The 69,425-nt window shown below is 48.4% G+C and overlaps 3 protein-coding genes across 3 annotated transcripts; 1 reads left to right on the forward strand and 2 right to left on the reverse strand.

Annotated features, from left to right (window-relative positions):
• Positions 1-9,202: 9,202 nt before the first annotated feature.
• Positions 9,203-48,825, reverse strand: LOC119850788 (zinc finger protein 420-like). The gene is made up of 5 exons (XM_038389359.2): positions 48,358-48,825; positions 45,535-45,661; positions 38,580-40,007; positions 35,130-35,132; positions 9,203-10,305 (listed from the first exon to the last, which is right to left on the reverse strand). Exons 1-5 carry the CDS (start codon positions 48,379-48,381, stop codon positions 9,203-9,205), a joined length of 2,685 nt encoding a protein of 894 aa, XP_038245287.1. The 5' UTR covers positions 48,382-48,825.
• On the reverse strand, positions 10,513-18,037 carry LOC122458451 (protein ZNF783-like). Its single transcript, XM_043507072.1, has 4 exons — positions 17,749-18,037; positions 12,067-12,193; positions 11,367-11,480; positions 10,513-10,733 (listed from the first exon to the last, which is right to left on the reverse strand). The coding sequence occupies exons 1-4, from the start codon at positions 17,878-17,880 to the stop codon at positions 10,675-10,677; spliced, it is 432 nt and encodes a 143-aa protein (XP_043363007.1). The 5' UTR covers positions 17,881-18,037; the 3' UTR covers positions 10,513-10,674.
• On the forward strand, positions 23,176-23,749 carry LOC119850787 (histone H2A-like). Its single transcript, XM_038389358.2, has one exon. It carries the CDS (start codon positions 23,205-23,207, stop codon positions 23,631-23,633), a length of 429 nt encoding a protein of 142 aa, XP_038245286.1. The 5' UTR covers positions 23,176-23,204; the 3' UTR covers positions 23,634-23,749.
• Positions 48,826-69,425: the final 20,600 nt, after the last annotated feature.

Below are 69,425 nucleotides of genomic sequence, written 5' to 3' on the forward strand. Positions count from 1 at the left end.
GAAATCCTAGCGGATCTTAAACATAAAAAAGAAGCTTACAAGAAGTGGAAGGTTGGACATATGACCAGGGAAGAGTATAAAAATATTGCTCGGGCATGTAGGAAAGATATCAGGAGGGCCAAATCGCACCTGGAGCTGCAGCTAGCAAGAGATGTCAAGAGTAACAAGAAGGGTTTCTTCAGGTATGTTGGCAACAAGAAGAAAGCCAAGGAAAGTGTGGGCCCCTTACTGAATGAGGGAGGCAAGCTAGTGACAGAGGATGTGGAAAAAGCTAATGTACTCAATGCTTTTTTTGCCTCTGTTTTCACTAACAAGGTCAGCTCCCAGACTGCTGTGCTGGGCATCACAAAATGGGGAAGAGATGGCCAGCCCTCTGTAGAGATAGAGGTGGTTAGGGACTATTTAGAAAAGCTGGACGTGCACAAGTCCATGGGGCCGGACGAATTGCATCCGAGAGTGCTGAAGGAATTGGCGGCTGTGATTGCAGAGCCCTTGGCCATTATCTTTGAAAACTCGTGGCGAATGGGGGAAGTCCCGGATGACTGGAAAAAGGCTAATGTAGTGCCCATCTTTAAAAAAGGGAAGAAGGAGGATCCTGGGAACTACAGGCCGGTCAGCCTCACCTCAGTCCCTGGAAAAATCATGGAGCAGGTCCTCAAAGAATCAATCCTGAAGCACTTAGAGGAGAGGAAAGTGATCAGGAACAGTCAGCATGGATTCACCAAGGGAAGGTCATGCCTGACTAATCTAATCGCCTTTTATGATGAGATTACTGGTTCTGTGGATGAAGGGAAAGCAGTGGATGTATTGTTTCTTGACTTTAGCAAAGCTTTTGACACGGTCTCCCACAGCATTCTTGTCAGCAAGTTAAGGAAGTATGGGCTGGATGAATGCACTATAAGGTGGGTAGAAAGCTGGCTAGATTGTCGGGCTCAACGGGTAGTGATCAATGGCTCCATGTCTAGTTGGCAGCCGGTGTCAAGTGGAGTGCCCCAGGGGTCGGTCCTGGGGCCCGTTTTGTTCAATATCTTCATAAATGATCTGGAGGATGGTGTGGATTGCACTCTCAGCAAATTTGCGGATGATACTAAACTGGGAGGAGTGGTAGATACGCTGGAGGGGAGGGATAGGATACAGAAGGACCTAGACAAATTGGAAGATTGGGCCAAAAGAAATCTAATGAGGTTCAATAAGGATAAGTGCAGGGTCCTGCACTTAGGATGGAAGAATCCAATGCACCGCTACAGACTAGGGACCGAATGGCTCGGCAGCAGTTCTGCGGAAAAGGACCTAGGGGTGACAGTGGACGAGAAGCTGGATATGAGTCAGCAGTGTGCCCTTGTTGCCAAGAAGGCCAATGGCATTTTGGGATGTATAAGTAGGGGCATAGCGAGCAGATCGAGGGACGTGATCGTTCCCCTCTATTCGACACTGGTGAGGCCTCATCTGGAGTACTGTGTCCAGTTTTGGGCCCCACACTACAAGAAGGATGTGGATAAATTGGAAAGAGTACAGCGAAGGGCAACAAAAATGATTAGGGGTCTAGAGCACATGACTTATGAGGAGAGGCTGAGGGAGCTGGGATTGTTTAGTCTGCAGAAGAGAAGAATGAGGGGGGATTTGATAGCTGCTTTCAACTACCTGAAAGGGGGTTTCAAAGAGGATGGCTCTAGACTGTTCTCAATGGTAGCAGATGACAGAACGAGGAGTAATGGTCTCAAGTTGCAATGGGGGAGGTTTAGATTGGATATTAGGAAAAACTTTTTCACTAAGAGGGTGGTGAAACACTGGAATGCGTTACCTAGGGAGGTGGTAGAATCTCCTTCCTTAGAGGTTTTTAAGGTCAGGCTTGACAAAGCCCTGGCTAGGATGATTTAACTGGGACTTGGTCCTGCTTTGAGCAGGGGGTTGGACTAGATGACCTTCTGCGGTCCCTTCCAACCCTGATATTCTATGATTCTATGATTCTATGATTCTACTTTTGCTGTTACCTCTCCCGAACAATTCATATATCTAAGGCCATATCTACACTACAGACTTATGTTAACTCAAGTTATGTCAGCATACAGTTGCCAGTTAGTATTCAGAGTGGTAGCCATGTGAGTCTGTATCAGCAAAAACGAGGAGTCCTTGTGGCGCCTTAGAAACTAACAAATTTATTTGGGCATAAGCTTTTGTGGGCTAGAACCCACTTCATCAGATGCATGGAATGGAAAATACAGTAGGCAGGTATAAATATATAGCACATGAAAAGATGGGAGTTGCCTTACCAAGTGGGAGGTCAGTGCTAACGACGCCAATTCAGTTAGGGTGGATGTGACCCATTCTCAATAGTTGACAAGAAGGTGTGAGTATCAACAAAGGGAAAATTATTTTTTGTAGTGACCCAGCGACTCCCAGTCTTTATTTAGGCCTAATTTGATGGTGTCCAGTTTGCAATTTAATTCCAGTTCAGCCGTTTCTCGTTGAAGACTGGTCACATTTAAGTCTGTTATTGAGTGTCCAGGGAGACTGAAGTGCTCTCCTACTTGACTCCATGTGTCAAGCAGTAAGCGTACGCACCAGGAGTGCTTGTTTTGATTCAGAGTGCAGTGCATCGTGGGTATGTATCTCACTGTGCAACTCGCCACCGTCCACTGCACTGTATTTTGGGAACACATGCTGGGGCCCAAACGGGTCACACAGGGGTGACTGGGAGCATGGGATCAACTTCCCATAACCCAGTGTTCACCATCCCATTACTTTATATGTATCTCAAAAATTTTGTACCTTTTTCCCTAAATTCCACAAACCTGCATGGCCCTCCTCACAGGGGCACCACTTCAGATTTTGCGGGGGGGTCTCACAACTTTAACCATGATTCAAAGGACTACTTAGGCACCTGAAAACTGTAGGTTTTTTTGAAGATCATAATTAGAAATTAGCTGACAGGAGCCCTATCTAATTCCTATATAAAGAAAGAAAATGTATATACAAACACCAATTAAAGCCACATTTTAAGTTTATATGTAAATTTAAAATAATCAGGAGATAATACAGCAAGATAGTCCCAATCGCAAATCTTGAGGTGTCAATTCTGGAGCCTTAACACAGATCTCAGAAACACACGTTTGATACTTTGTACACTATTGATAGTAGAGATAAATAAAAATAAATACAATTTGCTTAAAATCTGCTTACTTTCTCTAACAGATTCACTCCGTGTTACTGTCATTATCTCCTCTATATTAGTCAATTGTTTCTCACTCCACTATAAACATATTTACATAATTTTAACATGTGGTTAAGTTTCTCTTTTATTAACAGGAATTTATTTTTCTGATAAATTCAGCATTTACGTTTACTGAGCACAATCATGTACGTGACTCATTAACATTTGACTCCATCCTTACTATTAGTAGCAGACTTGGTACCGCATTTATTTTCATATGTATTAAATTATTTTACAGATATAATTAAAAATACAATTTGAAAATAAGCGATCTTCATCTGCCTAGTGTCTGAAATTCTGTGTTCAGCTTTTTTTTTTTTAAACTGGCATTGCTAAGGTGAGAACAAGCTAAATTTACATTCTAGACAGATACTGTTATTTGACTGTACCACTTCAAATAATAAATGACAAAGCACAATATGTAACCAGGATAATTACTCCAGCCAGGACAAGTTAGGCATTTTAGCACTCACTACTCAAAGAATTAAAGGTTTCAGAGTAACAGCCGTGTTAGTCTGTATTCGCAAAAAGAAAAGGAGTACCGGTGGCACCTTAGAGACTAACAAATTTATTAGAGCATAAGCTTTCGTGAGCTACAGCTCACTTCATGCATCCGATGAAGTGAGCTGTAGCTCACGAAAGCTTATGCTCTAATAAATTTGTTAGTCTCTAAGGTGCCACCGGTATTCCTTTTCTTTTTTCAAAGAATTAAACTTAAGCATAAGAGAGAAATAAAATTAGGAAATGCACAGACCAGTCCAAAAACTAAAATAACAGCACTGTGATCCTTAACGAACTCTGAAAGATAAAAGGACAGAGAATATATGTGCCTTGCGCATTTCAACAGGAAGTACCAAGAAGTAACAACAATACAAGGGTGTGAGGGTGAGAGAAACTGTGTGTGTTGCAGGGAGAGAGAGAGAGAGAGTGTGTGTGTGTGTGTGTGTGAGAGAGAGAGAAAAAGTGTATGTGTTGGGGAAGTGCTTGAGGGAGACTGTGGGGGGGGGGGTTTGTGTGCGGGGGGGGGGGGGGATTGTGTGCCTGAGTGTGTCAGTGCACTGTCTCTTTAAATCAAGCCCTCAGGAGCCTGAAAGCTTCTTCAGTACAGAAGCAGCTGCAGCTCCCACTCCTGAGCCAGAGGCCCCCCTCAGCAGAGACCCACCCGGGCACGCCCACTTCTAGCATTGGGCAAGCTCCCCCAGTGCCACGCTAGCCATGGATCAGCTTCTCACAGAAGGGGAAACTGCCCTGGCGGCGGGAGCTGGATGGCCAGAGATGGTGGCAGCTGCTGGCTGGGCGCCCAGCTCTGGGAGGGGTGGCTCTGGGAGGGCTAAGGCAAATTTTGGGTTGGCAATAGCCCCCCAGGCCCCCCCCCAGCGCTGCCACTGTATATAGAACAGAACTGCTTTGATGGCAGTGTTGTTGTAGCCGTGTTGGTCTCAGGAGATTAGAGAGTCAAGGTGAGGGAGGTAATATCTTTTATTGGACCAGCTGCTATTGGGGAGACAAGCTTTCCAGCCACACACAGCTTTTCAATTCTTAGCTGTCTGGCAGGTGCTTTTGGAGGGCGGCGGGAGCTGATTTTTACCTACCAACTGCAGGCACATTTTGATCCTCAAAGGGAAACGCATTTTGAGACTTTCCACTCAGCAACGTCAGGTTACAGCCTCGTGGTGGAACAAAACCAAACGCTCAGCAAAGAAAGCAAGAGAAGATTAATAGTAGTAAATATTTAGCTCATCTACAGCTGCCTGGTCCAAGTTCACGTTCATCCTCTTGCCTCCAGTTAGAACAGCTGCACTTGTTTCATTGTCAGAGCTCTTTAACGCTTGACCTCTTCTCAGGCATTGGACAAACTTCATCCCCCACAGAAGCCTCTGCGGTAAGTCAGAGCGAGAGTCCCTATTTCAGAGGTGAAACGGAGCAAGAAGGGAAGTGACTTGCCCAGTCACAGAGGGACACAGCAGCAGAGCTGTAGAAACAGCCTTTTCCAGGCGAGCTTTATACCCGGACCTGGCTCCCCTTCATTGTGAGATACCCGGATATCAGTCATAGCATTGCTGTATCTAATAAGCAGCCACTGAGCAGATCAGTAGAACACACTGTAACCCTTGGAAATGAGGCTGGCACCAGGGAAATGATTAATATTGGTGGATGAGTTGACAAAGTTGACCAAATGAAATTAATAGGCAGCAGGTTTAAAACAAATAAAAGGAAGTATTTCTTTACACAACCTGTGGAACTCCTTTGCAGAGGATGTTGTGATGTCTGAGACCATAACAGGGTTCAAAAAAGAACTAGATAAATTCATGGAGGATAGGTCCATCAATGGCTAGGATGGGCAGGATGGTGTCCCTAGCTTCTGTTTCCCAGAAGCTGGAAATGGGCAATGGGATAGATCACTTGATGATTACCTGTTCTGTTCATTCCCTCTGGGGCACCTGGCACGGGCCGCCGTCAGAGACAGGATACTGGGCTAGATGGACCTTTGGTCTGACCCAGTATGGCCATTCTTATATTAAAGGCTGGGACTGCCGTGCTGGAGCAGGGAGTGGGAGGATTTCTGGCTGCTGGGAAATGCAAGTGGGAGTCTCAGCAAAACCTCCCTTCCTAGTAGGATTCCACCCTCCTGCCTTGCTCTGTACCACCACCCTGCTGCCCGATCCTGAGCGTGCCTTCAGGCTGGGAACCAGCAGGAGATGCCTCCCTTGGGCCAGCCAGGAAGCAATTGGCTTTGCATGGAGAGACTCCGTGTTGGGAGATGGGGTCAGCAAGGTGTTTGGGTGCTAGGGAGAGTCGGGGGTTTTTTTCTCAGCTGGGGAAGAGAGGCACCAAGTGTACTCATCTCCAGTGCCTCCCTGCAGAACACAGAGGAGCGGTCCCCACAGCCATAAGTAAGCTACACTGCTCAATACGGGAAGGGCCAAGTGTCTGCATCTTCAGGGGCTTGTAGGCATGGATGCCCCGAGCATCTCTGCGATCTTTACCAGTCAACATGGTACCCTACAAAATAACAACACAATCCGGAAGTGAGCTGTAGCTCACGAAAACTTATGCTCAAATAAATTTGTTAGTCTCTAAGGTGCCACAAGTACTCCTTTCTTTTTGCAAATACAGACTAACACGGCTGCTACTCTGAAACACAGTCCCTCTCACACTGCAGGGTTCAAAAAAGAACTAGATAAGTTCATGGAGGATATGTCCATCAATGGCTATTAGCCAGGCTGGGCAGGGCAGATGTCCCTAGTCTCTGTGTGCCAGAAGCTGGGAATGGGCGACAGGGGATGGATCACTTATCATAGAATCATAGAATATCAGGGTTGGAAGGGACCCCAGAAGGTCATCTAGTCCAACCCCCTGCTCAAAGCAGGACCAAGTCCCAGTTAAATCATCCCAGCCAGGGCTTTGTCGAGCCTGACCTTAAAAACCTCTAAGGAAGGAGATTCTACCACCTCCCTAGGTAACGCATTCCAGTGTTTCACCACCCTCTTAGTGAAAAAGTTTTTCCTAATATCCAATCTAAACCTCCCCCATTGCAACTTGAGACCATTACTCCTCGTTCTGTCATCTGCTACCATTGAGAACAGTCTAGAGCCATCCTCTTTGAAACCCCCTTTCAGGTAATTGAAAGCAGCTATCAAATCCCCCCTCATTCTTCTCTTCTGCAGACTAAACAATCCCAGCTCCCTCAGCCTCTCCTCATAAGTCATGTGCTCTAGACCCCTAATCATTTTTGTTGCCCTTCGTTGTACTCTTTCCAATTTATCCACATCCTTCCTGTAGTGTGGGGCCCAAAACTGGACACAGTACTCCAGATGAGGCCTCACCAGTGTCGAATAGAGGGGAATGATCACGTCCCTCGATCTGCTCGCTATGCCCCTACTTATACATCCCAAAATGCCATTGGCCTTCTTGGCAACAAGGGCACACTGCTGACTCATATCCAGCTTCTCGTCCACTGTCACCCCTAGGTCCTTTTCCGCAGAACTGCTGCCGAGCCATTCGGTCCCTAGTCTGTAGCGGTGCATTGGATTCTTCCATCCTAAGTGCAGGACCCTGCACTTATCCTTATTGAACCTCATTAGATTTCTTTTGGCCCAATCCTCCAATTTGATGATTTCCAACTTGATGATTTCCTGTTCTGTTCATTCCCCCTGGGGCACCTGGCATTGGCCACTGTCGGAAGAGAGGATACTGGGCTAGATGGACCTTTGGTCTGACCCAGTGTGGCTGTTCTTATGCACATCAATGGTCTGATCTCACTTCACCTGAGCTGTTGCTGGAAGCAACTCTTTGTCTCTGTAGCTCTCCCATTTCGCTCTGGTTTTACAGCCAGAGACCAGAGCATCCCTAGGACCCCAGCCAGCTGAATATTACAGACCTAGCTGTTTTCCATGCAACTGCTTAGCACACAGCTTATTCCAAGAGCAGGTTCTCAACAGCTGCAATTGCCAACCCCATTGTGCTCTGCGGTTTGACTTTTCCTCCCAACTCTCCGTTCCAGCTGCTGACACACTCGGTTACTGATATTCAGCATCCCCCGCTTCTACCTGCAATCTGGGGAGCTCCCTGGCCCGACACTGTGACTTTGCAATCAGTGCAGTTAGGCCTTGATTCGGTAGCTCTGCTATATGAGGTTTGGCAGGTGGAGGCCGCCTGTCCCACCCACTGCAAAGACTGGCACTGTGGCTATTGCAGGGGTCTGTGTGCTACAGACAGTTACTCAGGGTTCTCCCCCTTCTGCACAAACCACACAGCTAAAAGTATATTCGTGGATTTTAAGGCCACAAGGGACCCTTGTGATCATCTAGTCTGGCCTCCTGCACAGCCAGGCCACAGAACCCCACACCGTAATTCCCACACCTAGCCTGTATTTTGTGGTTGAACCAGAGCATGTTTATTACAAAGCAGCCATTTCTTGTGGGAATTTTCAGGGGCTGTGCAAGATTTGACTTCGGAGGGAAACTTTCCCCACCTGGTTCCATATGTATCTTTCCAAGCAATCCAAGTTACATCACTCAGAAGAGCCAACATTTAAAGAAAAAGGAGTTCTCCACCTTAACTTTAGCAGAGCTACAGGAGGCCAGCGCTGGGGCACTGCGATCATACAGTTACCCCGCTAAACTAAACAAGGAGCCATGACCATGGCCCCCCTTTAAAACAAAACACCTTTCCCTTACCCCAATCTGCGGTTCAGGGCTTTTCATTCCCCGATCTTCTTGGAATTAGGACAGTCCCCCTTGAGGTAGGGGATGTCCCACAGTCATTTCAAATCCCAAACATTTACATGCTCAGTTGCACCAGTTTAACAGAAGGTCTGATATTGATCCTCTTTAATTAAAAGGTCTAAAAAACCATGTGAACAATTTTCTCTCCCTTTAAACCAGGTTTACTTCATTTATGTTAAATTGGCCAGGCACAGATTTAATCTATGCCCAAATAAACCGAAGTAAGAGTGTCCACACAGGGGTTTGTACTGACTTACCTAAATTGGTGTAAACTTGTGTGTAGACAACCCCTAAATCAAAAGTTCTGTCTCTGTAAAATGAGCAAACCAAACTAAATGATAGATAAGCTGCCCCTTCTTCTCAGAGACCCCTCCTAGCTCCCTCTGAGTCTCTCCTGCATTTGAGGGAAGGTAGATTCTTATATACCCCAACTCAGCCCTTTCTCAACAGGCCTATTACAGTCCTGGCCTCTCTGGAGCCTACAATTCCCAGACTGCCTTGCTCCGTGGGTCTGGTGAAAGACAGTTTTCCAGCCCCGCCTGCACCTTGGAATCCCGGCTCAGGCCCTGAACAGGGACAGCAGTCGGGAGATACTTCCCTGACCACACCATGCCCTCACAAGACCACTCCCTTTCCCTCCCCACATTCCTAACTCACAGATACGTCTCCTCGAGACACTCCTGGAACGGGGCAGTGCTGGGCCTGGAGGGCTGGTACGTGTCTGGTGTGGTGCTGTCCATGCCCAGCTTCCATAAACCCGAGGTTATGGCTTTGTCCCCGCATGGCTTTTCAGGTGCTTGGCCAGTTCATTCTTCCGATGGTAGCTCCTTTGGCACTGGGGACACTGGTATGGCTTCTCTCCAGTGTGGACCCTCTGGTGCGTGGCGAGCTCCTTCTCACTCCGGAACCTTTTCCCACACTCAGCACATTCTGGTCGCTTTTTCGTGTGGATTCTCTGGTGTTTCCGGCGCTGCGAGACTCGGTTGAAGCTTTTCCCACAGTGGCTGCAGTTGTAGGGTCTCTCCCCGGTGTGGGTCCTCTGATGATCGGTGAGTGTGCTCCTCGTGCTGAAGCTCTTCCCGCACTCCACGCATGGGTAGGGTCGCTCCCCCGTGTGGATTCTCTGGTGCTTGACAAGCCCATTCCGGCGGCGGAAGCTGCTCCCGCACTCAGTGCATTTGTAAGGCCTCTCACCAGTGTGGATGCCCTGGTGGGAGGCCAGAGCCGACTTGTGCCGGAAGCGTTTGTCACAGTCACTGCACTGATAAGGCCTCTCTCCCGAATGGATCCGCTGATGATATTTCAGGCGGGAATTGGTGGCGAAACCTTTCCCGCACAGGGCGCAGGGGTACGGCCGCTCCCCGGTGTGGATTCTCTGGTGATACCTCAGTCCTGGCCGTGTGGTAAAGCATTTCCCACAGTCAGCACATAGGTATGACCCTCCCTCCCCGGCATGACTTTTCTGGTGCGTCAGGAGCACCTTCCTCTGGATGAAACTCTTCCCGCATTCCATGCATTTATGCGGCTTCTCTCCCGTGTGGGTTTTCTGGTGCTGGGTCAGGTAGACTCTCTGGCTGAACCTTTTCCCACACTCCGTACATTTAAAGGGCCTCTCCCCTGTGTGGATTGTCTGGTGCGTGAGAAGGTTGGACTTCTGGCTGAAGCTCTTCCCGCACTCGGTGCACTGGTACGGTCGCTCTCCTGTGTGGATTCGCTGGTGCGACACGAGGTGCTGCATGCGGCTAAACCTTTTCCCACATTCGCTGCACTCGTAAGGTCTCTCTCCAGTGTGGATTCTCTTGTGCGTGCTCAGATTCTGCCTCCTGGTGAAGCTTTTCCCACACTCCGTACATTTCAGCAGCTTCTCTTTTGTGCCGCAGCTCTGGAGATCAGGGTCACTGGTGAGTTTGCTGGATCTTCTGGTTTGTTTGCACAACACTTTCTTTTTGAACTTTTTTGATGAGGTCCCTTGAGCATCTGGGTTTCCATGACATTCTTCCAGGTCCAACTCCCTTTTAGTTTTCTTCCTGGACCAATTCCCTGATGGAAAATTACAGAGAAGTTCTGCACAGATGATAGGCTTCATATTAGAAATCTGTATCATGATGAGGTGGCAATTAACTCTCTAACCACTGTGAAAGGTCAAGTTACAGACACTCTCAAGGTAAAATTCATACATATTCCATGCAGAACAACTGCATTAAAGGAATGTTATTAAGGTGGCAAAACCAAGCATCAGAATGTTGGAAAATTCAGATTGACAGATGTCCTGTGCACTGAATGAGGCCAGGGTCCTGTGCAAAACCAGTATGTGATCATGTAATTAAAGATCTTAATGATACAAAAGGGGCTGAATTTAAGTTGCATGGGTAAACATAAATTTGGCATTTCCTAGCTTTGGAGCGTCTGACTCTGTAACCCAAATAACATTATTTTAACATGGAATTTGTAATTAAATTTCCTAGTTATTTTTTAAATGGCAACAGGGGAAAAAAACAATGATATTCTGTTCAACTGCAGCAACCCCACCCACTCTATTATGCATCTTCAGTCAGGTTTGAACCCCGAGCTGTTAGCACTGTTACCTAACTTCTCCCACCTGAGCTACTAGATGAACCACATTAGTTGGCAGTAGGAAAAGACTGTTATCCCAGCCAATCTCCGTGGTGTTTAGATACCAAGGTCCTACAAGGGGCAGAGGTTCATTTATAAAATGCTGCTTTTACTTCACTAATCTTGATGAAAACTCCCAGTTTATAATGGGCTGCACTCTGAATTCACTTCTCAGGTTCTGATCTGTCTCAACTCAAGCAAAACTTGCATTAACTTCAACAGCCCAAATCCTGATATTGTAGCTCAGGGAAAGTCCCAGGCTGAGCTGGCAGGGCTGACAGAGCTGGGTTTAAGCAGTCATTGGGAATATTCACCCCTGGAAGCACTTAGAAGAATTTCTCTCCCCTCCGGGGCCTGCTGGTCCCCGACACACAGCTCTTCCCCTCGTTCAAGCTTGGTTATCATCTCAGGTTTGGCATCTGCATGGCCTGTTTATTTAGAGAGAAAATTGCATTAGGTTTGGACAGAGCCAGTCCCTGGCACTGCAGAGCTCACTTGTCTGCCTGATTTTAGGGATCTAAATGTCAAGATGGTTTTAACTTTCACTGAAGGGAAACATCAGTTTCTACTCTTGTACTGCAGCGATGGCTTCAAAAATCTAACTGATCATCAGGGTTGGAAGTGCATCGCTGATTACTGATGGTGCCCCCTACAAAGGGTTAACATATAGGGAGGGGAAAACCAGTCTTGGGAATCTGTGAAATTCACATCTGTGGATCCCTGCATATTTGGAGGACACCAAACCAATCGGCAGCAAAGTTAGTGCTAGCCAGGGTAGCTTGGTTGGGGCTAGGGCTCTCTCCTGGCTACTGGCCAGCTCCCTGCAGCACTGATTCCTGCATTGGCAAGCAGGGCGGCTACTTGGCTAATACCTGAGTGAGTGTTACAAAGGGCATAGGTTATTTCAGGCCATCCCAGGATATTTCAAATGCTTATCGAAGGGATTCTGAACGGGTCTGAAGCAGTGACCATGCCTCCAAAATCCCGTGTCCTCCAGCCCAAGTCACTTGTTACCTAGAAGAAACAGATTCTCATAGTTCTCCAGCATCACGGCCCGGTACAGCTCCTTCTGCCAGTCTGCCAGCATCTCCCACTCCTCCCGGGAAAACCAGATGGCCACCTCCTCAAACATCACCCAGCCCTGCAATCACAAGCATTCCATGCTCAGCCCCTGCTGCTTCCACCTCCTGCCGCCCCAGACTCAGCCTGGCAGGAGGGTCACACCTGTGGGCAGCCGCCTGACAGCAGACACGTGTTCTGAGAGCAGCCAAGCTGTCTTCTGAGCACAGCACCTCACATGGGTGTAACATCAAGGTCCTGGAAGGGAACAGGAGGCACCCTTTGCTTTCTCAGGGCTCACTGGGCTGACGGACACTATCCGAGGCCTTATCAGAGCTCTCTCATGTCTCATTCAGATGTGCATATGATATCCTGGGCTATTAACAGGGAAGCCAGGCCTGATCCAGCCTCCACTCAGACATGCTGCTCAGGCCCTGCACCCGGGGCTTTTATTATCTAATTCATGCATTTCAGTAGTGCCCAGAGGCCCCAGTCAAGCTCAGAGCCCCACTGCACTGGGTGCTTCACACACACAGACTAAGGAACAGTCCCGGCCCCAAAGAGCTGACAATGTAAGTGGGCAAGACAAACATGAACAGGGAAAGGAGCGCACAATAATAGAATCATAGCAATGCAGGGCTGGACGCAACCTCGAGAAGTCATCAAGTCCAGCCCCCTGTACTGAGGCAGGACCAAATAAAGCTAGACCATCCCTGACAGGTGTTTGTAGCCACATCTCTCCTGAAGAGTGGTGCCCAGAACTGGACACAGTACTTCAGCTGAGGCCTCACCAGTGCGGAGTGCAGCAGGACAATGATCTCCTGCATCTTACGTACGACACTCCTGTTAATACACCCCAGAATGTTCTTAGCCTTTTTCACAGCTCCATCACATTGCTGACCCATATTCAATGTGTGCCCCACTCTAACCCCCGGCTCCTTTTCAGCTGCCACCAAGCCAGTTACTTCCACATACAAGCAGAGCAAACCATGAAAGTGTCAGGTACCTTCCACAATATTTTTTGTTTAGATCTGTAATTTGGGGGTAGAGTTTTCTTACATTATTATTAGGACCCTACCAAATTCATGGTCCATTTTGGTCAATTTCACGGTCATAGGATTTTAAAAATCGTAAATTTCATGATTTCAGCTATTTAAATGTGACATTTCACGGTGTTGTTATTGTAGAGGTCCTGACCCAAAAAGGAGTGTTGGGGGGGGAGTGTTTCAGTATTGCCACCCTTACTTCTGCACTGCTGCTGGCGGCGGCTCTACCTTCAGAGCTGGGCAGCTGGAGAGCGGCGGCTGCTGGCCGGAAGCCAAGCTCTGAAGGCAGAGCTGCTGTCAGCAGCAGTGCAGAAGTAAGGGTGGCAATCCCGCAATACCTCTAAAATAACCTTGTGACCCCCCTGCAACTCCCTTTTGGGTCAGGACCCCCAATTTGAGAAGTGCTGGTCTCCCCCATGAAATCTCTATAGCATAGGGTAAAAGCACACAAAAGACCAGATTTCACAGGGGGAGACCAGATTTCATGGTCCGTGATGCATTTTTCATGGCTGTGAATTTGGTAGAGCCCTAATTATTATACATAGTCAGCATACGACGGGGCAGGAGTGGGAGGGAAGGGAACACAGGAACTGATTAGCTCAAAGGAAGATGCAGGAGAGGAGGTCGGGGACTGGGAGAGGCAAGGGCAGGGCGAGGATAAAGGTGGGGACAGCTGAAGTGAACAAATTGGAGGGGGGGCGCAGGAGGTCTGAAACAAGCAGCCAATCAGCTGAAAAGAAAGAACATTCTGAGTTTATAAGGGCTGGTTGGCCGCTGACCCTCACGTTCCAGTGTGCGGGACAGCCTGCATATCACAGGTGGTGGGGGGCTAATCGTGGTTGGAGACTAGCTGGAGCAGCCAGGAAGGCATTAAACTAACAATAAAGGGGGAGGGTGCTAAGGAGGCAAAGGTGATAGAAACTCAGACTCTGTGTTTCACAAACAGTCTGAATGAATGCGACAGAGAGGAAGGGAAGAAATGTTTCTATTGCTTCTATACCAATGTAGGAGTCTGGATAACAAGCAGACGAAATTGGAAGTTCTCACTGATGAGAAGGGATTTGATATAACTGGCATCACAGTTTTCAAGTACATAAAAGGTTGTTACAAGGAGGAGGGAGAAAAATTGTTCTTCTTAACCTCTGAGGATAGGACAAGAAGCAATGGGCTTAAATTGCAGCAAGGGAGGTTTAGGTTGGACATTAGGAAAAACTTCCTAACTGTCAGGATGGTTAGGCACTGGAATAAATTGCCTAGGGAGGTTGTGGAATCTCCATCATTGGGGATTTTTAAGAGCAGGTTGGACGAACACCTGTCAGGGATGGTCTAGATAATACTTAGTCCTGCCTTGAGTGCAGGGGACTGGACTAGATGACTTCTCAAGATCCCTTGCAATCCTACGATTCTATAATTACTAAAGCCTGGTGGGACAATTTGCAAGACTGGCATATTAAAATGAATGGTTATAACCTGTTTAGGACAAACATAGGGGCTAAAAGAACTGGTGGGGGGAGGACAGATTTCTACACCTGTTTTAGAGTTTTTGATAACTCAGAACCTCAGGATCTTGAACATATATGGATCAATGTGCTAATTACAAAGCACAGGAAGGAGTACTGGGAGGAGTCTGGTACACACCACCTTATCAAGTCAAGGAACAGAGGGAGTTACTCTGTAGGCACCTGTCTGTAATGTGGGGAAAGAAAACTTGGGCAGCTCTGGGGGACTTCCACTTGGAATGATGTGTTGGGGGCCTCGTGCAGCCAATAATAAAACATCACTAGGAGTTTCTAAAGATGAGGAACCATTTTTTTGTTCTGTGTTTGTACAGTACAATGAGTGGCATCTGGTCTGACAAGTGCTTCTAGACACTACAGAAATGCTATTGTTACTTTTCTAACCCAAAAGGTATTGCCCCAACACAAGGTAACTATTTTGGACCTCATTCTGGCTGGCAAAGATAAATTAACCGCTAGCCTGAAAGCTGTGGTTGTCTCAGGACCAGTGATCATGACCTGATTACATTTAATATAGGCAAACGGAGGACAGTCCCAACCAGTAATACATATACATGGTGCTTCAAAAGGGCTAATTTCCCAAAGCTGAGGAAAATTTTCAGTGAATTTGACTGGGAGGAAAAACACAGACAGAAAAATGTGACTGAAAATTGGGAGTTCTTTAACAAGAGTTGATTAGAGGGCCAAAAAGCTGCAATACCACAATGAAGAAAGAGAAATTCTACAAATGGATCCCCCACGACCCACCCCAGGGACCTTCTACATGCTTCCAAAGCCACACAAACAGGGGACCCCAAGCAGACCTATCATATCTGGTCACAGCACTCCTACTGAAGGAATATCAGGACTCACAGAAACCATCCTCAAACCACACACCACACAAAGGACCAGCTTCTTCCAGGATGCAACGAGCTTCCTCCACAAACGCTGCAACATTAACAACCTCCTTAACACCAACATCCCTCACAATGACAGTATCGCTGCCTGCCTCAAATATCTGCAAGACAATGGACAACCCTCAGAGATCCACCCCAAACACATCGCCAAACTCATCCAATTCATCCTCACCCCTAACAATTTTACATTCAACAAACACTTAGTCCAAAGTATGGGAACAGCCCTGGGTGCTAGGATGGCTCCCCAATGTGCCACCCTATTTATACATAAAAGAATTTCTGGACAAGTGCACCACCAAACCAATGATATATTTGAGAGACGCCAATGATATTTTCATCCTCTGGGCAGACGACTTTAACTCCCTCGTAGATTTCCACCACAACTTCTACAACCACCACCCATCCACTAAACTCTCTCTGGAACACTCCCACACCAGCATCAACTTCCTGGTCACCTAGATCACTTTCAGCAATGGAACCCTACAGATAATTACATACAAGAAACCCACGGATCACCACACCTATCCTGACAGATCCAGTCACCACCCAAAACACACCAAGAAATCTGTAATCTATAGCTCGGCACTCAGATACCACAGACTATGCTCGGAGATGAAAATCCAGAACTCACATCTTAACACACTCAAAACCGCCTTTACCAAACAGGTTTCAGAGTAGCAGCCGTGTTAGTCTGTATTCGCAAAAACAGGGACGCTCCACCAGAGAAGTAGATTGTATCCTGGAATGGGCCACACACATACCCCAAGAGAGCCTGCTTCCATACAGAAATAAAGCCCCCTGACTATACACCCCTAGTTGTCACCTAGCACCCCACACTGGAACCCATATGGGGTATCATCAAACAACCCATCCTCAATGGAAACCCCATCCTGAAAGAAATCCATCCTGAACCCCCATTTCTGGCAACCAAACAACCCCCCACAACTCCAGGCTCATCATCAGAAGCAAGCTCCCCACAGACCTCACACCAACTCAAAGCAGCACCAGACCCTGCCAAAACAGATGCAAAACCTGCAGACATATCTCCACTGCTACAATGATCAATACCCCCTACAACGCACCTTTCAAGATCCATGGATCCTACACATGCCCATCACAATATGTGGTGTACCTCATCCAGTGTGCTAAATGCCCCGATAGCAACCATGTGGGTCACACCAGACCATCATGACGCTCTTGAATGAGCAAATGATAAAAGACAAAAAAACCCTGTCAGCTGTGGGTGGGTGAACACGTCTCACGAAGCAATCACTCTACATCAGACCTCTCAGTCCTCGACCTCAAAGGCAACCTGCACGACACTTTCAAAAGAGGAGCCTGGGAGATTAAATTCATAACCCTGCTAGGTACTAAAAATCATGGACTGAATAGAGACCCAACAATCTGTAAAGCTTTTTGTCCTCTGACTGCAGAGGTGTTACGAGCCACTCCACCTTGAATGGTCCTAACTACTTACGCTAAACAATCTCTTCCACCTTGTATTTAGCTGCGAGGCTCCAGTACCTTTCCCAGACTTGAAGAAGAGCTCTGTACAGCTCCTCTCTCTCCCGACAGAAGCTGGTCCCAGTCAAAGATAGGACCTCACCCACCTTGTATCTCTAATCAAGAGGACAGCTTTGGCTAACAGCCCATCCCGGTTCAAAGGTGAAGGCAGCAATTAGATATAAAAATCAAAAGAAAAGTGAAAAGAAGGGAAACTAGACAGCAATCAACAGACATTAGCAGATAAGAAATGCAGGAAAAGGACAGGTTTCAGAGTAGCAGCCGTGTTAGTCTGTATTCGCAAAAAGAAAAGGAGGACTTGTGGCTCCGTAGAGACTAACAAATTTATTAGAGCATAAGCTTTCGTGAGCTACAGCTCACTTCATCGGATGTCCTCTGTTTTTTCCACCAAATGCATCCGATGCAGTGAGCTGTAGCTCACGAAAGCTTATGCTCTAATAAATTTGTTAGTCTCTAAGGTGCCACAAGTACTCCTTTTCTTTTTGAGAAAAAAGACAGGAGCCAACCTCCCGTCCCACCCTGGGGGGCAGGACCCCACACACCCCCACCCTAGGGCCTCCCACCAACCCACATAGACTGGGGGGAGGCGGGACTCGCCCTGCCCCCCCTAAAATGGATAAAACGACACCAGAAATTCCACCAAATAAAACGAACCATGATTAGAAAATACTGGGAAATGCGGGGGGCTGGATCGGTCCCTGCTGGCCCAAGGCTCTGGGACTTTAATGGGGAGGGGTAATTAACCCCCGGGACAACGCTGCACCGCGGGGCGGGCGGATTCTCCATCCCCGGCCAGGGTTCGGTCCAGCCGGGCTGGATTCCGAAGAGCTCTGCGCCGGGGTCGCCTGCAGCCGGGTCTCTGGCCGGGGTGACGCAGGGGCCAGCCCCGCCCAGCCCATCACTGGGACTCCACGGACGAGCCCGCAGCTCGCGCGGCCCTGGACCGGGCGGTGCGGTGCGGTGCGGTGCGGTGCGTCCCGTCCCGTCCCGTCCCGCCAGCTGCCGGGCGGCGCGGCTCGGCTCGGCTCGGCTCGGCTCTTCCCAGCCCAGCGGGCTGGCGCTGCCGGCTGCCCCTTCCCCCGGCCGCGGGCTCCCCCCACGCCGCCCCCCGGAGCCAGGGGCTGGAGCAGCCAGGGGGAGGCGGCAGCCCCCGGCGGGCCGCCCGAGGCAGGAGCTCCAGGCCCCGCTGTGATCGCTGCGGGGCCAGCGGCCGCGCCCCACTCGCACGCCCCGCAGCCGAGCCCCGGCCTACCTGAGCAGGGGGCGCCCCGGCCCCCGGCCTCCTCCTCCCCATGGCGCCGCGCTCTGGGCTCCCGGCCGCGCCCCGGGGGGACGGGAAGCGAGCTCCGGAGCAGGGAGCGATGGGGCGGGCGAGAAGGGCCGGGAGTCCTGCCACAGGGACGCCTGGCGGCCCCGCTCGGCATAGCCCCGACCTGCCGGGAGCGGGTCCCTTCGCCCGCTCGCCGGTCTCCTCCCCTGCCCGGCGCCCCCGGGGCCGCGCCGCCCGCAGCGGGGCTTTGGGGTGTCCGGCAGCTCTGCGCCGCCAGCCCCTTTCCCGGCTGGGGGGAGGCCTTCGGGTCGCGAGGTGCTAACAGTGCCCAGCCTGGGCAGGGGAAGCCTTAAAAACAGGGAGCCGGGGGGCACTGATACGGCAACCCCCAACCCGGGCTCTGGTTAACGGCATGACAAGCTGTGATGGTCTGTTTCAAGTTTCAGAGTAGCAGCCGTGTTAGTCTGTATTCGCAAAAAGAACAGGAGGACTTGTGGCACCTTAGAGACTAACACATTTATTTGAGCATAAGCTTTCCTGACCTACAGCTCACTTCACCGGATGCATCCGATGAAGTGAGCTGTAACTCATGAAAGCTTATGCTCAAATAAATGTGTTAGTCTCTAAGGTGCCACAAGTCCTCCTTTTCTTTTTAATCCAGTGGCTCTCAACTACCAGACCCATTTCAGGAGTCGGATTTGTCTTGTGTATCCCAAGTTTCACCTCACTTAAAAACTACCTGCTTAAAAAAATCAGACATAAAAATACAAAAGTGTCACAGTGCATTATTACTGAAACAGTGCTGTCTCATTTTGTCTGTATGAAATTTGCACTGACTTTGCTGGTGCTTTTTATGTAGCCAGTTGCAAAACTAGGCAAATCTCTAGATGAGTTGATGAACCCCAGGAAGACCTCTCCATACCCCTGGTTGAGAACCACTGCTTTAAACTATGAAGTACAAGGTTTAGCTCCCTTCCCTTTATGTTAGCTTTAACTCTCAAAACTCTGATTGTCCTTGTTAGCCATATAAACATCAAATCCCTCTTTGAATTTTACTGAATTCTTGGACTTCATGTGTCAGTTTCACAGTCTAAGTGTGCATTGTGTGAAAAATATTTCCTGGTATCAATTTTAAATCTCACCTCCCTTTCAGTTTCATTGATATAATGTACCTGCCCTGGGGCTGGGGCTTTGCAATGGGTATGTGTCTCCTTCCCCTTCTCCCATTCAAGCTTCTGTATGGTGTTTGATCCCAAATACAGTCAGGTTTATTTTTAAGCTTTCCTGGGGTGCTCAGCATAGAGAGAGCAGAGCAGTTCACAAACAGGAGTGATTTTATCCTTATAACAGCCCCCCATGGGGAATGTTGGTGCTAGTATCTCCATTCAAAAAAGAACTAGCTAAGTTCATGGAGGATAGGACCATCAGTGGCTATTAGCCAGGATGGGCAGTCATGGTGTCCCTAGCCTCTGATGGCCAGAAGCTGGGAATGAGCGAGAGGCAGCAGGAGGCGCTGATCTGTGGGGCTCGCCAGCTGGCGGGAGGTGCTGGGGGGTGGAAGGGAGCTGATGGGGGGTTGCTGGTGCAGCCCCGGAGCACCCACAGAGTTGGTGCCTATGCCTCTGGGGCACCTGGCACTGGCCACTGTCGGATACTGGGCTGGAGATTAAACAATGATTAAGCAATGGACGCAAGGCCCCAGAGGAAATGTATGTGATAGTCTGTAACTGAAACCAGGTCTCCTGAATGCTGGCCCTGTGCCCTAATGACCAAAGCATGCTTCCTCCCACGTGTCTTTTCATCTTGGGCTTTGTGACAGAATCACAGGCCCAGTGCTCTGGAACTGCTCTGTATGAAGCCAGCCAGGTCTCTGGGTAACGTGACTCCCCTCAGGGCACGCTATTCAGGGCAAAAAGCCTTCTCAGCTATGGCCTTCCCAGTCTGACCTCAGAGCATTCAGCCCCGCTGTTCACACTGCCCCTTGGCAGGTCCACATGGACGGGGAATCCAGAGGGCCCTGCACCCCAACTCTGCAGCCAGCCGTGACTCTCAGCCAGTGTATAACACAGAAGGTTTATTAGTCAACAGGAACACCACGTGGAACAGAGCTTGTTAGCACAGAAATCAGTGAGTTTCAGCAAAGTCCATCTTGGAGAATCCTGGGCCAGACTCCAAGTCCCAAACAGGAGACTGCCCAGCTTCCAGTAACCCAACCTCCGATATGCCCGTTGCCCCTTCTCTTGGTCTTCCAGGGCAAAGTGTCACCTAGTCACATCCCCCTCCTGCTTACAAAGGGCATTGGCCATCACCTATGTGCAGGCAGCTGGAGCTGCCTCACCTGCCCCCGAGGGTCTCGGCAAAAGTCACACACCCTTATCCCCACCAACCAGGCATTGGTGCAATACACAGGGAAACTGAGGCACACACAGTATTCGTGTAAAAGGGTAAGATTCACATAGGCTTGCATACAACATAATAAGGAGGAAAAATCCACTTTGTCACAGGCTTCATAGTGGGTTTAATGCCCTGTGCTTGCTTGAATTTTGATTCTTCTTGAACTTCATTGTGGCGGGAACTCTAAAGTGGCACCGTCTTGCTCCTTACTCCCTGTGCACAGGCAGCGTCTGAACGGCTACATTTTAACGACACAAAGTTTTTACTGGTTTTTACTCCTGTCAGCCCTGCAGTGGCAGAGAGAGAGTGGGTGAGTGAGCTGGATTTTAGTCCACCTCAGGCATTATCAGCAGAATGTTAACCGTGTTCTAATTGCGCAGTCTTCATGAGTGGTGGGTGACCCACCAGCTTGCGGAGACTAGCCCCTGCCCGGCCCCGCCCCTCCCACCCCCCTTCCCCCACTAGAGCCCCCACCCCCACAGTCGCCAGCCCCCGCCTGGAGCGCCTGACAGGCAGCACACGGCCCCCCCAGCCCTCAAGCAGGTGGGTGTCCCCTCAGTGCCAGGCAGGGTGGGCGGCATGCAGCCCCCCAGGTGGGCAGCACGCAATCCCCCCTGAGTGCCAGGCAGCGTGCCCCCAGCACCCAGGGACTCCCCAGGGCTGGCCGGCCCCAGCCACCCCAAGTCCTCTAACCCCAGCCCTAGCTTCAGCACACTTCCCTGAGAAGGAGCAGCCAGCCTGCCTGGGCTGGGGGGCTGAGGGGGAAGGGCAAGTAGCAGGGGGCCTTCCTGGCAGAGCATGGGCGGGGCCACGCTGGGCTATTTGGAGTGGCATAGCCTCCCCCAGGCTACAATATGTGCCACCCAGGGCAGTCTTTATTGCTGGTGATATATGAGCACAGGCACTGACTTGTACTTTTCCCGGTGGGTGCTCCGTGCCCGCTGTCCCCAGGCCCCGCCCACGCTCCGCCTCTTGCTGCTCTCACTCCACTTCTTCCTGCCCCTGCTCAGCCTCTCCCCTGAGGCCCCGCCCTTGCTCCGCCTCGTCCCACTCACGGTATGCCCCTCCCCCGAGCGCCTCCTGCCAGCCGCCAAATATCAGCCTCGCTGAACAGCTGTGGCTTGTGGGTGCTGAACATCCCCTATTTTTTCCCCATGGGTGCTTGAGCCCTGGTGCACCCACGGAGTCGGCACCTATGGTTCATGGGCCAGCGTTGAGGCATCTTGGTATGGGGAAATATAGGCTGTTGTGCCCCTCAAGCTTTGTACCTTTTTGCTCAGGATCCAGAGCTGTCGATCTGGCACGTTGCATCTGGTACAAAGGTGTTTCTGGGGCATGTTTCTGAAGGCTGGGAGGAGGGCATCTTCTATCCACACGGGGAGGATGGGCAAGGTTGTGTGTGGTGATCGGAGTGACTCTGTAGATGGTGAATGAAGCAGATGGGATTTCTTAGCTTGAGGGGAATGTCAGGTATGGAGCACGTCAGTTCCATGCTTCAAAGGTCTGTGAGGTGGGTGAATTTCAGTAGGATCTCATAAACACCGAGGGGGAAGAGGAATTGTTTAGGGTGTTATAAAGAGATAACTAGCAGTAATGGGACGGATTAAGAAAGGGCAGATATATGATGAATATCTGGAAATCTTACTGACAGCAAGTAATCTCCATCTGTCTATTTAGGTTCTTATCTTGGTGCCAATCACCGCAGTACCTCAGTGCCTGCATTATACTGAAGTATGAGGGTGCGGAAGAGTTTCCAAAGGGAAGTAGTGGGAAAAGACTGGGGAAGGGCTAAATATGACCTGACTAGATGTGAAACAGTGTGATCTAGGGATTAGAATACAGGACTGGATTCTGCCACACTGTGAGTGTAGTCACTTATCCTGCGTAATACTTACCCACCTTTGTAAAGTGCTGTGGATGGCAGGGCTCCATCCTTTGCGAGTGTTTACTACTCAGTCTTGTCCATCTCCAACGTGTATAGCTCAGCGACGAGGAGACCATCAGCTAGGAGTGCGCAGAGAAGAACCTGTGCTGGTTCATGTTCGAGAAGGAAGTATTTGCTAGGGGAAGACAACATCTTCCCACCCCTCTGCACATGATGTGTGTAAACGTGATGAGTTAAAGGAATAATCCTATAAATTAAGATCATATTACACCAGAGCTTGTCTAAAAAGACCTATGTTCGTCTTCACCTCTCCCTTGAAACTGCAAAGGTCAACAGGCTGTTAATGAAAATGACATCATAAAGAGAGGAAATATCCCCATTGGCTAATAAAGGATCCTGCTTCCCATTGGTTCATACCCAACGAATCAAAATGTAAGGTTGCCATCCTTCCCCCCCTTCTTTCCCCCCCCCACCACAGTGTTGAATCCTCAATCCAAGCCTCTTTCACTCCTCTTGCTGTTTACTGCAGGGAGAGCCACTGAGCCGCAGGAATTTGCAATCATGTCTGGGCTGGGGAAGACCAGGGAGGCACCTCAGGCAAACTCCAAGTCCCAGTCTTCTTGGGAGAAGTTTCAATTCCCTGTGGACCATATAGAGAAGATGCTGCGTCAGGGACACTGCATCAAGCGGATCAAAGGAGGAGCACTGGTTTACCTGGCTGCCGTGATTGAGTACCTGACCACGGAGCTCTTGGCACTGGCTGGGAATGCCACCCGGGACGACCCGAGGAGATGTATCACGCCGCAGCACCTGCGGCTTGCCATCGGCCGTAACAAGGACCTCCACAAACTGCTGCTGGGCAGCGATGCTGTCTTCCAGGGGGGGATCCTACCCAACAGCCAGGCCATGCTGCTGAAGGCCAAGAGCAGCAAATCCTCCAGGAGCAAGAGTCTTCGTCTGCTGGGGGAGAACACCCTCCAGGAGAAATAGGAGTGACTTTGACCTTCCCTTTCACAGCCACCCACGTGCTCTATTAAAAGATACAAACCCAGCATTGCTTTTCATTGCCAGGGATGGATTCATAAAAGAGTATATGGAGAAGAGAAAGGGGGTGCCACGTGGGATGTTTCTGAGCCCGGGAGGCGTGATGTCCTGTGTTCTCATCCCAGCTTTGCAGCTGGGCCTTGGGCAAGTCCCCTAATCTCTGTGTCTCTCAGCTTCCCTATCTGTACAAGGAGGAAATCAATTTTTACCTACTGTGGACTAGTCAATATCTCCACAGCACTTTGCACAGGAAGGGCCAGACCCCTGTCTCGTTGAAGCCAATGGGAATTTTGCCATTGGCTTCAACAGACCAGAATTTGGACCGTAAAGCCTTAGGTGCTGTATGGATAAGTGGCTTAAAGAACCCTGGCTGTCGGCAGCGTATTTTGCTCTCTGTCTTTTGTGATAGGCTGGAAGCCTGATCTTTCCTCCCGTGAGAGCAGCTGAATTTGCACTAAGTTGCTGGAAGGTAAAAGGCAAGAAAACAAACTTATCCTGGGACATGAAAGGCCTGGCAGGGGAGGAGAGATGTAACAATATTAGATTTGTTGGTTTGAAACCCATATTAAAATGTCGAATTAATCATGTAGGGCCAGTTCCTCGGCTGCTGTTGATCAGCATAGCTCCAAGTCTTCAATGGCTGAACTCTGCTGATTGACACCAGCTGAGATTCTGGCCCTTAGTACTTTTCATGCTGCTGTGTTATTCGGTTGGTCTGCCAGGCCTCCACTTTCTATCTAACAGGCCTCTGCTGCTTTCAAAACTTCCCTCAGAGCTTCACTTCTCCACGCTGGCTGTCTGTCCCAAATCTTCCCTGGTGGAGCCAACGGCATCAGCCCAGGGATGTTCTTTGGACCCCTAACCCTAGTCTTCGTGCAGGGGCACCATTTTGAGGGGGCTCCTTCCTCCCCCCAGTTTTGAACCAGAGGTCTGCTCACAGCACATGCCCTAGCCCCAGACAGAGCTTGAGTGTGGAATGTGATGAGTTCTGTGCTGCTCTCAGCTTCCCCCTTGGGGCAGGGAGTTTGTTATAAACAGAGGCAGGGTGATTAAGATAACAAAAGCCTTGTCATTAAATTAAATTAAGGATTGTTAAATGATCCTGAAAGCACTGCCAGACATTCCAGTTAAAAGATAGGAAACAAAGGGTAGGAATAAATGGTCAGTATTTTGTAGGGGATTGAGGTAAATAGTGGTGTCCCCCGGGGTCTGTACTAGGACCAGGGCTGTTCAACATATTCATAAATGATCTGGAAAAAGGGGATAACAGTGAGTTGGCAAAATTTGCAGATGATACAAAATTATTCAAGATAGTTAAATCCAAAGCTGTCTGTGAAGAGTTACAAGGGATCTCACAAAACTGGGTGACTGGGCAACAAAATGGCAGATGAAATTTAGTGTTGATAAATACAAAGTAATACAAATGGCAAAATATAATCCCAATTTTACATACAAAATGCTAGGGTCTAAATTAGCTGTTACTTGTCAAGAAAGAGATCTTGGACTCATTGTGGATAGTTCTCTGCAAACATCCACTCAATGTGCAGCAACAGTCAAAAAAGCAAACAGAATATTGGGAATCATTAGGAAAGGGATAATAAGGGAGAGATAATAAGACAGAAAATATCATGTTGCCTCTATATAAATCCATGGTATGCTCACATCTGGAATACTGCGTGCAGATGTGGTCACCCCCTCTCAAAAAAGATATATTGGACTTGGAAAAGGTTCAGAAAAGGGCAACAAAAATAATTAGGGGTCTGGAACAGCTTCCATATGAGGAGAAATAAATAAGACTGGGACTTTTCAGAGATGAGTAAGAGAGGATATGACAGAGTCTATAAAATCCTGACAGGTGTGGAGAAAGTAGATAAGGAAGCGTTGTTTATATCTTCACATAACATAAGAACTGGGGGTCACCAAATGACATTAATAGGCAGCAGGTTTAAAACAAACAAAAGGAAGTATTTCTTCACAATCCATCCCATAGAACTCTTTGCCAGAGGATGTTGTGAAGGCCAAAACTAGAACAGGATTCAAAAAAGAACTAGATAAGTTCATGGAGGATGGGTCCATCACTGGCTATTAGCCAGGCTGGGCAGGGATGGTGTCCTTTGCCTCTGTTTGCCAGAACCTGGGAATGAGCGACAAGGGATGGATCACTTGATGATTCCCTGTTCTGTTCATTCCCTCTGGGGCACTGGCATTGGCCACTGTCAGAAGACAGGATACTGGGCTAGACAGACCAATGGTCTTATCCAGTATGACCGTTCTGATGTTCTTATAGAGAACCCAGATGTATCTGCCCCGTGCTGTAACCCACTAGACCCCACTCCCCTCCAGAGCTGGGCTAGGGCATGCACTGTGAGCAGACCTCTGGTTCGAAACTTGATGGGGGACAGGAACCCTCCCACCGCCTCCTAAATGGCGCTCCTGCACTAGACCCCACTCCCGTCCCAGGGCTGAGATAGAACCCAGGAGTCCTGATGGGGTCTCTCTCTCTCTGCAGAGTTAGTAACAAACTAAGAATATACATTAACATTTTAAACCTAATTGCAAAAAAGAAAAGGAGGACTTGTGGCACCTTAGAGACTAACAAATTTATTTGAGCATAAGCTTTCGTGAGCTACAGCTCACTTCATTGGATACCTGTAGCTCACGAAAGCTTATGCTCAAATAAATTTGTTAGTCTCTAAGCTGCCACAAGTCCTCCTGTTCTTTTTTGTGAATACAGACTAACATGGCTGCTACTCTTAAACCTCATTGGTGTCCCTTAAGTGACTTGCCACAACAAGAACCTGTTATATTTGAGCTGAGTGGGTCTAATATTTATTTAAATGTTCTTTCTTTTATATAGGAATTAGATACAGGGCTCCTGTCAGCTAATTGTTATCTCCCAGAAAACTAGAGTTTTCAGGTGCCTGCGTAGCCCCTGGAATCACAGTTAAAGTTGCCTCCCTCCGTCACCAAAATCTGAAATGGTGCCCCTGATTTTCCTCCTCCTCTCCCCTGAATTCACCAGAGGAAGCTTGGAGTTCCCAGCTGGGAGGTGGCAAAGCAGCCAGCGTAATGGACACGCTGGGCTGAGCCAGGTCCTTCTCTCTCCTGGCCTAAGGGCTGTTGCAGAGACGATGCCAGGAACTCAGGCATGAGTGGAAAAGAGGAGCAGCAGGGCAGGTGGGATCTGGGGCTGGATGGTAGTGGGTAGGTCTGGACGCAGAGATGGGATGTCGGGTTGTCTCTATGGGGGAGCGACGGGCAGAGGAGACCCTGCAGCTCTGCCTTGGATGCACAGAGCCCTGTCCCTGCAGGGCCCACCCAGCACCCCTGGCTGGGCACCTTGGGCGATAACAATAAGAGGACACTAGCCTCCTTCAGCAGCCCCAGCTCGGTTAACTGGCATCTACTGGACGTGAACCTGCCCGCTTGGTGCTTGCTGGCCAGGCTGCTATTTCTACCTCTCCTCCGTTGGCTTGGGAGCGCTGCTCCCATAGGCACCCGGGCCAGGGAGGGGGTGAAAAGAAGAGGCAGAAATAAAAGGCACCCACAGCACTTTGGCCTGAGAAGGGCCTTAGTTGCCAGCAGCACCTCCAGCTTCTGGGAGCGTGGACCGAGCTGGCCCTGCTGGGGACAGGCCTCCGAGCGCTCGACTGTGTGCATCAAAGGAGACGGAGGGATGGAACAACCTGCGCCAGGCACGGGACCGGGGACCAAGGGGAGCTCCCTTCCCCCATCCCTCGCTGCATTGCCAGCGCAGCCAAGCACCACTGCTGTCCGTGTTCCCCGCTCCTCGACCCGCGGGACCGCACTTTTAGGGGCACAGTGCAGGGGTCTTGCTCCGGAAAGGGGCTGTGGTGGTGATAGTGCCCAGCTCTGCAGGACCAGGAGTGGGATAGGCTGGCAGAGGGGCTCTCCCGGACTCACCAGCCCTTGAGGAAGCTGCTGGCACGCAGGCCTTTCTGGGAGGTGAGATTCCTCCGCCAGCTGCCCCACTGGACTGTATGCGAAGGGAGAGGCCTGGTGTCACAGGCTGGCTGGCCCGTTAGGGAGAATCGGGTCCAGTCTGTGACAGATCACCTCCCCCAGCTGATCCTGATTAGCTAGGGAGCAGGCGGCCCTGGTCAGTTACTAAACCCGGCTGGGAAGGGGTCTTGCAACGCCAACAAAGGGCGAGAGAGCTGTTAGGGCAAGGTGCTGCGGAAGGGTGGAAGGCTCTGGAGACCAGCTCCAGAAGAGGGGAAGCTCCTGAAGGAAGCCCTGAGAGAGAAGCAGAAAGAACAGGGTGCTGAGCCCACGAGGGGCCAAGGCCCTTCTGTTCATGCTGCCCCTGGGACTGTTGTCTAAGGTTGTGTCCGGCACAGATAGAGATCAGTGCCTGGGAGAGTCTCCCCGGAGGAAAGGCAGGCCTGAGGCAGGGAGCACTGGTGAGGGGTAACTAGCTAAACCCGAGTAGAAGGATGGGGTCCCACCCAAGACTGGAACGGAGCATCTTCTGTTGATTTTGTTATATTTGTTTGGGAACATTGGTTTCCTGGGAGGGGAACTTTGGGTGAAGGGTAAGTTGCCCCAGCATCAGACCACGTGGGAGGCAGCGGTCAACCACGGACTGAGGGAAACTGAGGCAGGATGAGTAATGTCCCAGTGGGCAACAAGAGGGTGCTGCAGAGGCTGACTCTGCCACATCTGGCCTGTGAATGTGTCTGGTTCCGGGAGGAGGAGAAGAGATGTAAGAGGCAGCGCTTCCCTGTGAGCAGAGCCTTCCCCACAAGTGGCGCTAGCTGCTCCCTCTAGCTTTCGCTGTATAATTCATGGCTCTGCTGCAGCACTTTGTGTGAGAGAGAGAGAGTGGGCACGGGATGGTGGGAGGCCCGGGGCTGGAAAAACAATCATTATCATGAGGCTCTTGGCAAAATCATGAGAGTCGGCAACTCTGTGTGCATCTGGGACAGCACTGGGCAGGGAACCCAGCACGGAGTGCCAGTTAACAGTCCATGGATAGGATCAAGAGCAGCTCACACCTTTCAGAGCTAATATTTCAGGCTCTTTGTCTGCAGCTAGCAATGAATTGTGTCGCATTAGGAAGGTTTTCTTCAAAAGCAGAGGGTCAGAAGCTATTTTGTTTTAATGCTGCAGAACAGGACACCAAGAAAGATGTAATCATAGAAATGTCGGGCTGGGAGGGGCCTCGAGAGGTGAACTAGTGCAGCTCCCTGTGCTGAGGCAGGACCAAGTAAACCCAGACCATCCATGACAGGTGTTTCTCTAACCCAGGGATTGGCAAACTTTGGCACGCAGCCCCCGGCGGTCCGGGACGGTTTGTTTACCTGCTGCGTCTGCAGGTTCGGCCGATCGTGGCTCCCACCAGCCGCGGTTTGCCATTTCAGCCCAATGGGGGCTGTGGGAAGTGGCGCGGGCCTAGGGATGTGCTGGCCGCTGCTTCCCGTAGCCCCCATCGGCCTGGAGCGGCGAATCACGGCTAATGGGAGCTGCGATCGGCCGAACCTGTGGACATGGCAGCTAAACAAACTGGCCCGGCCCGCCAGGGTCTTACTCTGGCGGGCTGGGGGCCAAAGGTTGCCAATCCCTGCTCTAACCTGTTCTTAAAAACCTCCAGTGATGGGGTTCCACAGCCTCCCTTGGAGCCTGTTCTAACTGATCACTGTCCTCTCTGAAGACTGTTACCCAGTCCCCCCTCAGTCTTCTTGTCTCAAGACTAAATTTGTCCAGTTTTTAAAAACTTCCCTTATAGGTCAGGTTTTCTAAACCTTTTATCACTTCTGCTGCTCTCCTCTGGACTCTCTCTCTGTCCACATCTTTCCTAAAGTGTGGTGCCCGGAATTGCACACAGAACTCCAGCTGGGGCCTCACCAGTGCTGAGTAGAGTGGGACAATGACCTCCCATGTTTTACAAAAACAGGAGGTGGGTCCCAGGAAGAAATAAACATCTTGATCGTCTGTTTAGAGTGGAGACTGCAGCTTAATGCCGTCTTGTGGACACTGCCTGTATCCAGCAAGAGGTGCGAAGGTGAGAGGACACAGGCTAGGGTGACACAAGGAGATGCCAGACTTTGGAGATGCTGAGTGAGCTATTTCATCCACTATGTTCTTGGTGTAATAACTGAATAAAAGCAATTCACTTGGGACTTGCTGCTTCCTCATGAATAGCAGAGGGACCACCCACATCCTGGATTCTGATGCAACAAAATACTGGACTGAATTCAAGTCCATCTAGACCAGTGGTTCTCCATCTGGTTGGGCTCAAGACCCATTTGTAACCTTGACGGCCCATAGTGACCCAGTTTAAATAGCTTTAATGCAAAAAACATCTGGTTTACTACACATTTCGTATCCACAATATATAATATACACATTAATGTAATAAGTACTAACTAGGTACACCGTGCATACCATGGTGGTGGCTCCTGCGGTTCCTGTCCCATGGGGCTGGCTGGGCTCGGCTGGGTCCCATCTCCCAGTGTTGTGACCTTCAGGGTTGCAGTGCTGCTCAGGTTTGGCCCTTGCTGATGGGTGGCCAGCCAGGCCACATTTGCGTCACACTGCCACGCACTCAGATTTGGCCTGGCTGCACCCTGTCATCATGACAGAGGGGTAGCTGGGCCAAACCTGAGTGGCACCACAGCCTTGTGCACCAGCTCAGAGCACCCGGAGCAGGGGCCTGAGCCCAGCCAGCCCTACAGGAGCGGAGCTGCAGGAGCTGCCACTGTGGGGTGGGTGCAGAGCAGGTTCTGCATTCCCCTCCTCCCACACACACCAGGGTCTCCCCGCCAAGAAGCAGGAGCTGATCCCCTCCCCAATACCCAGGCCTCCTATGTGACCCTTTGATACATTCTGGTGACACAATTTTAGGTCATGACCCACAGGTTGACCCCCCTGAGCTAAATTACACCAAAGATGAATTTTCACCATTGTTATTTACTTCTCTGGAAGGCAGAAGCAATGAGGTGTGAGAGGAGACAAGAATGAACGGCAGCCAATATATCTCTGCATATGCTCATTTAATTAGAATCTGAATACTACATAATACTGGATATAGTTGTTTGATGTATTTAAGAATATAACATAAGAACGGCCATACTGGATTAAACCCATGGTCCCTCTAGCCCAGTATCCTGTCTTCCGACAGTGGCTAATGCCAGGTGCCCCAGAGGGAATGAACAGAACAGGAAATCATCAAGTGATCCATCCCATTCCTAGCTTCTGGCAAACAAAGGCTAGGGACACCATCCATGCCCATACTGGCTAATAGCCCTTGCTCGACGTGTCCTCCATTTGATTTGGAATCATGTAGGCAGCCATGTAGAAACAACAGTACAGTTCACTACTATGACCCTGACCTCTGGGATCTCGATAAACACAGTGAGGATCTCGACACCAAGTCTGAGCCAGCACATCTCACGGGTTTTAATAAAAACCCTAATTAGGAAAATAAAGAGTTCAGCCCTATGAAGACGTGGGGCCGAATCTTCAGCGGTGTAAAGTCGGTGGAGTGACAGGATTTACACCAGCTGAGGATCTGGGCCCTGATATCTCAAGAAGCAGCCATGTTATTCTGCAAGCCCTCAGTACATGGAATGTCTCCCATTGACTAAGTAAGGGGCTGGCAAGATTGAGCTTTTAATTAATGAAGTCCCCCTGTGCAATGAATACAATCCCTCACTGACACCTGAGGAACCTATAGAGAGGGGAAGTGTCTTGCTCAGGGGCAGACCCCAGAAGGGGTGAGTCTCAGTCCCTAACCACTAGACTTTATGCCCTGCTGGGTGGCTGATGTGACACACAGAGCTGCCATTCCCCAGTTTAAAGCTCCCAGGAGTGAGTTAGGGCAGGTCTACACTACAGTTACATCGGCGCAGCTCCACCATTGTAACGCATCTGGTGAAGACACTCTAAGCTGACGGGAGAGGCGGCAGCTATGCTGGCCCGAGAAGCTCTCCCACCAAGATAGCGCTGTCTACATGAGTGGGGGGGGGTGTGAAGGTCGGCATAGATACATCGTTCTGGGGTGTGGATTTTTCACGCCTCTGAGCGACATAGTTAAACTGAAGTAGGTACGTCATGTAGACCAAGCCTCAGTCAATCACAGAAGGGGAGACCAAATTATCGTATCTGCATGTTGCCCTTTAAACGTAACAGGTTAACCCTTTTCTAACCAAGGTGTTGAGATGTAATGAATCCCTGCCTCATAGGTCTTCAGCAGGGTTTCCATCCGAAACCTTCAGCTCTACTGAACCAACCTCTACCACTTGAGTTAAAGGAGTAACTTCAACAGCAATAGCAGTAGTAGGCCATTATCCTTATAGGGGCCAGCCAGTGGAGGGGGACGTGACACATGCTTTGCCATGGATTGCATAGGCATCTCTACATGGCTGAAATTTTTATTTTCCAGCTTGGATCTACTGATGTTGGAAACGTTTTGGATTTTTTTCCCTTTACAGTCGTGGTTCAAGGATGAACTTATCTAGAAGCACAGTGATGGAGCAGTCTGCTTAGACATTTAATAAAGGATAACCCCCGTAAGAGTTGGAAGTTCAAACCAGACACGTTACCTGTTAGGCTACACAGTCCTTTGGTACAACTGACCCACAGTTACAGGCCTGAAAGGGACGGTGCCCTGAATGCAACAGAAACATACTGAGATAATTCCTCATTAAAAAATCCAAATCAAAGAGCAGGGCTACAAAGTAATTTCCCTGGGTCACACTGAGACCTATGTCCATGCACAAGCCCCTGCAAAGAAACCAGCCCTCACTGTGCGCTTTTGCTTCTGCAACACAAAAACTTCTTTAAACATCTGCAATAAATAGGAAGGGTCAGGTCTTGGCATAGCAGCTGGGGCTCAGCTCTGAGCCAGGCACCATGGGAGACCTTCCATGTCTCCAGGAATCTTCCACATGCTGCTCAAGCCCTAGGGGGTGGATTTCACCCGGCACATGTAACGCAGCAGAGCACTGAGGGATGCAAGAGTCCAAAGGGAAGAAATGTTCCTCTCGGGGCCTTTCTTCCACCAGGCTATGCCCCCTTGGCTAGCGTGTCTGAAACGCCGAGGTATTAGTCTGCAATACAAACACAGGGCCTGAGCCTGCAACCCATCCCCATGGGAGTGCTCCCTGCTCAAGATGGCTGTAAGCGGAAGTCTACACTGACCCTTCAGAGACCTGAGTTCTAGTCCCACCTCTGCCATTGACCTGTTGTGTGATCTTGACCAAGTCGCTGCACCACTTTGTGCCTTGCAGCCCTTCAGCTGTCTTGGCTAGACTGCCAGGTCTCTGGGCAGCAAATCTCTCTCACTTTGTGTTTGTGCAGCACTCAGTATGAGGGGTCTCCAGAGGCTACTATAATGACAATAATATGAATGAAAAATGTCACCCCATTGACTTCAAGAGGCTGAATTCTGATCTGGCTGATGCGAGTGTCAGTCAGCAGGAGTATTTCCACCTGGATCAGGAGGGGCATTGGTTTCAATGGGACAGCTAGCTTGAGCAAGGGTCATGGCAGCTGGGTCGGGCTGCTTATTTTAAAAATCAAGCCTAAAAAATAGTGCTTGATTCTTACAATGATCACCAGGGATCCTAGGAATCCACTTGCCGTGGAAAAACGCGGGATTTGCTTTGTTACAGAGAATCTTGTTTTTTACATTTTGTGAAAAAATTAAAACATATATTAACTATTAACTAGATTTTACTGAAAGTACCAGTGTCACTTATTCAGTGCGCACAGCCTCCCCCTCTTGTGGTTGATTTTTGAATGTGCTTTAAATGTACATAGCTAAACGCACTCCAATACTGCTTCTGGCGTATAGACCTTCGTGTTTAAATGCATCTCAAATTTCACTTCAGCCTCCAGCCGTGGGTAATTAAAGTTATAAAAAGAGGCCACAAACCTGAAAACTACCCCTAAACCCCATGTCCCTGAGTTTGACAAGAACAAATGTCACGTGGATGGCACTGTGCTGTGTGGTACTGTACACAGCAAGGCTGTAGATTACGTGACAAGGCAGACAGTTGTAGATATATGGAAAGTACTAAACATAACCTGAATTTTAATCATGGGAAAACACGGATTTTTTTTATTGGAGAATTTTGGAGTTTTTTATCACTGACAACTAGGATCCCTGATGATCACCAATGAAAGGCAAGCCGCTACCAACTTTGGGCTATCAGAGACATGCTTAGCATAGGAAATCACTGTGACATCATCTCTAGGGTGATGATAAATGTTGGCTATATAATGGTACAGTGGGGCGGTCACCCTGCTCTGGTTTGGAAGGAGTTAAAAACAGCTCTGGGAGAGGTCTGCCCCGGGGAGCCAATCATGAGCAGGCTGGAGGCAGCCAATCAGGGCCCGTCTGGGCCAGTATAAGAAGAGCTCCTGGGGAGAAGGAGGTGAGTTTTGCTCCAGTAGTGGAGCAAGAAGGACCTAGCTGCCTGGTAGAGAAAGGGGTACCTTGGACAGAGCAGTGCTGGGGAGCTCTGGCCTGGCAACCTCCCAGACTGAGGCCTTGCAGCAAAGGCCTGAGGAGGTACTAGGGCTGCAGGAAGGCAGCCAGGGCAAGAAAAAGCAGCAGGTCCAACCACCCCCTTGCCAGTGATGAATGGCCATTTCAGACTGCAGTGTGCCCTTGAGAGAAGGGGCTAGATGATGACTGGCAGTAGTCACTGAGATGAGGTGGGCTCAGGAGAGTGGGTTTCCCTAGGTGAGGGGCAGCACCCCAAGGTAAGGGGCACCATGGTCCAGGATGGACATGGGGCCTACATGTGGTGGAGATAAAGGGACTGCAGAGAGGCAGGCAAGGGCAGGGAAACTGGCCAGAGGAGGGCACTCCTGAGCTGGATGAGCTAATTCCCGGATTGACCAGCAGGAGGCACCGCGCCGGTGAGTGCCCCGACCTGTTACAAATAGTAACCACTCTATGGAATATAGCACCTGCCAGTTTCAAAGTGTTTTATGGCCAATAACTAAACAATGCGTAGGAATAGATTTGCAAAGTCCTCTCTCCACCAGTCAGATCCTCAGCTGTTGAAGCCAGTAGAGCTAATCTGATGGACACCAGCAAGGATCTTCACACCATGACCTGCATGCATGTAACATTTAATGTACAGTGTTGGTACTACATAAATAATACAATCAAATAACAATAGTTAATAACCAAGCAAACCATCTATGATGTACTATATGATTTGTTACTTTACTGAGAAACAAACTATTTAAATACTTTAATTGAACACAAAGCAAGACCCTGATCCCGTAAATATTCACGAGCAGGAGAAGAACTGCCTACATGATAGAAAGCATCACTCCGGATACTAAGTGTTTGAAGGATAAAGTCACATTTTTGGTTGATGATGATAAGTAGTGAAAATATAACAGTTGATCTGATGTCAAGACAAGAAAGTATCCTCAAGTAACAGGATTTGAATTCACCACCTTTGCAAGCCCCGAGGTCCAGTCCCACTCTGGTGTGAGTGGTGGCAAATCCCAGCAATTTCAATTGGAGTTTTGTCTGCTTATGTCCAGGAAGAATTTGATCCAGAGACCTTGTCCACTCAGCTTTACAGCCTGTTCTTGTCCTGTATCTGAACTGACATGGTGAAGTTAGCAACAAGGAGGCTTTGGCATTGTTCCCTGAATGCACTATTTGATTTCATTTATCCATGGGTATTGCTGTCTCACTCATCGCCAGGGGCTGAGTGACTCAGGGTATTGAGCCTTCATTTTACATGTAGGAGGTAAAACTCTGAACCTTTCTCCCTTTAATCTGTTTTCTGACACTGGTAGCTGATGATGTGTGAGAATGGTGTCGTTACAACCTAGTTGCATGGGGAAATGCTAGTTTAAGTGGGTATCTTCTTACAGCATCCTTTTGAGGTAGTGAGATGTGCGTATCAAGCTGATATGCTGGGGAAGTTCTTGTCACAAGCATGGACTTTTCACCAAGAACCTTGTTCTTCTGCTGCCACAAGATGAAATCTGGGCTCTGTTACCCTCAGCGTCCCCGCTGAGCGTAGGAAGGATAGCGGGGAATGGAGAAGACAGGTGGTCCCAGAGGTCTCTGGACTCTAGCCCATTCAGGGCAAGCACCTAGAAATGGACCCATTGTTTGACTGATGCCAGACAGTTTTGCTTAGAAGATGCAGCTCCTTGGTAAGCCCAGATAGAGAAGGTTTCAACACGTTCATGGATCTCTGTGGCTGGGTCCACATCAGAAAGGAATGAGCATAATTGTTTGGCCAATGGGAAGTAGGAACAGGCTTTTCTGATCACCGCAGCTAGCTGAAACTCAAGAGCAATGAGTAACCAAGTGGGATTCTGCTGTGAGTGGCAGGGTAAACATACTCTGTCAGTGAAGGGCAAGGTCATCTTTGCAAACAGTTCCTCAAAACACTTCCCCTGTCCACTTGCATCACCTCTGTGCCTTGTCTGGATTGAGCGTTAGCCGGCTGCTCCTTGCCCAGCTCTCCATTCCGGCGTAATGGAAGTCCCAGCATTCATGTCAGATGAGAAGGTGATGTAGAGGTGGGAGCCATCCATGGCTAAGATGAATTGAAACACCAGGCCCCAGTCCCATGAGCATTCCAATCATAGAACTGTCTTTGGAGTCAACCAGATTCCCAGGCACGAAGCACTTATAGAATCATACTCAAATTATAACCCAACCCCTGGGTAATAAGGACTACAGAGTTCAAACCAAGCCAGCTCCCTGCTCCACACCACGGCCTCTGTGCATGCAGCAAGACATGGAAGTTACGCTACAGGAAGCAAAACATAAAGCAGACCAAAAAAAGCCAATGAGTCAAAGACCATGAAGAATTTTCCTACCTTTGAACTACACGTTGTGCTTTAAAAAGACACCTATTAAAATGGGGAAGGCTTTTTTATATGGTACATAATGAAAACAATTAGATCAGTGCATAAATAAAAAGGAAACAGCATTCATTAAAGAGGTGAGTCAGATCACGTGTGAGGAGCGCAGAGAGGAATACCAGCCTGAGAGGCAGTTTTACAAGTTTGAGGCCATTGTGTTAAGTTTATCCAGTTTATCCAGACAGATCAGAAGAAAATATAACTTCGTCCTTGGGCTAAAGAAGACACCAATTGAAATGCATCCGATGAAGTGAGCTGTAGCTCACGAAAGCTTATGCTCAAATAAATTCGTTAGTCTCTAAGGTGCCACAAGTACTCCTTTTCTTTTTGCGAACTAACACAGCTGCTACTCTGAAACCCACCAATTTAAATCTAGTTGATACTGTTAATTTAAAACAATGGTTCTGAAAAGAGTCTCTCAGTTAATGGGTTATGTGTGGGGACCACACTGGAGAGAAGGCTATCAGAACACATGGTTTCATGATCTTAACCATGTCATAGCATATATATTTCCACATAATCAGGACAGTGTCCTCCTTTACTGATGTTTTTGAAAGAACGGGTTCATATATATGAAGTATTTGGGATAAGTTTAATCAATTCAGCATCCAGGAAATAACTATTATTGGGATAGTTTTGATCTTATTTCTTACTCACCACTGAAAGAGCATCAGGAGTAATGGCTTTTGATCGCCCACACACCAGAATGCGTTTAAACCTGCCACACAGAAATAGAACTGTGTCTGGGAGAAGAACAGGGAAAGGGTTCAGCATTATGCACTGGCCTTTGCTGTTCTTGGTCAACAGCAGGGCCGGCCCACAAACATTTTGGCAGCTGAGGCATGGAGCTCAAATGACGCCCCCCATGCCCCCTCGCTTGGGCCAAAACTTTGAAACTCTGGGTCCTAGTGGCGCTGCCCCGCCCCCAGTCTGGCACCTGAGGTGGCTGTCTCAGTTTGCCTCATGGTATGGCCAGCCCTGGTCAACAGCCAGATTTACAAAAGCATTTTGGTGTCTAGAGATGCAGCTAAGCACATACAAGAATTTTCAAAAGCTCCTAAGCAGGTTAGGTGCCTCCAGCCAGATCCTCCAAGTATAACTCCCACTGGGAGTTAGGTGCATAACTACTTTTGAGAACCTGGGCCAGAGATACCACTGAGAGTCAAGGGGAGTGGGGTGCCTAACTCACTAGGTGCTCTTGTCAATCTCACTAGCACCTATCGGCATCTTTACGCACCTAAACACCTTTGTGAACCTGGCTCCAAATAATTTCTTTGAGGAACAGTTTTCAACAGCTAAATTAACGCTTCAAAAAGTTATTTCTTTGATTCATTGCTCAACAAGAACCAGATCATATATTTGCTGAATATTATTTGACCAGCTGTTCTTCATACCCCATTAATCATTCTCCACCCCTTCCAGCCCTCCATGTTCCCATTGGCTAGTTGAGGGTACTGTTGAGGGGTCTACCACTCCATACAACCATCCTACAGTCTTCCTGAGGGTCAGTCAAGCTCAGAAGATTCATCATCAGACATTTGGAAAACCCAAGGTTTGAATCAGCCCTGCGTCTTCCAAATCTGCCCCCTCTTCTCCTGGGGGAACACTCTGCTATTCAACTTGGTTCCTGCTTTGCCAGATGTTTCCTGGTCTTCTCAACAATTACATGGAGTTTCCCAATCTGCTGAGCCTTAGTGAGTCTGACACGGTCTCTGTGTTAACCGGAAGACAGATTTGAAATATCCACCCTCTCCTGACGAGGGAGATTCAAGGAGCCATTTAAAATCTTTCTCGGATGTGTTTGGAAATCTCAAGCTGTCCCCACTTGAAAGCCCCAATTCCTCCCTTGTTTGCTCCTTGGTTGGCAAGAAGATATTTACTGATGGATCCATACCCAGAGCCATGCACCACCCTTGATCTGCACGTCAGCCCCCCATTGGCATCAGCTGGAATGCCAGACAGAGCTGGATGGGAAGGCATCACCCTGGGCACATTCACTCAGTCGCTGACCCATGTGGATCCTCTGATGAGCGATCAGACTCGTCTTCTGGCTGAAGCTCTTCCCACAGTGGGTGCACTGGAATGGCCGCTCCCCAGTGTGGATCCGCTCGTGCGACACGAGCTCGCACTTCTGGCTGAAGCTCTTCCCACAGTGGGCACACTGGAATGGTCGCTCCCCGGTGTGGATCCGCTGGTGTTTCACCAGGTTGGCGCGTTGGCTGAAGCTCTTCCCGCACTGAGTGCAGGGGAAGGGACTCTCGCCAGTGTGGATGCGCTCGTGTTTCACGAGGTTTGACTTCTGGCTGAAGATCTTCCCGCATTGGGCACAGGTATAGGGGCTCTCCCCAGTGTGGGTGATCTGGTGAGCCACCAGCTCATACCTCTGGGAGAAGCTCCTCTCGCACTGGCCGCACTGGTAGGGCCGCTCCCCCGTGTGCACACGCTGGTGCTTCACCAGGTTAGATTTGCGCACAAAGCTCTTGTCACAGTCGGCGCATGGGTAGGGCCGCTCCCCCGTGTGCAGGCGCTGGTGGGAGATGAGCTCATAGGTGCGGGAGAACCGCTTGCCACACTGGGAGCATTGGTGAGGTCGCTCACCCGTGTGGGTGCTCTGGTGTGAGGCCACGCCTGACTTATGCCGGAACCTCTTCCCACACTGGGCACACTGATGGGGCCGCTCGCCCGTGTGGGTCTTCCGATGCGAGAGCAGGCCCGACTTGTGGCTGAAGCATTTCCCACATGCCTCGCACTGGTGCGGCCGCTCCCCCGTGTGGGTCCTGTGGTGCGACACCAGGCCGGACTTGTGCACGAAGCTCTTCCCACACTGGGCGCATTGGAAGGGCTTCTCGCCCGTGTGGATCTTCTGGTGCTTGGCCAGGTTGGATTTGCGGATGAAGTTTTTCCCGCACTCACTGCACTGGTACGGGCGCTCCCCAGTGTGGATTCTCTGATGGAGGGTCAGGTTGATATGCTGGGTAAAGCCCCTCCCACACTCACTGCACCGGTAGGGCCGCTCGCCACTGTGGATACGCTGGTGGATGGTTAGGTTGACGTGCTGGCTGAAGCCCTTCCCGCACTCAGCACACTTATATGGCCGCTCCCCAGTGTGAGTCCTGCGGTGCTGAACCAGCTCCGATCTCCAGGTGAAGCTTTTCCAGCACTCGTCACACTTGTGTGGTCTCGCCCTTTTCTTGGGTCCCTGATTCCCACTGGGCCGCATGCAGTGGCTGTTCCCTCTTCCACCTTCAACAAGCTGCCCCAGCCAGCCGCCTTCCTCGCTGCTTGGCTCTGGGATGCGGGTGCTCTGAGTGCTGCAGGTCTTTGCCTTCTCTGAGCCGTTGGCCAAGCCAATTCCAGTCGGAAGCTCCGGGGCTTCCAACTTTTCAGCACATTCCTCCTCATTTTTCTTCTTGCTTCTCTGCCTGGGCCAGTCCCCTGCTGGACGGAGAAAAGAGTCCAGGCATTATTTATGGATGGGGTGGTGGTAACAAGTCATAGATTTTAAGGCCAGAAGGGACCTTCCGATCTTTCAGTCTGACCTCCTACAGAACACAAGCCAGAGAATTTCACTCAGTGATTTCTACATCCAGACCAAAACTTCTGGGCCAGCTAATGCATGTTTTTAGCATGACATCCAGTCTTGATTTAAAGCCTTCAAGTGATGGTGAAGTGATCACATCCCTAGGTCAGTTATTCCAATAGCTAAAATTACCCTGCCTGTTACAAAACGTGTGACGTATTTATAACCTGAATTTCCCTTGCTTCACCTACCATTCGGCCTTTGTCTGCTAGGTTAAAGAGGCATCTACTATCAAAAATCTCCCCTCCATGGAGGTATTCAGAGATTGTGATCTAGGCATCTCTTAACCATCTCTTGGATAAACTGAAGGAAAATCCTAAACTCACATGTATCCTTGGAGTAGCTCCACTGACTTCCCTGAACATCGGGAATGAGTCTGGCTCACAATGTTTTGAGAGTAATAAGAACATAAGAACGGCCACACTGGGTCAGAACAAAGGCCCATCTAGCCCAGTATCCTGTCTTCCGACAGTGGTCAATGCCAGGTGCCCCAGAGGGAATGAACAGAACAGGTCATCATCAAGTTATCCATCCCCTGTCTCCCATTCCCAGCTTCTGGCAAATAGAGGCCAGGGACACCATCCCCGTCCATCCTGGCTAATAGCCATTGATGGACCTATCCTCCATGAACTTATGTAGTTCTTTTTAAACCTTGTTATAGTCTTGGCCTTCACAACATCCTCTGGCAAGGAGTTCCACAGATTGACTGTGTGTTGTGAGAAAAAATACTTCCTTTTGTTTGTTTCAAAACTGCTGAATTTCATTTGGTGGCCCCTAGTTCTTGTGTTATGGGAAGGAGTAAATAACACTTCCTTCTTTACTTTCTCCACCCCAGTCAGGATTTTATAGACCTCTGTCATATCTCCCCCTTAGTTGCCTCTTTTCCAAGCTGAAAAGTCTCTGTCTTATTAATCTCTCCTCATACAGAAGCCATTCCATACCCCTAATGATTTTTGTTGCCCTTTTCTGAACCTTTTCCAATTCCAATATATCTTTTTGGAGATGGGGCGACCACATCTGCACACAGTATTCCAGATGTGGGCGTACCATGGATTTATATAGAGGCAACATGATATTTTCTATCTTATTAACTATCCCTTATTATCCCTTCCTAATGATTCTCAACATTCTGTTCACTTTTTTGACTGCCGCTGCACATTGAAGTGGATGTTTGCAGAGAACTATCCACAGTGACTCCCAGATCTCTTTCTTGAGTGGTAACAGCTAATTTAGACCCCATCATTTTATATGTAGAGTTGGGATTATGTTTTCCAATGTGCATTACTTTGCATTTATCAACATTGAATTTCATCTGCCATTTTGTTGCCCAGTCACCCAGTTCTGAGAGACCCTTTTGTAGCTCTTCACAGTCTGCCTGGGTCTTAACTATCTTGAGTAATTTTGTATCATCTGCAAATTTGGCCACCTCACTGTTTACCCCTTTTGCAAGATCATTTATGAATATATTGAAGAGGACTGGGCCTAGTATAGACCCCTGGAGGTGGGGGGGCACCACTGTTTACCTTTCTCAATTCTGAAAACTGACCATTTATTCCTACCCTTTGTTTCCTGTCTTTTAACCAGTTACCGATTCATGAGAGAACCTTCCCTCTTATCCCATGACTGCTTATTTCGCTTAAGAGCCTTTGTCAAAGAGGAACCTTGTCAAAGGCTTTCTGGAAATCTAAGTACATTGTATCAACTGGATCCCACTTGTCCACATGCTTGTTGACCTCCTCAAAGTCGTGCACAGTAACAGCAGAAGGTGGATTTTTTAGCAACAATCTTAAAGCGATTCTGAAAGGGTGAAACTTACCCTGTGCAGGGGGCCAGCATGTGGCTGAGGCACAACATAAGTCCCACTCAAGCCAGCATACTCTTTCCCAAATCCTAGAGATGTCAGGCTGGAAGGGACATCAAGAAGTCATCTAGTCCAGCCCCCATACTGAGGCAGAACCAAGTAGACCGAGACTATCCCTGACAGATGTTTGTCCAACCTGATCTTAAAAACGTCCAATGATGGGGATTCTACAACCTCCTGAGGTCACCTGTTCCAGGGCTGAGCCATCCTCAGAAAGAGTTTCCTAATATCTAATCTAAATCTCCCTGGCTACAAATGCAGCCTATTACCACTTGTCCAACTCTCAATGGACAAAGAGAACCACTGATCACGGTTCTCTTTATGACAGCTTTTTACATATGTGAAGACTGTTATCAGGTCCACCCCCCTTCCTCTGCCCCCATCTTCTCAGGACTAAACACGTCAATTTTTTCAACCTTTCCTCGTAAGTCAGGTTTTCTAAACCTTTCATCATTTTGTCGCTCTCCTGGACCCACTCCAGTTTTCCCACATCTTTCTTAAATTGCGGTGCCCAAAACTGGACACAGAACTACAGCTGGGGCCTCACCAGTGCTGAGCAAAGCGGAATGTGGTGTAGTCATGTTGGTCCCAGGATATTAGAGAGACGCGGTGGGTGAGATAATATCTTTTACTGGACCAACTTCTTGCCTCTGTCACCAACAGAAGTTAGTCCAATAAAATATATTACCTCACCCACCTTGTGTCTCTCATATTCAGTTCAGTTTGATCCAGTACAACCTCCAGATCCTTTTCAGCAATTCTACTACTGCCTAGCCAGTTATTCCCTGTATTGTAGCTGTGCATTTGATTTTTCCTTCCCAAGTGTAATACTTGGCACTTATCTTTACTGAATTTCATCTTGTTGATTTCAGCCAATTCTTCAATTTGTCAAGGTTGTTTTGATTTCTAATCCTGTCCTCCAAAGTGCTTGCAACCCCTCCGAGCTTGGTGTCATCTGTACATTTCACACTCTACACTCCATTATCCAGTCATTAATGAAAATACTGACTAGTACCAGATCCAGGACGGACACCTGCTGGACCCCACTAGAGACACCCTCCCAGTTTGATAGCGAACCATTGATAACTACTCTGAGTACGGTCTTTCAACCAGTTGTGCACCCACCTTATAGTAATTTCATTTAGACCACGTTTCCCTAGTTTGCTAATGAAAATGCCACATGGGATGTCCCAAAAGCCTTTGTAAAGTCAAGATATATCACATCTACTACTTCCCCCCATCCACTAGGCAGATTTCCCTATCAAAGAAGGAAATTAGATTGGTTTGGCATGATATGTTCTTGCCTAATCCATGTTGGCTATTATTTATCACCTTCACCACCTCTAGAGGCTTACAGATTGATGGTTTAATAATTTATTCCGTTATCTTTCCAGGTATCGAAATTAGGCTGACTGGTCTATAATTCCTTGGATCCTCCTTTTTCCCCATTTTAAATATCAGCTGTATGTTCACCCTTCTCCTGTCCTCTGGGACCCCACCCGTCCTCCCTGAGTCCTCAAAAATAATCACCAATGGTTCAGAGATTGCTTCAGCTACTTCCTTAAGTACCCTGGGGTGAATTTCATCGAGCTCAGCTGACTGGAATACATCTCACTTATCTAAATATTCTTTAACCTGTTCTTTCCCTCTTCCTGCTTGTGTTCCTGTCCCCTGTTGTTAATATTAATTGTGTTAAACATCTGATCATTATTAACCTTTTTGGTGAAGACTGAAGCAAAACTTCCCTATTAAGTACTGAGCCTTCACTCTCCTTTGTGTTCTGTGACTGCTGATGTATTTATAGAATGTCTTCCTAATGCCTTCATGTCCCTTGCTACTTAGAACTCATTTTGTTCCTTAGCCTTTCTGGTTTTGTCCCTACATGTGGGTGCTGTCTTTTTAGAGTCATCCTCAGCAATTTGTCCATGTTTCCTCTTCCTGTGGAAGTCCTGTTTGATTTTCAGGTCATTAAAGATCTCCTGAGGCAGCTATATTGGTCTCTAAGCACTGATTTTAGAACTTTGAAACATCCCATTCAAGTTATTTATGTGTCAGGATTATTACTGCTTTTTGAAAAAGATTTAAAAGAAAAACTGCTCACAGCCCTGACAGCAAGCTGATACACCAGTGGCTGAGTGCACTATATGTGACATCACAGAACAGCATGACCCGGGAGTGTGACTCTTGGCCCTGACTTGGGCTGGTGTACTGCACCGGCTTCAGAGTGAGGGAGATAAACACAGATAGGAAAGAGAAACTCAAACAAAAATGAGCAATTTCCCAAATAGGCTACTCTTAGTAAACTGACAAGAGATGTAGTGTTTTCCTGCAAACTCCCACAGTCTGTTTTTTTGCCAACCCATCCCACCCGCAACAAAGTGCGTTTTACCCCCTTTCTCTGTTATGGCAGGGTATTCTGTGGTAGGCCTGGATTTAGGGGCAGGTGACCCAGGCGACAGCCTGGAGTGGTAGGCCTGGGGCGCTGGGCTCGGGGTGCTGTTTTTGTTGGTAGCCTCTTATATGACAGGGAGAAATCATGCATACAAATGGTGCATCAAATCAAAAATGGCAGCCCCCTAGTTACTTCCTCCACTTTCAAAAACAAAAAAAAACTTTTGCCCAGCACATTCCAAGCTGTTAGGAGAGTCTGTGCCCTGCCATACTGCCTTGCCAACAGCTGTCTGGGGAGTTAAAGTCCCCCATTACCACTGGGATCTGTCCTTTGGACGCTTTTGCTATTTGTTCTAAAAATACCTCCTCCTCCTGATTTGCTGGTCTATAGCATCCACTCCCCTACCATGAGTGGGACACGTCTGGTGCTTCAGCCATGTGCTGAGCAAATGTCTTTCCCTCCATTCAGGGAAACTGAGAAATGACCTGCTTCTGCTTGTGACTCATTCCACTGATAACAGAGCAGCACTGAGGCCGAATGCGCCTGCCTGCTTTCCAGCGTCCTGCTTTGCTGTGGAGCGGTTCCAAGAATGATGCTTCCTGTTTTACCAAGTGGGGCTCAGACAGGAAGCCTCTGTGGGGGTTGGGAAGGTGCCAGAGGCTCACATCAGTGACAGCAGCATTAGAAAGGCTTGTGCTTCCCACATGCAAGAGGTTAGAGAGTCAAGGCTGGAGCAGCATGGGGTGCAGTGTCACTCTGGGGCGGTCATCTGTTACTGACCCTCAGGAGCACACTGCCTTTCCCCAGTGATGTCACGTCAGGGGTCGGAACCATAGCTGGTGTCAATCAGTATAGCTCTATTGACTTCAATGGAACTACGGACTTTTACATCAGCTGATGATCTGGGCCATTGCATGCTTAGTAGGCAAGGCTTATCCTAGGACTGGGAGCTCCCTGGAGCACGGACTAGCTTTTTAAAGCCAATATGTACAGCACCTGGCACGGTGAGGCTCTGATCCTGGATTGGTTGGCCCTAGGGGTTACTGTAAAACAAATAATAATAGACTAAAGATAGCCCAGGGATTTCAATGATCCTGCTGCACCCAGTAAAACAACAGAGGCCGATCCTTACCCAGAGAAATCAGATTTGCATAATTCTCCCTCATCACCTCCTGGTACAGCTCCTTCTGCCACTCTGCCAGCATCTCCCACTCCTCCCGGGAGAAATAGACGGCGACGTCATCAAACGTCACCGGGACCTGCAATAACAAGCACCAAACTCTCAGCACCTGCTGCTTCAGTCACTACCTGTCCCTGGCAGTTGTGGAGTTCCAGCCCAGCCTACTGACCTCTCTAGGCCCCTTCATATCCTCTTCTGTCCTCCCTGGCGTTGAAAAGGCTTCCCATTGCAGTGCCATTGGTGCATGCAGTTTGTGGGTATGTCCCCTCTTTTTCCAGATCATGAAACACACAGTAACTAAGACCCAGCCTAAAATCAAGCCCAGCAAAACCCTCCTGAGTATCTCTCTCCAGCACCACCCGGTGTTGTTACTCAGTCCCCTTAATTTCCGTTTATAACCCCACCCCACTACGCCCCCCATTTCCAAACCATACCTCAGTGGCAGTGGCCAAACCAATTCTAATTAGCGGTAAAATTAAGATTTTGTGACACCCTGCACTTAGGCTCCCTTAGCGTCTAATTCCATTGTTGCTACTGATCTCCTGACAGCCACTACTTTTGTGAATTCATCCGAATAAAAGCAATAACGTTTGTCTGGCGTGACTGGTTCTTTATTAGCTCTCGCTGCATATTGCTCATAGTTCCACCAGCCTCCAGTTGCCTACAGGGTTTTTAACTCTTAATATTCCTTCCATTGACGAAAGGTAGTGTCATCTAGTGGAGAGAGAACTGGACTGAAATGAAGGAGATTTGGTTTCTATTCCTGGCAACACGGTGTGTGACCTTGAGCAAAACACCTCCTGTCTGTTTCCCCTCCCCTGCATTGTCTATTTAGACTGTAATCTCTGGTGGAAGGGACCATCTCTTACCAAGTCTTTACAGTGCCTAGCGCAATGGGTCTCAGATCTTGACGTCAGCCTCTAGGCTACCATCAATATCTATCCATATAGCAATAGACATTGCTAGAGAGCGATTTCTAGGATTTCTCTCTTTTTCAATGCGCCAAGATCTACCTTCTTCCTGTCAGCTCAGGCCTCTAGGGTCATTAGCGAATTCCTTTTAAGCCTTGCAATGCTTGTTATCTGGATGAGCTGCTTTGTATATATTCTGGTTCTTTGCATGTATACCGTCTCCTGCTGTCCATCGACCTAGGCGACCACACCTCCTCTTTGGTAATTTTCTTATCGATGGCCAGATTTAAGCAGCACGTTATTAGGTGAGCCATTGTAGAGCCCTCGTTGATTTCATCCCCTGCATTCATGCCCGGCCTTACCTTTTCCTACAGCATTTTTTTGTTACCCCAAATCATCATAATTTTCAAAGTCCTTCTTCTTCCTCGTAGCTGCTGTGATGGGGTGTCCTACTCAGATGGGTCCAGGCCATTCCGAAATACAGGATGGCTTGGAAGTCCCCCCTCTGCTTGGCACGAGAGGTGCTGGGAGATAACTAGATGCAGGCAACATATTTTTGGCAAATAGTGAATTTTCTGGAAAAGGCATTTTTCCAGGGCATCGAAATGATTCGTGGATGTGGGTCAAATTCAATTAATAGTTTTGGACAAAAAGCCAAAATGAACAAACATTTCATAAATGGTGAAACATTTTGAAGCGTTTGGCGAGTTCGTTCTAAAAAGACTATTTCCAAACCAAATGTTGTTTCCAATCGACATTTGAAACCTTTAGTTGGACCCAGATGAAATTTCTGTGTTTTTCATTTTGCTGAGAAATTTTTTTTAAAATTCAGCTTTAGTGTAAAGCCAACAAGATCTTTTCCTGGCTGTTTCGGTTTGGGCACCGACCCAAAAACCCAGTTATTAACTCAGCTCTAGAGAAAAACCCCAGACAGCTGCTGCAAGGTCATCCTGACTTTCTCCTGCCCTTATCTTTTGATTTCACAGACTGATTATTCCTATCTGGTCCCTTTTCTGTTTCCAATCTTTTCGGTTCACATGGACCCAGTGAACTGTAATTCTCCCAGGTGCAATGCACACCTACTCACCACTCTCTCCCCAGTGTCTCGCAAATTCATCTGATATTCTCTCTTGCATTGAGTATGCACCAATCTTCTGCCTCAGTGCACTGTGCCTACCCCATGCAAAACTCACAACACATCCTAATGCAATATGCTTATGAAGTGTGCTGCCTCTCCTGCTAGTGGCTGATTTGCATAGAGGCTAATAGCCTACTAGAAGTGAGCTGTAGCTCACGAAAGCTTATGCTCAAATAAATTTGTTAGTCTCTAAGGTGCCACAAGTCCTCCTTTTCTTTTTGCGAATACAGACTAACACGGCTGCTACTCTGAAACCTATCGCTACCATGTAATAGTGCTGCCCCTTCCACTCAAGTGGTGGCCTCTCCTATTTTGGTTCTGAAGCACCTAGGTTCAAATCCTGCCGGTAGCTTTAGAACTGTTCCATTATTGGTCCCTTAAGGAGTTTTTCACATAAACAAACATATGCCCCCCCCATTAAACAAATCGAGCTCTTCCCCCCCCCCCATAGTCTAGGAAGGAAGACATTGTTACTGTTACTTCTTTGGTGAAAACCCTTGGGAGAGGGCTCCGATGCTGTGGATAGGAGCCCTATCTGCATCTAGCCAGCCAGTCTGCGTGTGCATCCAGGGTACAATGCTCCGGGCACTCCGGACCTGTCTGCACGCATCCCTGGTGCACCTGGTGCAGAGGGGAACGGCCTCCGGCTGCCAGGGCAAGCGCTGCGCATCGCCCCCCACCCGCCTCCACGGCCACACCGGGGAAGTTGATGGTAAAATACCCTACCTGAGCCGAGGCCCCTCCAGGCATTGTCCTGGTGCCCCGCGGACGGGCCGCGGGCGGTGAAAGGCTTTGCAGGCAGATGGCAAAGCGGCCGGGGCTGCTCAGCCGCAGACCGCCGCGCACCGGCTCCAGCGCGGGGCTTCCACCTTCCTCCGGCCCGCTCGGCGGCTCCGCTCCCCAGGGCAGCCGCAGCCGGGCTCAGGCGCGCACCAGCTGGAACTGGAGCTGGGGGCGGGGGCGAGAGGCGGGGGCGGACGGAGACAAAGGCTGGCGAGCGGGGAGGGGACGGAGCCGGAGCCGGAACCGGGCGTTGTGCGGAGCGCGGAACCCGGGATGTCTCCGGATCTGCCCGCACAAGCCGCGCACAGGTCTGGACACAAAGCGGCGCGGCGCGGCGGGGCGAGCTCCGGGCATGGGGCCGTGGCACAGAGCCCGGGTCACTTCAATGCCTCGGCCGGGGGGCGCCGGCTCATCGAGCCCAAGAGCGCCGGGCGGCCCCAGCCGTGCTAAATCGGATCACCGGGGATCCGGATCTTCCGTGATAAACCCCTCAAATTCACCCATAAAAACCCAAGTTTTCCCAGGTTTAAAGTGAACGTGAGTTTCCCTAGCCACAGATGTCCATATCCAGGTATCCCTGCTGAACACAGCGTGTTCCTGATGCACAGGAGAACCCCACTGACGGGAGTCTCCGTTATCCGGCTCCTGTATGACCCCAACCACCAGCCTCCTTGGGCTGACGGCGACGGGGCCGGAGCGGTCCGAATCTGAGGATAAAGGATGGGAAGCTCTCTGCCGTTCTCCCGGTTCTCCGTCCGGGCCCAGTTCCAGCAGATAAACGGGGCTCCGCTGTACATTCAAAGCACCTTCAAAAATCGACCCCAGGAGGGGGAGGTTGCACTCACCAGGGGACACTGGTGCTGTCAGTAAAAAATAGTGACTCCTTAACAAGGGCTTTTATTTTTTCACACAATGTAAAAACTCAAGATTCGCTGTAAAAATGCAAATTCCACCTTTTTCCCCATGGCAAATGGATTTCTGGGCTCCCCGATGAACACCCTGTTTACCCTCTTCTGGGGTAGCCTGGATCTTCAGCCTGCAGCACCAGGACAGCGATGAAGCTGGGCTCTTGCCAACAGACTTCTGGGTCCCACGCTGCTCTCAGGTAAACCCCAAAGTGTTCCGAGGCCCTGGCACCCCTCCTTTAAGCCAAGCCAGGCCTCTCTCTCCTGGTAGGACCGAGGGCTGGGGCTCTCAAGCTCAGTAGGAGACATGAGCCCCAAAGCCCTGTGCGCACATGATGGGAACGTCAGGCCTCCCCAGCTGCAGCAGAAAGCAGCCCCCGGGCCCAGAAATGGTCTGTGTGTGTCAGTAGCTGGAGCTCAGTGTCATGTCGTTGGGGGTCCGTCAGAGAGCGGTGTGTCCTGAGCATGGGGCTGGGAGCTAAGCCAGCTCCTGGTCCTGGCTCTGCAACACAATGCTCTGCGGCCTTGGGCACATCACTTAAGCTCTGTGTGCCTCACTTCCTCCCCCTGAGAAATGGTGCTAATTCCACCTGCCTCTCAGCTCAGGGGGATGCCAGGAGGGTTAAGTATGGCTTGTGAAGTCCTGTATAAGGCTGTGTAGGTGAGTATCTTGGGGGGCATAGAGCCACCATAATGATTCTTACATGCCCCCATCTTAGCAGAGAATGTAGCCAAGAAAACGGGGTGGCATAGGCATCCCTATTTATGCTGATCCCTGGCTACTGGAAAGACCCCTCGGAGCCATGGCTAGCTGATATAAAACAGCCCCAGGGGCAAGCATCTGAAGCACAGCTCAGGATCTGTGTCATTAGTATTTATTTATAGGCATATCCATGGCGCTCAGCTCTTTAGTATCTCAGCAGTTACTGTTGGCAAAACACTTTGAGAATAAAGTGCTAAATATTATATCAGTGACATCAGCTTATATGGACCATGTGGCATCAGTTTGGACAAACCGCGTGATAAGCGTTGATGAAGCTGTGTTTCTCCCCCCAGGAAATATCAAGCTGGGCTTCATTCGTCACAAGATGGGAACCACAAGATTATTTTAAAGACCTCACATGCTTATTTGTGATTGGAGAGGAAGCCTGGCCCAGTGGTTAGTGCTCTGCCATTAGTTCTGTGCCCTACACTGCCATGGACAGCCTGCACATCTTGAACAAGTTATTTGGGGTCTGCCCCAAAGCCCTTTATAGTTAATCAGAAGATTCCCACTGACTTCACTGGGCTTTGGATACGGCCCTGGCCCGCTTATCGATATAGGATTGGGGGGAGTTAAACCGGTTTGAAAATACTTGTGTACAAACGATGCAATTCATTATAGTCCACTAACTCTGGATTTATCAAGGACACAGAAGTCCTCTTTCAAAGAGAACTACGTTTGCTGCAAATTGAGTTAGTTTAGGCAATTGCTCATGTGCGTGCAATGTGTATTACTTTGGCAGTCCTCCAACTACTATCCCACACTGCTTTGCAGGCAACCATTAATGACCTGTCTGTTTCCCTGTGTGCTCTCTGCTGCTCTGGGGTCACATTGACCAGCTGTCCTGTCCCCTATTTCAAATCTGGCATGGGGCCAGACTTTGCCCCCTTGCTCCTGGGTTTGAGTATATATGCCTTGCTGTGATATTACTCCAGAAGCCTCTACAGCATGCCTTGAGCAGCTGCTTGGAACCATGCTGAGACCCTGAATCTCATCATATCAGTGGAAAGGCGTCGGTACAGGAAGCTCTTTTTGTGGCCATTGCTAAGCAGATGACTGTGAGGGGCCAGAACCAGGACACCAATTGGTGCCAGATAAAAAGCAAACATTTCACTTGGACTTATATTAAAACCAGGTTTCAGAGTAGCAGCCGTGTTAGTCTGTATTCGCAAAAAGAAGAGGAGTACTTGTGGCACCTTAGAGACTAACAAATTTATTTGAGCATAAGCTTTCGTGAGCTACAGCTCACTTCACCGGCAATGTGACCTGTCCATTTTTTGAGGAGCTGGACAAGATTTTCATAGAATCATAGAAATGCTGTGCTGGAAGGGACCTTGAGAAGTCATCAAGTCCAGCCCCCCGTGCAGAGGAAGAACCAAATAAACCCCTAGACCATCCCTGACAGGTGTTTGTCCAGCCTGTTCTTAAAAACCTCCAGTGATGGGGATTCCACAACCTCCCTTGGAGCCTGTTCCAGAGCTTAACTATCCTTAAAATTAGGTTTTCCTGATATCTAACCTAAATCTCCCTTGCTGCAAATTAAGCTTCTTGTCCTACCTTCAGTGGACATAGAGAACAATTGAGCACCACCCCCTTTTTGCAGCCCTTCCCATGTTTGAAGACACTTATCAAGTCCCTCCTCAGTCTCCTTTTCTCAAGACTAAAGATGCCCCATTTTTCAACCTTTCCTCATAGATCAACTTTGCTAAAACTTTTATCATTTTTGTTGCTCTGCTCTGGACTCTCTCCAATTCGTCCACGCGACACCCAGAACTCAGTGCTCCAGCTGAGGCCTCACCTGCGCCAAGCAGAGTGGGACAGTGACCTCTCCTGTGTTACCTATGACATTCCTGTTAATACACCCCAGAACAATCTTAGCCTGTTTTGCAGCTACATCACATTGTTGACTCATGTTCAGTTTCTGATCCTCTATAACTCCCTGTAACGTTATTGATTTGAACTGGGACCGTTGAACATTGTTGCAACCAAGCTCCTGTAGTGGCACCAAACCTTGTATAAAGGGGGTCAAATGAGGTGTCTAAGACAAGGTTATGGTTTGCTGGTTATGATTATGCTGTCTATATGTGTGTATCATTTTTGTAGTTAAAGTTATGAATATTGGCTCTATACTGTCTGAATTTCAAACTTATGCTATGCTTCTGGGTGACACCCCAGACAAGTTGGTGTCAGCTCTGCCTAGCCTGCTTGATGGCTCATTAAGGACCATCAGCAATACAAGTGACCCATTGAGACAAGGCAGACACGCCTTGTGACTCAGCAAGGTATGCAGGGACATGCCTAGGGACAGAACTATGAGGTTTTTCCAGGCCATGTGACGGACAGCTTGTCTTTGGGACAAAGAAAGCAGAGACCACATGGCAAGAGACTATAAAAAGCTGCTGCAGCTCCTCCATCTTGTCTTCAGTCCTGTTTCTTACCTCTGGAGGAACTTTGCTACACTGAAGCTTTGAACCAAGGACTGAATGACCCATCCTAGCTGTGGATGTACTCCAGAGACTTGGTTTGAACCTGCAGTTTATTCCATCACTGCTGCAAGCCTGAACCAAGAACTTTGCCATTACTGTGTGTAATTGATTCCATTTAACCAATTCTAGCTCTCATCTATATCTTTTTCCTTTTATGAATAAACCTTTAGATTTTAGATTCTAAAGGATTGGCAACAGCATGATTTGCAGGTAAGATCTGATTTGTATATTGACCTGGGTCTGGGGCTTGGTCCTTTGGGATCGAGAGAACCTTTTTTCTTTTACTGGGGTATTGGTTTTCATAACCATCTGTCCCCATAATGAGTGGCATTGGTGGAGATACTGGGAAACTGGAGCGTCTAAGGGAATTGTTTGTGTGACTTGTGATTAGCCAGTGAGGTGAGACCAAAGTCTGCTCTGTTTGGCTGGTTTGGTTTGCCTTAGAGGTGGAAAAACCCCAGCCTTGGGCTGTAACTGCCCTGCTTGAAGCAATTTGTCCTGAACTGGCACTTTCAGTTGGGTCCCACCAGAACCAGCATCATTACACCCCCAAATCCTTTTCAGCAGCATGGCCACCTAGTCAGTTTCCCCCATGTTGTAGTTGTGCATTTGATTTTTCCTTCCTAAGTGGAGTATTTTGCACTTGTCTTTATTGAATTTCATCTTGTTGAATTTAGACCAATTCTCCAACTTGTCAAGGTCACTTTGAATTCTAATCCTGTCCTCCAAAGTGCTTGCAACCCCTCCCAGTTTGGTGCCATTTTCAAATGTCCCCACTCCATTATCCAAGTCATTAATGAAAATATTGACTAGTACCAGACCCAGGACAGACCCCTACAAACCGCACTAGATACGTCCTCTCAGTTTGACAGTGAACCATTGGTAACAATTCTATGAGTACAGTCTTTCAACCAGTTGTGCACAATTTTGCACAATTGTACTATCACCCAACCCAGGAAGGTTGTGGACCCTGCTTCCCGCTCCCTTCCGACCCCCTGAGGATGACCAGCAAAACTCATTGGAGGATGAGAACGAGGAGGCCAGAAAAGCCAGGATCTCTTTGGGATTCAGGACCCTGACACCGGCCACAGAGAAGATGAGCCTGATTCCTGCCATGAGACTGATTCCTGCCATGTAGCAACTAAGCCCAATTCCTGGACAGAAACCCAACCCCTCCAGGCAGGCCTGAGTTCCTCATCTGTACAATTCTAATAGCACGTCCCGACCTTCCCAGGGGCTGTGAGGATAAATACATTACAGAGCGTGAGGTGTTCAGGTGTTGGGGCCAGGTGAGTACCTGGAGAGAGCATGTGATTCAGAAGTGTCAGCCGGTGAGCCCTCAGCAGTGGGAGAGGCTAGTGAGATTATCTAGCAACAGAAGAACACACTGTGCAGTCTTCAGACACAATGTCTATCTGAAGGGGGCAGGGAGGAAGGTGTTGGTGGTGAAATCCAAATCTGGGAATCAGGAGAGCTTTGCTTCATTCCTAGCTCTTTAATTGATTCACTGTCTGACCTTGGGTAGATGAGCTAGGCCAAACCTTTCAAACCTGGGTGCTGAATGGTATGGAACTTGATTGTATTTTATTGAGTTCAGGGGGAGTTGCTGGGTATTCGGCCTATCTGCAAATGAGGCTACTTGTTTAAGTGCTTTAATATGGATACAGGGGTCTACTTTAGCTACCCAAGTCGGAATATTTTGGCCTTAGTTGCTTGGTGCCTCAGTTTCCCTTTCTGTAAAATGGTATGCTACTTCCTCTAGTATATCCGACCTCTTCCTCTACTTGAGCCAGCATGCTAACAATAACCATGTGGTTGCTGCTGCATAGCGGCAGCTCAGACTGGCCACTGGTGTCCGAGACCCCCAGGGTCCGAGCCTGGGTGGCCGCCATCCATGCCACCAAGTCTACACTGCTCTTTTTAGCGTACTACACTGAGCAGAGCTAGCATGAGTCTGTCTCCCCAGGCCGGGAGGCACACTCCCAGCTGCAGTGTAGTCATACCCAGCCTAAGGGGGTGGGACTAGAGGGGTCCTCTGATGCTTTAATGGACACCTGGGCCTTTTACAAGGACTGAGAGAGCTCAGGCTGGGAGAGGAATCACAGGAAGTGGGCTGGCTGCCCGACCCCTCCTGTAGAAGGCCTGGAGCCAGCGTCCACAGACAGGATACCAGTGGAGCTAGCCTGGGGGCTGAGAGCTCTATACTGGGGCAGGGAGAAGACTCAAAGGTAGCCCAGAAAGGGATTAAGAACAGGGCCCAGAGGGCAGACTGAAGAAAAGCCCACAAAGGGCAGAAGAACCCTTTGTTTGCTGGGACTTTTCAGTTGGACGTGTTTGTTTGTGGCTTGGCCAGAAGCCACATCTCCAGCACTGACCCAGTGTGTAGAGTTTGAGGGCCTGAGGAAGATGGCAACTGAGGCACGATGCCCCGGAGCGGCCAGTGGCCACAAGGGGGTGCACAGGAGGTGGCCCCAACCTATTACAGAGCAGGAGACATTCCAAGCAGTTTGTCTCCCAGGACAACATAATTTCCCCATGACACTTGTGTCCTCGTGCCGTAATAAAACACGGCACGATGTCCTGCTGGGATGGAGAAATGCAATGAGGCAACTGCCCTGCGACCTCAGGGGACAAACCAACACATTTTAAGGTGGATGGTAACATGCATTTTGCCTGAACAAAGGCTGTGGTAGCAAGGATCCCCCTTAAATGCAGAGCGCCGAGGAACCCAGTTAGCTAATGGCGGGATTTTGTGATGTGGAGATGTGGTAACTGGATTGCAGCTTAACTCGCATAGGCCACTGCTCCCCTGAGGGCGCCTCTCCTCCTGTCCCTCCTTGCCTCGGACAGGTACAGAGCAGTAGAGGATGCGCTTCGCAGCAGGGTGATCAGCTCCCCCACCACAAAGCACCTCCCTTTTCCCAATGTGGGGCTGAGATGGATCTTAAGTTAGCCCCACCCCCCACCACAGAGCCCTGCCCCCTGCTCCTCCTCTTCTCCCTGCGGCCCCACCCCCTGGCCAGGCTGGAAGCTGGAGCCAGACCCTGGACTGCTATGGGGAGCCCTGGACTCTCCATCTGCCTTGGACAGCGTGCCAGGAGGGGTAGGAACATGGGCCAAGGGCTGCTCTCGGGCACCCTGGCCCTGAGCGCAGGGCAGGTGGAGGATCCAGAGCTCCCCACAGCTGCCTGGGCTCCCTGGGCAGCTCTTACCATGGCCTGGCTCTGGCTTCCAGCCTAGCCAGGGGGAGGATCCTTGGGGAGAAGAAGAGGAGCAGAGAGCATGGCGACCTTTAAAAAAGGGAAGAAGGAGGATACAGGGAACTACAGGCCAGTCAGCCTCACCTCAGTCCCTGGAAAAATCATGGAGCAGGTCCTCAAGGAATCAATTCTGAAGCACTTAGAGGAGAGGAAAGTGATCAGAAACAGTCAGCATGGATTCACCAAGGGCAAGTCATGCCTCACTAATCTAATTGCCTTCTATGACGAGATAACTGGCTCTGTGGATGAGGGGAAAGCAGTGGACTTGTTGTTCCTTGACTTTAGCAAAGCTTTTGACACGGTCTCCCACAGTATTCTTACCAGCAAGTTAAAGAAGTATGGGCTGGATGAATGGACTATAAGGTGGATAGAAAGTTGGCTAGATTGTCGGGCTCAACGGGTAGTGATCAATGGCTTCATGTCTACTTGGCAGCCCGGTCCTCTGGCCGGTTTTGTTCAATAGCTTCATAAATGATCTGGAGGATGGTGTGGATTGCACCCTCAGCAAGTTTGCAGATGACACTAAACTGGGAGGAGAGGTAGATACGCTGGAGGGTAGGGATAGGATACAGAGGGACCTAGACAAATTAGAGGATTGGGCCAAAAGAAATCTGATGAGGTTCAACAAGAACAAGTGCAGAGTCCTGCTCTTAGGACGGAAGAATCCCATGCATCGCTACAGACAAGGGACCGAATGGCTCGGCAGCAGTTCTGCAGAAAAGGACCTAGGGGTTACAGTGGACAAAAAGCTCGATATGAGTCAACAGTGTGCCCTTGTTGCCAAGAAGGCCAATGGCATTTTGGGATGTATAAGTAGGGGCATTGCCAGCAGATCGAGGGATGTGATCGTTTCCCTCTATTTGACATTGGTGAGGCCTCATCTGGAGTACTGTGTCCAGTTTTGGGCCCCACACTACAAGAAGGATGTGGAAAAATTGGAAAGCGTCTAGCGGAGGGCAACAAAAATGATTAGGGGACTGGAACACATGACTTATGAGGAGAGGCTGAGGGAACTGGTATTGTTTAGTCTGCATAAGAGAAGAATGAGGGGGGATTTGATAGCTGCTTTCAACTACCTGAAAGGGGGTTCCAAAGAGGATGGATCTAGACTGTTCTCAGTGGTAGCAGATGACAGAACGAGGAGTAATGGTCTCAAGTTGCAGTGGGGGAGGTTTAGGTTGGATATTAGGAAAAATTTTTCACTAGGAGGGTGAAACACTGGAATGCCTTTCCTAGAGAGGTGGTGGAATCTCCTTCCTTAGAAGTTTTTAAGGTCAGGCTTGACAAAGCCCTGGCTGGGATGATTTAGTTGGGGATTGGTCCTGCTTTGAGCAGGGGTTGGACTAGATGACCTCCTGAGGTCCCTTCCAACCCTGATATTCTATGATTCTATGACTAGTGCCCCCACTCTTCTACACAGGTTCCAAAGCTCCCGCGGTTAATCTGCCACCGCCTCCTACACCTTCCTCATTGTCAGGACGCCCAGCCATGATGTTTAAATGTTACCCCATGGACTCCAAACTTGCCTTGTCCTCTGGGGGTGCAAGGTCCTGGGACTAGAATGACCCTTGAGGATCAGAGAATTGGCAGTGCAGACATCCTGGGGGAATTAAAAACTTGGGGCACTGCTCCAGTACTGACTGATACAAGAGGGGCACCCCTGCCTCAGGAACACCATTCTCTGAAGTACCTGGCTTCTCCCTGGGGATCTCCCAGCCAAGTGCTGGCCTAACTTAGATGGCAAAATCACACCAGGTCATAGACCACGCTGGTGTGGTTTAATGAAACGTTCCAGCTGCCCGGTTTACCTCAATCCTGCCCCGTGCCTTCCCACAGCAGTTTGTTAACAGGGAGCTACATTGCAGCCACAGAACTGATCAGACCCCAAGGGAAGGCAGGGGTTGCTTGATGTCTTGGTGGTGAAGCACCTGGACCTCTATTTTGTGGGCTGATGTGGCTGTTACACTAAGAAACCCTGTCATATTTCTCAGACATCCCTAAAATTGCTTTTAAGCATGAAACGCCACTCTGGTTAAATTAAATAGAGCTGTCAATATATTGTTTCAGAAGGTGGAGGATGTACCCCGGGGGGCATTATTTTAGATTTGATTCTGACTCACAGGGAGGAACTAGTTGGGAATCTGAAGGTGGAAGGCAGCTTGGGTGAAAGTGGCCACAAAATAACAGAGTTCGTTATTCTAACGGCAGAAAGGGAGTGAGAACAGCAGAACAAAGGCACTGGGCTTCAGAAAAGCAGACTTCAGTAAACTCAGGGAATTGGTAGGTAAGGAGGTCCCATAGGAAGAAAATCTAAGGGAAAAAGGAATTCAGGAGAGCTGACCGTTTGTAAAAGAGATAATATTAAGGGCACAATGGCAAACTATCCTGATGTGAAGGAAAGATAGGAAGAATAATACGAGACCAACATGGCTACCGCAGGAGATCTTTAATAACCTGAAAATCAAACAGGAATTGTACAAAAAGAGGAAACATGGACAAATTGCTAAGAATGACTACAACAGACAGCACACGCATGCTGGGACAACATCAGAACGCGTAAGGCACAAAATGAGTTACAACTAGCAAGAGACATAAAAGGCAGGACAAAGAGGTTCTATAAATAGATTAGAAGTAAGACAAGGACAAAGGAACATACAAATCCATTACTTAACGGGGAAGGAGAGCTAATGACACAGAAGGAAAGTTTATCAGATGGCACAGAAGGCTGAAGGGTTTAATACCTTTTTTGCTTCGGTCTTCACTAAAAAGGTTAATTGTGACCAGATGTTTAACACGATTAATATTAATAATCAGGGGGAAGGAAAATAGGCCAGAATAGGAAAAAACAGGTTAAAGAATATTTAAATAAGTGAGATGTATTCAAGTTGGCAGAGCTTGATTCAATGCACCTTAGGGTCCCTAAGGAACAAGGTGAAGCCATCTCTGAACCATTGGTGATTATCTCTGAGAACTCCTGGGGGATGGGTAAGGTTCAGAGGACTGGAGAAGGGCAAACAGAGTACCTATGTTTAAAGAGGGGGAAAGGAGGATCAGGGGAATTATAGACAGTTATCCTTACTTTGATCTCTGGCAAGATTGTGGAACAAACGATTAAACAATTTGTAAGCGCCTAGAGGATAATAAGCTGAGATCCAATCTAATTTTTTCTTGGTTCATCTTCCTTTCATCAGTTAAAGGTTCTCCTCCCTAACCCATTCCTGTGCTTCCTTAATATGGATGCATTCTAAGGGCCAGATCCTCAACTGGTGTAAATTGTCAGAGTCCTATTGACTACAATGGAGCTACACTGGTTTTCAGCAGCTGAGGATCTGTTCCCAGATATTGGTGGATGATTATCATGTCCCCCTTAGTCATCCCCTAGATTTAGTTCTTGAGGGCATTTGTTCCCTTCCATCTACTTTGGAGTGTGGACCAGGCCTTAGCCTCATTAAATCTATCATTTTGTGAGCACCTTCACCCAAGTTGCCTTCCACCTTCAGATTTGCAAGCAGTTCCTTCCTGCTAGTCAGAATCAAGTCTAAAATGGCTGGTCCCCCACCACCCCTCGTTACTGTCTCCATCGTCTGAAAGAAGAAGTTGTTCCTAACACATTCCAAGAACTTACTGGAGATATTGTGTTTTGCCGTATTGCTTTTCCAACAGATGTCTGGGTAGTTAAAGTCCCCCATCACTACAAGGTCTTTCTTGTGTTTTGGGTATTTCTGTTATTAGTTCTGGAAATCCACCTCCTCCTCTTGATTTGGTGATCAGTAGTAGACCCTTACCAGACCACTGCCCCTGTTAACGTTTTCCCTTTTAATTGTGATGCAAAAGCAGCCACTCAAAGTGTTTCTGAATACCCCCTGCTAGATGGTAGATATTTCTGAGAGTGACTAAAGCCTCAGTAAAAAGGGAATGCTATTATCCTGCCCACGAAGAAATCTGACCTGGACAAAACACGCTGCTGGAGTTGTTGGGACAAAGCTATTGCAGCATCAGAGTCCACAATTTAATCAGATGCAGTGGATAACTGTCTGAACTACGTTCTCCATGGTCCAGTGAGCCTACTGAGAGAGTCACAGTGAAGGTTCCAGCACAAACCTTCCCTCTGCTCTTGTATCCCCACTCAGTACTTCTGAAAATTCAGGCCTGAAGTTTCTCTGAGACTCACTTTTCCCATTTGTAAAATGATTTTTACCTATGCATGCGCTAAGGCTCTACAGGGCTAGAAACTATTGGTTCCCAAGCAACTGCTGCAGACATGCCATCACCAACAGCTCTGCTATGACAGAGGAATATTTACTCCTTTGCTTCCTGGCTTCTGGCTCTGACCCGTGGCTCTGGTTCCTGGCTTCTGATTCCAGCTCTGACCCTTGACTCTGGCCCTAACCACTGCGCCTGACTGTGGCTCCATCCCTAGGCCTGACTGCCCACTCCCTGGCCTAATGCAGACCTGCTGCTGTTACAAAGAGCTACATGCCATCCTTGACAGAGACCCCAGCACCATCCCCAAGAGCACCGTGGATACTTCAGAGGAGCCTGAGTCACAGGCCCCTGCCTCGAACAGTGAGGAGGAGAAGGTGGGAGCAAGAAGAGGAGTATGGGGGACAGGCAACTGGGGGATCCAGCTCTGCAGCAAGCCGGGACCTGTTTTTTTACTCCACCACAGTCCAGCCAGTCCCATCAGTCGAGCACAGGCAAGCCTGATGCAGGGGAAGGAACCTTGGGTACGTGTGCACTTTACTTTGAAATTACAAGGCTGGCCCCGCAATCATATTTTGATTTATTAATTTTTACTCTAGAGTTAGTGGGGGCCATGTGGAACAGTTTGTGTATGTGCACTAAGATGTCCCTTGAACCTCCGTAGAAATCTAAGTGACTCTTCCATGGAGGTACTCTGCAATCCTCTGCCGAAGGTTTCTGGGAAGGGCTGCCTTATTTCTTCTGCTGCAGCAGGATACTGTCCCACACCACTCAGCGATTATTCCAGCAGGCAATATTGCAGCACTCAGACTAGCAGTATACGGGCCCAGGCGGCATGGGGATGCCAGCAGCCGCTGAGCTCTGTCTCCCTCTTACTCTCAGGAGTGAGATATCAGCTAAAATCACTGTGGAAAACAGTGCCAGTATTCAGTGCTGCTGCCCTATACAACTAGAACCATGCAACCAAGCTATTCCCACCTCATTTCCCCAACCCCGACAGACCATATTCACCATGGTTGTGACTGGTGCTGTGCACAAGCAATCCCAAGCAGAAGTGAGAATGTGCTTAAAACTTTTGGAGAGCAAGGGGAGTGAGTTCCGCATCTTAAGTTTTGATTTCCATTGTGAATACTATGACCACGGTATCTCTGTGTGTTTTCTCTACAGCTGCTACCACTGCAGCCTTCAGGGTTTGTTCCTACTCACTCGTGAATGTCTACGCCAGATAAGGAGGAGAAAGAAGAGGGCTCAGGATGACAAGTTGCAGGAGATCCAGCAAGCCAGTGCTGCATGAGAGAACAAACACAGGGCCTGGAGGGTCACTCTTGCAGACAGCCTGGAGAAGGATAGAGGGGAGATGGAAAAAGTGCAAAAGAAGGAGAGGGACGTGCAGTAGGACATGCCTGCATTTCTCAGACAGCAAACAGAGATGCTGAAGACTCTGGTGGACTTGCAGGTTCAACAATCCCATGCTCGCCTCCCTCTGCAGCCCACAGAAAATTCAATATCGGGACCTCCCTTGGCCTGCCCCTGAACATTCCACGTGGCATCAGGGGTCAGTGCATAGACAAGACAATCACAGCTTCTCATACACTGACCGGTGAAAGCCACAGTTGGTGTATGTGTACCTGAAATGGAAATGACTGTTCTTTCCCCTTCATAAGCTCTGTTTGCTAAATTTATTAAGGTTTATAAAATTTGAAATGGTTTTCTTTTGAATGTTACAGAATAACATTTTTTATTTTTGAACATAATTGATCTTTATTGGTTCACAACATATGCTGGCTGATACAGATCAGTTCTGAAAGTGACCAATTCCCAATTACTGCACTGTGTCACACAACTCATAACATCATTCACAAACAAAATTAATAGGTCCACTGACAATGCAATATTCCTACATATACAGCAATCAGCACAAGATTCAGACTAGGCTGCAAAAGAGCAAGGCCAGGTAAAGCACACTGCAGCAACACACATTACTCTGGCTTGCTATTAAAATGGTCTTTCAAAGCCTCCCTGAGATGTATAGCTCCACGTTGAGCTCTTCTAATAGCCCTTGTATCTGATTGTTCAAATTCAGCAGACAGCCGCTCCACCTTCACCGTCCACCTGGTGGAAACTTTCCCCCCTTTGGTTCACATATATTATGCAGGACACCGTGGGCAGCTATAACCATTGGGATATTTTTCTCACTGAGGTCCAATCCGGTAAATAAACTACGCCTTCAAATGACCAAAGACTCATTTTACTGTCATTCCACCAAAGCCATCAAGCATTCCAAAATCTTTCAAAAAGACCCTGTGCTGGATGGTGGAGAGTTCTCCAGTGAAATACCTACCCATGGTGCACTTCACTCTGCATCAGTACAAGTGCTCTTGGTGAGTGCAAGCACCGCCAGTGCTGGCCTTAGGCATGGGTGAATGGGGTGCAAGCCCAGGGCACTGTTACAAATGGGGCACCTCCGGAGCAGAGCTGCCCCTCCCCATGCTGGCATCTGCAGCCCCACGGCTCCTGCCCCCTGTCTTGGAGCTGCCCCTGGCCAGCTGCTCCCAGGAGCTTCCTGTCTGCTGTAAAGGGGCGGGGAGGGGCTCTGATGTCAGGCTGCCCCCCCCACTCATGTACCCTGTCTCCACAGAGTGGGGGCGGGTGTGTGTGTGTGAGGACAGGGCTCACCAAGAGAGGGATGGAGCTGCTGGTGGTTGCTGCTGTGTCTGAAGGAGCTTTCCTTCAGACTCCTGAGTGCAGCTCTCTTAAAGGGTCAGCATGTGGTCTCTCACACATTCCCACAGCTCACACATGCCTGCAGCTCACACACGCTGACTCTTTCACACTCATCGCCCCCCAACACATACTTATATTGTTGTTGGTACTTGTTGGTACTTCCTGCAATACACATGTATTCTCTGTAATTTTATTCTTTCAAAGTGCTGTTATTTTAGTTTTTTGACTGGTCTTGCAGGCTTGCAAGACCTCCTCCTGGTCCTGCAGAGTCTGTGCATTTCTTAATTTTATTTCTCTCTTATGCTTAAGAGCACCCAGCTCTGAAAGCAACTCCACTGCCAGCAGCAGTGCAGAAGTAAGGGTGGCCTGGCATATGGTGTATTGCCACCCTTCTGCACCTTGGCTTGTGGTGCCTGATGCTCGGGCATGTGGCTCAAGGCAGGCTTCGCCCTGTCACACGGTGACTGCATCTTGTCAGAGCCCATGGTCCTCCTGCAGCCCTCTGGCCACTCCTGGCTCACCCAGGGCACCGATTCAGATTTTGGGGGGGTGGAATCATGATTCCAGGGACTACTTGGGCACCTGAAAACTCTAGGGTTTTTTCAGATAATAATTTAGAGATTAGCTGACAGGAGCACTTTCTCTAATTGTTATATAAAGAAAGAAAAAATATATACAGTACAAATGCCAATTAAAGCCATGTTTAAAGTTTATATGTAAATTTAGATCAGGAGATAATACAGCAAGATATTCCCCACCCTAAGCCTTGAGGTGTCAGTTCACAATCTTTAGTAGAGATAAATAAAAATAAATAAAATCTGCTTACCTTCTCTAACAGAAACACTGTGTTACTGCCATTATCTCCTCTATTCTAGTCAATTGTTGTTCACTTAAAACATAATTTTAACATGTGTGATTAAGGGTTTTTTTCTCTTTTATTAAGAAAGGGAATTAATTTTTCTAATTATTTTGGCATCTATGTTTACTGATCACAATCATGTATGTGACTCACTAACATTTGAGTCCATCATTGCTATTGGTATCATAGCTGGAACTGCATTTATTTTCATGCAAATTTTAAGTTATTTTACAGATATAACTAAAAATACAATTTGAATATAAGCCACCTTCATCTGCCCAGTGTCTAAAGTTATGTGTTTAGCTAATGTTTTTTAAACTGGCATTACTAAATGAATACAAGCTAAAGGTACATTCTTTGAGTAGTGAGTTCTAAAATGCCTAACCTGTCCTGGTTGGAGTAATTATCATTATTACTGTTATTATCATATTGTGCTTTGTCATTCATTATTTAAAGTGGTACAAGCAAATAATAGTATCCTCCTAGAATGCACCTTTAGCTTGTATTCATTTAGTAATGCCAGAGCTGGGTGCCCGGCCAGCACCCGCCAGTATCAGGCCGCCCTCCCAGTGCTTAATTTGAGCCATGGCTGAGCTCTGGCATCTCTTTCAATACAAATTAAACACTGGGAGTCAGCGGGGCCCGGAGGTGATGGGCGGGGGGGAGGGGAGCCAGGAGTGATGAGGGGGTGCCAATATACAAGTTCGCCCAGGGTGCCATTTTCCCTAAGGCCGGCCCTGAGCACCACCAACACAAGCAGCCAGGTATGCACACGCACAAGCGATGTACTAACTGCGGTGGCCATATGCCGACGTAACGTAGGGCGACATAACTCTAGTGTAGACATGTCCTAAGTGGCTGAAGGGTCATTGATGAGAGGCAAGAACTAGATTATGGAAAACAGCTTCTGCACAGTGATGCATCAAAGCCCATCAGAGGGTGACTCAAGGGGTGGCTAGAATGGGGAAAGGGAACATGCGTCACTTCAGAGAACACAGCATTGTGACCAAAGCAACTGATTGCACCTGGTAATGAAATGCCACTATTAGATAAGCCTAATGTTCTGACATAAACCAAGCTGAAGCAATGGCCTTCCTAGTCTCTCCCCTCTTTGCCCCAAATGGGAGGTGAGCTGACACTTGCCAAATACTCTTTACACTCTATTGTTCTTTTGGGCTATACTCATCTTGAGAGAAGGAGCAGGTGCATCCAAGTGAGCGTCTGAGTTTTTTAATAAAGAACATAAGGAAACTGTGAGGATTTAGATGAAACTGATTAGACTCTGAAGTTCTTACTAAGCAGAAGAAGGGGAGGAGCTGCATCACCGTTGCTCTAGTTTTTTAGCAAGAGCAGATTTCTGAAAGGAACAGGTGCATGTGACTGATACAGAGGCAGCTTCATAACAGAGGCAGCTTTCTCTAGTGGTCATAGGAAATGACTGTGAGTCGTGGACCTGGGTTCTAGTCTCAGTTCTGTCACTGGCTCCCTGTGGAAGGCAGGGAGTTAGTGGGGGAGCCAGGAATATGTCCAAGAGTACCTGACCCCTTGGTCTGTCCCAACCACTCAACACCTCTCATGGGTGGCCTTACTCTGAAGGAATCTCTGTCCCTTTTGTTCTCTCTTGTGCCCTGAGATGTAGTTGTGTGCTAATTCTCGATCACCTAGGTAAGTGGTTTACCAAAAACTTAACCTTTTACATTTGCTTTAAAGACTCTTAATTACCATCAATTTCAGACTCTTGATGTAGTTAACAGATTAGACTCACTTTAGCCAGCATATTCATAAGATTATGCTAGCTCCCGGGCTGGAGGTCATCCAACTCTATGGCTATTATTACTGAGTATAATTAGGCTTTCCTCATAAGAGATTTTGGAAATAGATCCTCCCTTTATTCCAGCAGATGGGGGAGCCATGATCAAAACTGAGAAGCAGCCTAAAAGCCTACCACCACCAGTGGGACGCTCAGAAGAGGAGTGCGATCTACACCCTATATTCTTCATCGAGGTATTGTTATGATATGAATATGGCATAACTAAGGTATGTTTTCACAAAAAGAAAAGGAGTACTTGTGGCACCTTAGAGACTAACAAATTTATTAGAGCATAAGCTTTCGTGAGCTACAGCTGCATCCGATGAAGTGAGCTGTAGCTCACGAAAGCTTATGCTCAAATAAATTTGTTAGTCTCTAAGGTGCCACAAGTACTCCTTTTCTTTTTGCGAATACAGACTAACACGGCTGCTACTCTGAAACCTGTCATTAAGGTATGTTTTATGCAAGATGGGTCATGTGAGGTATTGGAAAGGTTATGATGTACTGACTATGATTATCCTATTTGTAGGCATGTATTATTTCTGCTAAAGTATCTGAAGTTAGGAATATTGACAATGTAACAATTACAACTGTGTTTACACCTGGGCAGTGCCCACCAGACAGTATGCAATCAGCCTGAATGGGCCATTAGGAAGAACAATAGGACTTTGAAGATATTAATCTCCCACCTTCATGAGTAGCTTCCTGCGATGCTCCTTTGACACTACAGGGTCATGTGACCATGTCACCTGGTACTTTTTTCAGAGTAGCAGCCGTGTTAGTCTGTATCCGCAAAAAGAAAAGGAGGACTTGTGGCACCTTAGAGACTAACAAATTTATTTGAGCATAAGCTTTCGTGAGCTACAGCTCACTTCATCGGATGCACCTGGTACTGGACACCATCTTGGGCTGCTAGTATTTTGCCTCTAGTAGGGGGTGGGGATCAAACTGGGAAACAAAGGATTCCTGCCATATTTAAATCCTATTTAAGGCTGGGGAGTGAGTTAATCAGAGTCGGTTCTTCATTGAATCCTGGCCCAAGATGACTGCTAAAAACACCTAAAACTGAACTGGGGAAGAACTGGACCCAGGCTAGAAGGTGTCTGGTCTGTGAAAGGAATATCTGGAATTCTAAGCTGCAAGCAAAAGAAGTTTGTCTTCAAGAATCTCTGCAACCTGCTTAAAACAACATTTAGGGTGAGAAATTACTACTTGTAGCCAGTTTCTTTAGTGTATTAAGCTTAGTTTGTGTATTTGCTTTATTTTCTCAGTAATCTACTTTGATCTGTTTGCTATTCCTTATAATCACTTAAAATCTATTCCTTGTAATTAATAAACTTGTTTTTGTTTTCTATAAACCAGTTTGTGCAATTAATAACTAGGGGGGCAAAGAGCTATGCATATCTTCCTCCACATTGAGGGAGGGGGCTGATTTTCCTGAGCTTATGCTGTACAGATTTCTGTGCAGCACAAGACAATACAGTTTTGCATTTAAACTCCAGAGGGGGTGTGCACTTCCCATGCAGACTCAGCTTGGGGATTGCCCAGCACTCAAGTGCACAGTCTTCAGTGTCTGTGTCTTCTTACAGCTGGGCATGTTCCTACCTATGTGTGTGCTAGAGGAGGCTTGAGGGCCTGGCATAGCAGGACAGGGTGAGGAAGCCTAGGCTGGTGGAATGGGTGGTCTCAGTGGGACCCCAGTACATCAGGTGGCACCCTGGAGTGGGGGGGACAATCCATCACAAGGAGGTTTTCCAAAGGGTAGAGCAGGAAATGACCCGTGAGAGTTGAGAGAGACAGCAGACTGACAGGACTGGAAAGAACCCTGCGGACTCTGCTCAGGATAAACGAGGTTGCAATGAACTCCTTTCAAATCACAATCCTTTTATGTATTTACACCTGCTCCTGTATTTTCACTCCATGCATCCAATGAAGTGGGTTCTAGCCCACGAAAGCTTATACCCAAATAAATGTGTTAGTCTCCAAGGTGCCACAAGGACTCCTAGTTGTTTTTGTTCTGGAGGATGCTCGCATGGAAGAGGGGCCACGTACCTCCACGGATCCTGGGCAACGGAATCTCTTGGAACGTGCAAAAGTTCTGGCTCTGGAGGTAGTTATGGATCCTTGCTATGCATTGAATGTGAGGATCTATGCATCTTGGATCTTACTGAACACCAGGAGACCCATGTGGCAAAGGAACCATATAGCTACGTGGAAAGCTCTAGCCAAGAGCAGGGTCTCGGAAGGCCTGGAGGGAGTCCGTATCAGTGCTCTAAGTCCCTGAAAAGTGTTAGATTTATATTGTATCTCCCCATTCACAAATGGACCCACCTGGGGAGAGGCCCTTCTGCTGCACTGTGTGTGGGAAAGGCTTCATTGAGAAACACCTGCTCACCAGGCGCTACAAAACCCATGCAGACAGACTGTACCGCTGCCCATGGCAAGAGAAGAGCTTCGCTGAGAACACATCAGCCTTCACACAGCAGAGAGGCTGTGCCACTGCACTCAGAGAAAGAAGGATTTCAGGGCTAAGCGCTTTCTCACAAAACACTCCATAGTCAGTGATGGAGAATCCACTACAACCCTTTTGGTTAATAAGTCTCACCATTAAAAAAATTACACCTTATTTCCAATCTGAATTTGTCTAGCTTCAATTTCCAGCCATTGGCTCATGTTATACCTTTGTCTGCTAGATTGACGAGCCCATTATTAAATATTTGTTCCCCATGTAGCTACTTATAGACTGTGATCAAGTTGTCCCTTAACCTTCTCTTTGTTAAGTTATATAGATAGACTCAAAGAGCTCAATCACTAGAAGGCAGGTTTTCTAATCCTTTAATTATTGTCATGGCTCTTCTCTGAATCCTCTTCAATTTACCAGCACTCTTCTTGAATTGTGGGCACCAGAAATGGACAGAGGATTCCAGCAGCAGTCGCACCAGTGCCAGATACAGAGGTAAAATAACCTCTCTGCTGTTGCTCAAGAGTCCTGTGTTTACACATCCCAGGATCACAGTAGTCCTTTTGGCCACAGCATGGCACTGGAAGCTCAGCTGATTATCCACCAGGACCACCAAATCTTTTTCAGAGTCACTGATTCCCAGGATAGAGTCTCCCATCCTGTAAGTATGGCCGACATTCTTTGTTCCTAGATGTATATGTTGACACGGAGTCATATTAAAATACGTATTTGTTTGCACCCAGTTTACCATGAGATCCAGAATGCTTTGAATCAGTGACCTGCTCTCTTCATAATTTACCACTCCCCCGATTTTTGGGTCATCTACAAACTTTATCGGTGACAATTTTATGTTTTCTTCTAGGAAATAGATAAAAATGTTAAATAGTGTAGGGCCAAGAACTAATCCCTGCGGGATCCTATTGGAAACACTCTCACTTGATGACAATTCCCCATTTACAATTATGTTTTGAGACTTATCAGTTAGCCAGTTTTGAATCCATTTAATGTGTGACATGTTAATTTTATATCATTCTAGTCTTTTAATCAAATTGTCGTGCAGTAGCAAGTCAAATGCCTTACAAAAGTCAAAGTATATTATGCTACTGCTACTACAGTTATCAACCAAACTTGTAACCTCATAAAAAAAATCAAGTTTGTTTGACAGGATCTGTTTTCCATAAACCCATGGTGATTTGCATTAGTTACATTACCCTCCTTTAATTCTTTATTAATCAAGCCCTGTATCAGCCACTACATTATCTTGCCTCAGATTGATGTCAGGCCTATAAATATCCTTTTAAAAAATTGGCACATTAGATTTCTTCCAGTCTTCTAGAACTTCCCCAGTGTTCCAAGACTTATTGAAAATCAACATTAATGGTCCAGCCGGCTCCTGGGCACTGTGCTTATAATCCAAATAAAGACAAACGGTCGGAGGAGAAACAGGCATGGAGTGGAGACTTGTGCAAGAGATCTCCCAGCAGGTGGGTGGCAGATAGAGACTAGAATCATGGTGTCCTGACTGCTTTTTCCAGAGATT

This window comes from Dermochelys coriacea, chromosome 2, assembly GCF_009764565.3.
Source record: "Dermochelys coriacea isolate rDerCor1 chromosome 2, rDerCor1.pri.v4, whole genome shotgun sequence".
Lineage (NCBI taxonomy): Eukaryota > Metazoa > Chordata > Testudines > Dermochelyidae > Dermochelys > Dermochelys coriacea.

Bases quoted from the DNA above. Each gene is read 5' to 3' on its own strand.
- LOC122458451 (XM_043507072.1), bottom strand. From the start codon at position 17,880: ATGGAGAATCCGCCCGCCCCGCGGTGCAGCGTTGTCCCGGGGGTTAAT. The intron at 11,481-12,066 runs GTAACAAGTGAC...CTAAATAAACAG, and splicing joins TGAGAATCTGTTTCTTCTAG to GCCATGCAGATGCCAAACCT. The intron at 10,734-11,366 runs GTGAATATTCCC...GGTTTTGCACAG, and splicing joins TCTTCTAAGTGCTTCCAGGG to GACCCTGGCCTCATTCAGTG.
- LOC119850787 (XM_038389358.2), top strand. From the start codon at position 23,205: ATGTCTGGGCTGGGGAAGACCAGGGAGGCACCTCAGGCAAACTCCAAG.
- LOC119850788 (XM_038389359.2), bottom strand. From the start codon at position 48,381: ATGCCTGGAGGGGCCTCGGCTCAG. The intron at 45,662-48,357 runs GTAGGGTATTTT...TTGTTATTGCAG, and splicing joins CTGGAGGGGCCTCGGCTCAG to GTCCCGGTGACGTTTGATGA. The intron at 40,008-45,534 runs GTAAGGATCGGC...TTCTCCGTCCAG, and splicing joins TGCAAATCTGATTTCTCTGG to CAGGGGACTGGCCCAGGCAG.